The 65,573-nt window shown below is 34.6% G+C and overlaps 2 protein-coding genes across 4 annotated transcripts; one reads left to right on the forward strand and one right to left on the reverse strand.

Annotated features, from left to right (window-relative positions):
* Positions 1-25,063: 25,063 nt before the first annotated feature.
* LOC110809807 (choline monooxygenase, putative (CMO-like)) lies at positions 25,064-28,809 on the forward strand. 3 transcript variants are annotated; one of them, XM_088207140.1, is made up of 10 exons: positions 25,064-25,495; positions 25,588-25,633; positions 25,805-25,940; positions 26,675-26,743; positions 26,848-27,060; positions 27,197-27,292; positions 27,618-27,739; positions 27,859-27,952; positions 28,250-28,300; positions 28,521-28,809. In XM_088207140.1, exons 1-10 carry the CDS (start codon positions 25,171-25,173, stop codon positions 28,656-28,658), a joined length of 1,290 nt encoding a protein of 429 aa, XP_088063266.1. In that variant the 5' UTR covers positions 25,064-25,170; the 3' UTR covers positions 28,659-28,809. The 3 variants fall into 3 exon arrangements, with proteins under 3 accessions (XP_088063266.1, XP_021891434.1, XP_088063267.1); XM_022035742.2 differs by having other exon boundaries at positions 25,065-25,495; positions 26,675-26,749; XM_088207141.1 differs by having other exon boundaries at positions 25,356-25,495; positions 25,801-25,940; positions 26,675-26,749.
* Positions 28,810-29,093: 284 nt separating this feature from the next.
* Positions 29,094-58,858, reverse strand: LOC110809805 (calcium-transporting ATPase 8, plasma membrane-type-like). Its single transcript, XM_088207139.1, has 38 exons — positions 58,718-58,858; positions 58,353-58,452; positions 54,093-54,194; positions 48,258-48,359; positions 47,433-47,590; positions 46,223-46,339; positions 46,099-46,138; positions 45,553-45,662; positions 45,331-45,462; positions 45,110-45,199; positions 44,735-44,804; positions 44,417-44,487; positions 44,256-44,339; positions 44,086-44,163; positions 43,930-44,004; positions 39,349-39,432; positions 39,189-39,271; positions 38,954-39,062; positions 38,788-38,843; positions 38,517-38,559; positions 38,326-38,409; positions 38,008-38,145; positions 37,856-37,921; positions 37,673-37,771; positions 36,667-36,777; positions 36,174-36,344; positions 35,029-35,088; positions 34,118-34,282; positions 33,886-34,002; positions 33,031-33,129; positions 32,506-32,643; positions 32,293-32,393; positions 31,524-31,569; positions 31,059-31,193; positions 29,941-30,048; positions 29,770-29,861; positions 29,586-29,678; positions 29,094-29,483 (listed from the first exon to the last, which is right to left on the reverse strand). Exons 5-37 carry the CDS (start codon positions 47,586-47,588, stop codon positions 29,597-29,599), a joined length of 3,210 nt encoding a protein of 1,069 aa, XP_088063265.1. The 5' UTR covers positions 47,589-47,590; positions 48,258-48,359; positions 54,093-54,194; positions 58,353-58,452; positions 58,718-58,858; the 3' UTR covers positions 29,094-29,483; positions 29,586-29,596.
* Between the last annotated feature and the right edge of the window lie 6,715 nt (positions 58,859-65,573).

Raw genomic sequence — 65,573 nt, forward strand, 5'->3', positions numbered from 1 at the left:
TTCCACATTTTTCGGCTCACTGAGGGCCCTAAGTGTATTTTTTCACAGAAACCGATGCAAGTTTGGCCCGCTGTGAGCGGCGGCGCCATCGTCGGAGCACGGCGAAGCTTCCGTGCTGAAATTCTGAAGTTGGCCGAGTAGGCCCTGGGTCTGAATTTTGGGTTATTTCGGACATGTGTAGGTACCGTAAGCGAGTTTCAGTTCCCGAAAAAAAATTTAAGGAACCCAGGGTCCGCCCGTAGGCGCAGTGACAATCTAGTTTTCGGTGTCAAATCAAGTAAGGACCCATCACCCTATTTTCTATCATGGAATTGAAGTTTGAATAAATGATAATACTATATTTTGTACAAATTAAATAGATATGCATAATTAATTACGGTTGCTAATGGAGCCCGAACTGAACATATTTCTCTGTCGATTCCTGTTTGATTTATTTTACAGTTTAAATGCATTATGGTATCTGGTTTATCTATTCTATAGTTTTAAATGCATATATTACTACTTACTTCACTACTGTTTGATTTTGGGAATCTAAGATATACTTGCTTTGTTGTATGTACGTTACTTGTTTATGTATTCATATTTGAGTTGGTAACGGAGACTAATGACAAATAGGAATAAGATGTGATTTGATAAATGCATAAGATGACAGCCTCACTAAATATCCAGGGAGATAGTGGACAGACCGGGTTCATAAGGAACCCTACCATTAACGTTGTCTCATACCGGACGGGGTATGGGGACGACCCTGGAATTAAGATTATTAAGGAAAATGGTTCACATGTAGCGGGGACCCCTATGGATCCCCATGGATACTAGTAGGCTAGTAAAAACGAAAAACGGTGATAATCAGTTATTGTTAATGAAAATGGGTTTATGATGTATTTTATGTTACTGATTATGCATGAAATTGTGATCTGTATGATGTTATTGTCTTTATAGGTTGTTTTCACAAGTTCTCAAAGGGTAAGAAAAATGGTAAATGGTTTTATTTTAAATAATTGTATTGGTTTAAAATTTATGCTCCATTGGTTATTTTCGATTTTCTACCAACCTTACCTTACTGGGGTAGTGTAGCTCATTCCTTATTTAACAATTTCATATCAGGAGGACCTGGTTCCCGAGCCCGATCCACAAGAAGACGGCGAGTAAATGCTAGATACTTTATAGTTTCCTTTATTTTTCTCATTTCTCGTATTTCTTTTAGAGAACTTATTCCGTAATATTGTTTAGTACTTTTAAGTTATTGTGTAAGGGATGTTAATCTTAATCTTTTATTTTCACTTCCGCACTCAGATTATTATATGTATTTCTTTTTGAATTTCTGGGGCCGTTACAATCTGTATGGAAAGATGTTTGATATTTATACTGAGCACAAGAGTCTTAAATATCTCTTCACGCAGAGAGAACTGAACATGTGCCAACGTAGATGGATGAATATTCTTAAGGACTATAATTGCAAGATATCCTACTATCAAAGAAAAGGAAATGTGGTATATGATGCATTGAGTTGTAGGACTTCTTATATAATAGTAAAACTAATAGCTTCTGAATGGAAAACTCTAGAAACATTACAAGAGTTATAATTGAGCATTTAGAAATGGGGAATGTATATAGCCAGTTTGAAAATCGAGCCATTATTGATTCAGAAAGTTAGATATACTCAAAAAGTTGACTCTGCTAAAGGGACCTTGAGGAAAAAAATAAAATAAGACTTAGCTTCGGAGTTTATGATGATGGGTTACTTCGATTCACAGGAAGACTATGCATTCCTGATGAACAGAACTTGAAGAGACTCATCTTAGAGGAAACACATAATTCTTGATTTACCATACACCTAAGAATCACCAAGATGTATCAAAACATGCGACCTCAATATTGGTAGAATAGAATGAAGAAAGAAATATCTATATTTGTTAATAAATGTCTCACCTGTTAAAAGATCAAGGTTAAACATCAAAAGCCAGGGGGATTACTCCAACCTCTACTAATTTTAGAATGGACGAAGGAACATCACTATGGACTTTGTGATGGGTTTTCCTAGGGCCAAGTTGAACCATGATGCTATTTGGGTGATAGTGGACAGATTAGTGAAGTCAGCTCACTTTCTGCGGATGAAAGCTACAGACCCTTTAGACAAACTTTTCATACTATATATTAAAGAAGTGATTAGACATCATGGCATTCCGATATTAGTAGTTTCAGATCGAGATGCTCATTTTACCTCTAGATTTTGGACGAGTCTTCAGCAAGCTCTAGACACCATATTATCTTCCAGTATGACATTTCACACAAATAGATGGTTAAACGGAAAGAACCATCCAAAGATTAGAAGACATGCTTAGGGCTTGCGTACTAGAAATGGGAGCAAATTGGGATAACCACCTACCATTAGTTGAATTTTCCTATAATAACAATTATCAGTCCAGTATTAGTGCAGCTTCGTATGAAGCTCTTTATGACAAACCTTGTAGATCTCCTATATGTTGGAAGAGATTGGAGATAGGAAATTAATTGGAACCAAATTAGTTGAAGAAACTACATCAAAGATTGTCCTAATTAAGAAAATTTTCAAATCGCCTAAAGTAGACAAAAAAGTTACGTAGACAACCGTAGAAGGAGCTTAAAATTTGAGATGGGTGACCGTATGTTTTTAAAAATGCCACCAATGAAGGGCATTATGATATTTGGGAAGAAAGGTAAATTAAGTTATTGTATCGTTCGAAATACTGGAAAAAATTGAGATTATTGCTTATCGACTAGCATTGCCACTAGAGTTAGTTAATATCCATGATGTTTTCCATGTATCAATGTTATGCAAGTATCACCATGATCCATCTCATATACTTCAGTATGAAGATATTCCTATCGAGAAAGACATGTCCTATGAAGAGATACTAGTAGGCATATTGGATAGACAAGAACGAGTGTTAAGGAACAAGACTATTTCAACTGTTAAAGTATTTTGGCAACATCATTCGCCAACAGAAGCTACTGGGAAGACTCGATACAAGCTCAATATCCTTACTTGCTTTAAAGTTGTATTAAATTTGGAGGACCAAATTTTTTGTAAGGATGAGAGAATTGTAATATTTGATCCTCAATAGAAAATTTGTGTAAATTAGTAAATAAATAAAAGAATTTTAATTTTGTGATAAAATAAATTAAATTAGAACTTAGGATCTAAATGAAAGAATTTTAGAAATTAGAGGTTTTTATAAATTTTAAGGGACTTAAGTAAAAATGTGTAAAAAAAAGTGTCAAACGCATAATTAAATAAGAGTGGAAGGGGGCAAATAATAAATTAGGAAATGGACGATCAAGATCGCACCATTTGAGAGATCCGACTGCTTCAAATCGCATTCGGTTGAACGACCCAAATCTAATCTTGCAAGATCGAATGACTACGGAAACTAGTATTTAAAGGAGCAAATTAGGGTTCCTCATTCAGCAAGTGAGAGCTGAAAATGAGAGAGGAATAGAGCTAAGTTGAGTGGGTGAGAGAAGAGGTCGAGCTGAGTGTGGGTCGGGCCAAAAGAGAGAAGAGAACACCATATAAGAGAGAGACAAGCCAGGAAAACCAGAAGGAGAGAAGGAAACACGGGCAAAAAGGAAGAAAGAGGTTTCGCAGAGGCAGAAGGCCGAAAGAAGGAAAAGAACCGAAGGAAGGAAAGGAAAAGGGAATCATGACCTGAAAATGCCGCATTGCTGGCGGATTCTGAAGTTGTTTTGCAGCGACGCTGGCCTTCAGAAAACATGTGAGTTTTTGTCCTTTTCCACTTCGCCGAGTTTCCTTTTTTGTTTTTAACTATAACGAGCATGCAGGTGTGAAACCAAATCACTCAACCGTCACAACAAGTGAGGAGTTTCTCTCGGGGAACCAAGAAAACTAATCTTCAGAAGCTAGAAATCGAACCCAAGGCTATTTTAGGATTTCTAGGCACCGAACCCGAACCAAGTGAGTTCTTTTTTCCTCTTCCAGAGTGGGTTTTGGTAAATATAGATGTTAATACGTATGTATGTGTATACGTATAGATTTTGGAAAATAAATTACCCACACCCACGCAGGGAGTTGAAGTGGTGATTCACCAAATACTGAAGAATGAACTTACTGTTGGCAGTAGATCAAGTTAAACATAATCTATTTGAGGGAATTTTGTAAGTTTCTCCAATTCTGAACCTAGATTAGGATTTTGAATTTATGCATGTATATTATTACTTTTGTGTGTGTTTTAGTATGGACAAGATACTGACTTGATTTCTTGATGAAGAATATAACCTGGACACCTTTTTAGTAGTGGGAACTGCCAGGAATGAGTTTAAGACACTTGATTTTCCTAGTCTTTGTATTATTGAATATTGTTTCATTTGATTGTGTGACATATGACAAGTGAACCCTAACTTTTTTAGAAATCGTGAGGAGATGGAAACTAGAAAAAGTAAGGATTGATAAATGATTGAATTTGTGATAAGAAATAAAATTTATAAGTTAAAAGAAAACACTAATAAAGTGAAAGGTTGAGAAGAAGGAAATGAACGTAAGAAAACAAATAAAAAGTAGGAAATGAATTAATTATAGTTATAAAACAAATTAAATTAAATGTATTTAAATCAAAAAAATATAATAAAAGGGAAATAAATAAGAAATTGGAAAAAAGGAGTGGATATGAGTGAGTAGTGTATGGACCCCGGATACCTACTTGTTTAGTCAGAATCGAGGAGGAGAGGGTGCACGTGTGGCTGAAGTTCAGCGGGTACGGTGAACCTGCACATGGATTGAGTTTGAAACCTAGTCCAAACGTGGATAGGTATTTCTGAGTGTGAGTCACCTAACAAATGTAACTGTTGTGACTAATGTGAGATTGTGTGTCCTATATATGCGATAAAAGGGATCTTTTTTGCCTCTCCTCGACGATGACATACACAATATCATGCGATGAAACCTTAGAGATAATCTTTCGAGTGTATATATATTATTTTGAGTGTATGTAGTGATACTTTGATACTATAAAAAATATTTAAGTGTAATTGAGAAATTCTATTAGAAACATGTAAAATTAGAATGTAAAAAACAGTTGTATTTAATAAATAAATTCTAGTTTAGAAAATAGTGAAAATTATAAATAAATTTTGTATTGAAAATATTATTACTGAATTTGTCATATATTGTATGTTTTTGCATGATGTCTGATCTAAATTTTAGAAGAATGGGAATACATATTGAGTTGATGATGTTCATTAAATTTTAGCTTGATATTTTTCAGATGAGAAAGAAGAGACATAACTATTGTCGAACAAGTAGAACTTGTGAAAGTGTTCCATTTCATTTATATTTTATTCATATTCTATAAATTTTTATTTTATTTTTTTTAATTCTAAATTTTGACATCATATTCTGTATATATAAATACTGTATATGTCACATAAAATGTTATATTTTATGTTAAATCTTTAAGCTGTACACATGCATGCTTTGTGGGTCTATTGTATAAAAAATGGTATGAGTAAATTTGCATCTCCTTATTGAATTGAGGCGTGATATTTGATTTTAAAATTTAAATATGTGAAATGTTTAAATAAAATTTTTATTTTTTATATGGGTAAAAATAAATATATTTAGTTGTACATTAAAATTTTTAATAATTAAACTTGCAATTAAAAATTTTTAATAATAACGATATTTTAGAGACTAATCTGGTTGTTGATAAGACTTGTTTACTTACATATTTCTATATGTATATATATATATATATGTATTGAGTTCCCTGGTACACATGGGTGGGTCATAAACAGTTGTGTTTACCTTGATATAAAAATTTCAAATATTATATATAATACAACATATATATATATATATGATACTTGTAACTAAATTCCAAGCTCCATCTGTTTCAAAGGACAGTACTACATATATATAATGTTCATAGATAAGAAATTAAAGAAAAAGATTGATAACAAGAGGAGCTTATATAGGAAGTCAACGGTTTTTGAGATGTTGTTTCCATAATGGGGGTTGTACTTTCAGGTACAGCTGTCTGCAACTGCGAATCTTTAAAAGGAATATGTTCATTCATCCGTAATCAGATCCATTTGCATAACTGTCTGCTTTTTTTTTAATTAAAAAAAACCACAACTAGAGCAAATTAATTAATTACACAATAGTTTAAAAATATATTATATATATATATATGAAAGTCTATAGCTAATAACACCTGATGGGTCAAACTGTACTTTTCTATAGTACAATTTAAGCCATTTAGGCCCACTATACAGGTATATATATATATATATATATATATATATATAAATATAATTTTGGGTTTAAGGTGCTTATAGATGTATACATAATGAATTGTTTATATGTAATAACTTAGGGAAGAGGTGGTTGATGTTGGTGGAATATCTTTGTAATATACCCATTTGACTACGATATTTATTTATTAAACATCACCAACATATTTGACACATTAAAAATATAAGCACTACATATGAATGTGTATCGGAATAGTTTTGTTGTTTATTAAAATGATTTTTTATTAAAAAAATTAATTAATTAGACCTCTTAGCATTTTATTTTATAAGGGTAGGCGCCGAATTTATTAAAAAAAATGATGATTATGATTTAAATTAAATGTTTCATAATAAATAAATATTTAAGAATTGTTGAAAGCTATATCAACCAATAACTATTTTTAAAAATAAAAATTATAAATTGTATGTCCAAATTTATTAACTTGTACTGGGCAGTTGGGGATTTTGGAATTGGACATCACATTTCTAGGCTAATTTTAGTTTTGACTTTGACCAGACGTAATAAAACCAGAAAAAAAAGGGCCATAAACAATATCAGAAAATAACAGGACTTTTGATGGTTAACTTTACATAATAATAAAATTACGCGGTCCAAAACGGCGGAGTTTTGACGGAATATATATATATATATATGTGTGTGTATATATATATATACAGAGTATATGACGAGGATATTTTGTTTTGTACGGAATGTTTGATTTTCAATAGTTATGTCGTACATGATATAATGTACTTGTTCTCTTTGATGACTTAAAAAGGATGTTGACTACAGATTTATTATCCAATTTCTTGTTGAATAAAATGCAACAACGGATAAAATCGGATTCAAAGCATATCTTCTTTTTTGGCAGATAATGCAATAAATTCTTTTAATAATCTAGAACAATAAATAATTAAAAAAAAAAATACAATACGTTACCTTTATTTAATATACTCTATAGTATTTTAAGTGAAGATTATATATATATTATTTAAATAAAAATTTATAGAATTGAATCAAATTTTATATTTTTATATACTTTTGTAAAAAAAAAAATTATGTTATGATTTTCGTATATGTATTAATTAATTAATAAAATTGAACTTGAAGATATCAAGATGGGTCAGGTTGGATTGACTCAAATCCGTTTAATAGCGGGTTAAGAAAGGAGATGGGATCGAGAGTATGGATGGGTGGGCCCAAGATTTTATGGACTGAGCTTGTCCAAGCCCAAATAAAACAGGCCAATACTTGGCCAGACTTTTATTTTTAAATTCATTTAATTAATTATTATTTTTATTTTGATAAAATTACAGGCCAATTAATTTTATTTATTTTTGTTATTAATTTTTTAAAAGAAATTAATAAACTAATCATTATCAAAAATAATTATAAATAATATTTTTTTGTTATCAACTAACCATGTAACCTTTTGATAAGCCATGTCGATCAAAAAGGCAACCATGTCGGAACCCGAAATATATGGACTGAATTATCCATGTTGCAGACCCACGACGCAACTACGAATAACAAGAAAAGCATAACCCAGTCAGCTCAGAAAGATTTGCCCAGTTAGGTTTTTTAGCTGTTATGGAATTTTTGTAATTTCCTTTGATTTTGTTTTGATCGTGTAAACATAGAAGTATGAGTTTTTGTTATTTTCTCTTGTACTTAAATTCACTGCAAATGAATAAAAGAGTAGATCATTTTTTCCCAAACAATCCAACAGTGTCGTTTTCTCACTACAACCAGAAAATATTCAAACTCTTGCTGATTCTTCCACTATGATCGGGACATATCATTGGTATCATAACAAGAATAACATGACATCCAAGAAAGAGTGTATCGAGAATTTAGAAATGTGACTCGGCGGCCTACAAGATAGCATGAGTCGGCTTGAAGTCGGGATAGTTGACAAATTCTGACAAATTGAAGAAAACTCAGGCATATGACCGAATTCATGACGATAAAAAGTGAAGGTTCAAGCAGTAGCTCGGTGGGCCGACCGAATCTGACACGAATACCTCGCGATGACTCCCCGAGAGAGAAGAGATGGCTCAGAACTTGTTTTACTCCAAGCTCGCCAAATTGGAGTTTTCATATTACTCCGGCATTGACCCTACAGAATGACTCAAACATACAGCCCAATTTTTTCAATTTCAGGGCACGACTGAACCACACAAGGTGTCCCTGGTGGCGTTCCACCTGGAGGGAAAGACTAACCAATGGTGGCAGTGGCTCAGGAGGGCGTACAGAGAAGAGGACCGGGAGGTTACTTGGGCCACTTTTGAAGACGAGATATGAGCCCGCTTCGCGCCGATTGAATTCGAAGATTTTGATGAAGCCTTGTCCTGCGTCCGTCAGCTTGGCCCACTCCGTGAATACCAGAAAGAATTCGAGCGCCTGGGCAATCACATTCACGGATGGACCCAGAATGCCCAGGGAGGGACCTTCATTGGTGGGTTCAAGCCCGAAATTGCAGATGAGATCCGGATGTTCATACCCAATACACTAAAGGAAGCTATAGGCCTGGACTGTATGCAGGAGGAACAACTAGGCCGACAAAACAAACTGACCCGGTCGGGTCAAAATTCGCCAATCATAGCAGCTCTACCAGGACAAGCCTCTCGTGCCCTAATTGCTAGGGCACCCACACCAAAACACTTCTTGTGGGAGGAAATGCAACGTCGGTGATCCTAGGGGCTGTGCTTCAATTGCGATGAGAAGTTTACGGCCACCCACCATTACTACAAACCTCAACTGTTGTTGCTGATGGCGGAGATAAAATGGAGCCAGTGATCAAAGAACCCGAGATCTTCCTCTACGCACTCATCGGGTGGTCGTTAGCCTATGATCAAGTCAATTCTAGTACGGTTCATATCTGACTCGAATTCAAGCCAATCCTTGCTCGGTCTCATTTTTTTTATTTACTACGGGCCCACAGCCCACAACGCAACTCGGTGTGGCCTTTTGGGCCCATACTGACGAAACCTGATGGCTGTCAGATCCACCAAAAATAATTTCTTATTCTAACAACAAATGAAACTTTGCAATAGTGGCGAATATGGTCGAATCCTTAGGGACTTGATAACCACTCTTCTTTTATGGCCAGTGAGTAAGGATTAAAATCTTGGGGGGGAGGGGATTCTGTTACAGATCAATGCAAGGAAGTAAATAAATAAATCAACTTAAAACAAAAAATAAAAGATTATGTCTAAAAGCAATTAAAGTGGCAAGCAGTTATAAAACAATTCTAGTTAAAGAAGTAGTTTTGATTCCAGTTATATGATTGATTTTTGATACAGTGATTGATTCCTTCATACTTCAATAAACCAGTTCTAGTTGTCGGAAATTCTCCTAACAACCAATATTTTCTTAATCCTAAATTAATCAAAAAATGTTCATTAGTTAATCATTGTTAATAAACAACCTTGGATACGATCCTAGAATTTAATTTACTAATAGTTTTACAAGCTAGAAAGAAATTGTGTGACCTATTCAAACTAGATTGCACATTCCCTTAGTACAAAACTAAATTACCACTAAGCATCAAAATAACTTGAACAACTCCAGATTTGGGATTTTTGAATGGCAATATGATGTTGTGTTGCACACCTAACGGGCCCTGTTGAACGGTCAATAGACAACAATAGTAATATACGCAAGGATATATGCAAATACAGAAATTCAAACAGGAACAAATGCAAAACAATTAGATCTCACAATCCAAAATTGAAACTTTAACTAAATCTTCAACTGGAAAAAGTGTTTTATCAGTCGTTCACGATGAGCTAAATTACACAAGAGATTGCTTTTGTGATTACAAAAAGAAAGAATGATTTAAAAAATTGAAGTCTGCTGTTGTTCTTGGCGGCGTGCCTTTTTCTCTTTTTTTTCTTCTTATTTAAAGGCCGAGAGGATCAAGGCATTCATTTGTGAAGATAGGGTTTTCATGGTAATTTCGTCTTTCTTTCTACTTTTCAAAATTATTTTTTTTTCTTGATTTGATTCCCCTGCTTCTAGGCTGTAAAGAGATCTTCTTTTAAATTTAAAAGTGCGCCAGGTTATTAATAATTGCTGTTATTGGAGCCTGACCCTTGGCTAAGGCTTATCTATGTGTGATCTGATGTTCGCTACTGCTGCCAGGTATTAGCTTTGCCCAAGGGTTATTTGCACATGAGCTGGTGCTTCCTATTGCTACAAGATTGCAAGCCTTACCCGAGGCTTGGTTGGATGTGAACTAAGAACTGTTGCCCTTACTAAGGTATAAGCCTTGCTCAAGGATTACACTAGAACTAATGATAGCTTCTATACAAAACCTACTTCTGCTAGGTTGTTATGCATGTCCTAATAACCGTTCGAAGGTGTAAGGTGGTGGCCCTCATTAATAGTGGGTCCACACACAACTTTATCATTGACAAGGTCGAGTACCGATTGTAGCTTCTAGTGGTGTCGATTGCTCCCTTCCAAGCTAAAGTAGCTAACAGACAGCCATTAAAATGCCAAGGGAGGTTCGAAAATGTCAAGGTCGACATCAACAGTATGCCTTTTACTACGAATCTCTACTCTTTATTGTTGATTGGTCTTGATTTGGTACTAGGGATCCATTAGCTTGAACAATTGGAGTCGGTAATCTGCAATTGGAAAAACATGAGTATGGAATTTGTTTGGAATGGTAAGCTACAAATTATGCAAGGACTGGTTGAACGGTCACCACAGATGGTGTCGGCTAAGGAGTTACAACAACATTCTTTCCTCTTTGCAATCAGTATACAAACCACAGAGGCAAGGATTATGCCAATGGCTGAGAGGGATATCCAGCAGCTATTAGATGAGTTTGCCAAAAAATTTTAGGAACCCAACACACTTCCATCAGTCTGGAACACCGATCATCATATTACACTAAAAGAATGGACATAACCTGTTAATGTTAAACCTTATCGATTCTAGAAGGCAGAAATTGAGAAAAAAGTACATAATATGCTAGATATGGGTATTATTATGTAACGGCCCCAGAAATTTAAGTGAAGATATATGTATAAAAAAATCTTAAATGCGGAAGCGAAATAAAAATTTTGATTAACATCGCTTACACAATAACAAAAAACGTATTCAACATATGAAAGAATAAGCTGATTAAAAGAAATACTCGAAATAAAAACTATAAATAGAACTATAAAGTCTCTAAATGTCTAACTCGCCGTCTTCCTATGGAACGGGCTCGGGAACTACGTCTTCCTGATCTGAAATGGTTAAGTAAGGAATGAGCTACACTAGCCCAGTAAAGACATCATACTATCTCACTGCCATAGAAGTAAAGATTGGTAGAAAACAAAAACAACCAGTGGAGCATAATTTATAACAAACTCATTGATTAATAATAAAAACTTTTACTGTCCACTTACCTCGGTGAGATTTGGAAAAATAACATATGAAGACAATAGCATTATAACCATCATAAAATCATATACACTTAGTAACATAGCACATGTCATACTTTTGCACTTCAATAATCAGACAATAAATTTCTTCTTTTACCAGCCTACTAGTATCCATGGAGATCCATAGGGGGTCCCCGCTACACGTGAACCATTAACATTAATAAACTGATTCCAGGGTCATCCCCATACCCCGTCCGGTATGGGCACCTAAATCACAAACCTCAATGCCCCGTTCGGTATAAGGGTGAAACAGGCCGTTCCCATACCCCGTCCGGTATAGGCGCCAAAACACATAAGGTCTCCATACCCCGTCCGATATGAGAGACCACGTTCCCGGTAGGGTTCCCTACGGACCCGGTCTGTCCATCATCTCCCAGGATATCTAGTTAGGCTGTCAACATTATCCATTTATCAATTCACATAACTTTTTTCCCATTTTCCTTGGTCTCAATTTTTCAATCATACACAAACACGTAAATCAATAATAACACCAAACAAAACAACACAACATCGGGTTCACCATAATTCAAACCATAATAAAAGAAACCATGATTCATGCATACAAAACTATAAAATAAATACATCAAATACCATACTGTATTTAATACTGAAAAAATAGATCAAACAACAACTGACCAACAATATATCGGATTTGGGCTCTATTGGCAACCTCAATCAATTATACATATCTATAAAGTCATAAAATACCGTTTTATCATTTATTAGGCTTTAATGTCGTGATAGGAAATAGGGTGAGAGATCTTTACTTGTTTCGGGGTCTAAAATCGGCTCTACAATGCGCCTACGGGCTGTCCCTAAATTCTCTAATTTTTTTTCGAAAAACTGAAATGCACTATCGGTACCTACACGTGTCCCAAAAAAAATCCAAATCAGACCCAAGGCCCCTTTTCGGCCAATATCAGAATTTCGGCACGGCGGCTCCGCCGTGCTCCGGCGATGGCACCGCCGCCCGCGGCGGCGATCCGCCTCGGGTTGGCCATTTTCGGCCAAACTTGCATTGGTTCCTGCGATAAAACAACGCTAGGGCCCTCGGTGGGCCAAAAAATCACGAAAAACCGAGACTTACCAGCAGCGGAGCTCTCGGGTGCGACAGCTTCTCCAGGGCGAGTCGCGGTTTGATGTTTTACTCCAGTCAACCTGTAGAGAAAAGGACGGTGATCACAGTGGTGTAAAAATTATATCAAACGGGAACCGGAAAGGGCCTCATCGGAGGAAAAAATTGAAGGAAGTCGCGGCGGTGCCGTTGGACTTCGGCGGTGTTTTCTGGCCGATTAGCCAGTGGTTTGGCTCTGATTTGACCATAGGTGGATTCAGCTTCAAAAAACGAGCCAATGGGAGAAAATTTACCTCATTTGGCGGTCGGAAAATCCTCCGGTGCAGTGGCGGGTGGCTGCAGCCGGCTCCTCCGGCGACTGGTTCTTCTTCTCTGGCGAGGCACTGGCAACTAGGGTTTGGGGTCGGGTGTGGGTGAGGTTATTTATAACCTTCCCCTTTTAATCTCAGTCGTCCATCACGATTTAATCTGGACCATCCAATCGCGATTAAAATGAGAATAAATCTATGTCATCCATCGCGATGCGATTTGGGCTGTCCGTGCGTGATTCAATCTGGGTCGTCCGCACTCGTGAGATCTGGGCTGTCCGTGTGCGTGAGATCTGGGCCGTCTGCACGCGTGAGATCTGGACCGTTCGATCGCGTGCACGCAGATCGCTAACGTGGCTCCGTCTGCGTGATCTCCTGCGTCAGCTTCCTTTCCACGCGGCATATTCTGGTTGGTCGGGGCTGCTGACTAGGCTGCTAACGTGGCTGCTGACGTGGTATAACTTTCCTTAATTGTGTTTTGACCCCCAGTTTTCGATTTTTTTTCAAAAACACCCCTATAATCCAAATTTTCACCCCTTTTTCTCAAAATCAATTTCAATTAAATCCCAAAAATAATTTTACCATATTTTATCATTATTATTATTTTTATTTTCATTAAATTAAATTAAAATCTTATAAATTAAATATTAAAAAAATTAAACTAAAATTCTAATATAAATTAAAATAAAATAAAATAAAAAATAAAAAAAAATAAAATTTGGGTGTTACATATTAACCCGAACATCAACCCCTTTTCATCGTCGGTCCTGCTAGTAAATAAGAAGGATGATACTTGAAGATTCTGCACAGATTATCTAAAACTGAATTTAATCACTTTTAGAGACTGTTTCCCCATTCCAATAGTCAAGGAGATGATAGACGAGCTGTATGGTGCTACCTTCTTCAATAAATTAGATTTGACATCAGGGTACCACTAAGTCCGAGTACACCCACCAGACACGGTAAAAATAACTTTCAAAACTCACAACGGGCACTATGAATACCTCGTACTGTCATTCGGTCTTTGCAATGCCCTATATACATTTCAGGCCATTATGAACACCATTTTCTGGCCACATTTGAGGAAGTTTATCTTGGTTCTTTTTATGGCATATTAGTGTATAGTCCTAATTGGACTTCTCACTTAGGACACCTAAGGCAGACTTTTGAAATCTTAAGGGAACATAAGTTCTTTGTCAAGATGAAAAAGTGTGTTTGGGCAACAAGAGTTAGAATACTTGGGGCACATCATCACTCCACACGGGGTTAAGGCGGATCAAGGGAAGATACAAGCTATGTTAGATTGGCCTAAACTAACAACTATTACAAAGCTACAAGGATTTTTAGGCCTTACCGAGTATTATCGAAAGTTTGTACTCAATTATGGAATCTTGGCCAAGCTCGTCACGCAGGTACTAAAAAAGGGACATTTTAAATGGATTGAGGATGCTGAAATGACCTTCAAGTAACTTAAGCAGACCATGATGTTTACCCCTACTTTGGCTCTCCCAAACTTCAGTGAGCCATTTACCATAGAAACAGATGCTTCAGGAGAAGGAATTGGTGTCATCCTCAACCAAAATGGGAAGCCGATTGCCTACATGAGTCAGGCACTAGGGACGACCAAATAAGTGTGTTCCACATATGTTAAGAAAATGTTAACCATTGTCATTGCCATTCAAACTTGGAGACCATATCTGTTGAGACATAAATTTGTGATAAGAATTAACCACCAAAGCTTAAAGCACCTCTTGAACCAACATATCACCATCCCTAAACAACAAAAATGGATATCTAAACTTTTTGGGTATGATTATGAAATTGTCTACAAGCCCAATAAGGAAAATAATGCAGTAGATGTCCTCTCAAGACAACCCGATAGACCCTCTCTAGATGCTCTATTTGCTTGTGAAAATCATATCTAGAATAACATAAAAAAAAGAATCAGCAGGTCACCCCTATATGCAAAAAATAGGCAACTTAGCTACAGCCAACCCCGACAATCCATATCAGTGGAGAAACAGGCTCCTGCACTACAAAAATCATGTAATAATCCCTCAAAAGTCCAAAATATTCCATAGTTGCTACAAGCTTACCATGACTTCCCGTTGGGAGGACATTATGGGGTCTTAAGGACTTACAAGCGGCTGACACAACAATTATATTGGCCAACTATGAGACAAGGCATACAACAATATGTGGCAGCCTGTAAAACATGCCAAATGATCAAATCTAAGACTCTTGCACCCGCTGGATTACTACAATCACTCCCCATTTCGTGTAAAGTTTGGGATGACATCTTCATGGACTTCATAGAAAGGTTACAAAACTCTAATGGAAAGGATACCATCTTTGTGATAGTTGATAGATTGGGCAAGTCAACACATTTTCTAACATTATCCCACCCCTACACTGCCAAAACAGTAGCTGAAAAGTACGTCGAGGGAGTAGTTAAAACTCCACGGTATGCCACGAACCATTGTTAGCGACAGAGATCAAATTTTTGTCAGTTACTTTTGGAATGAATTCCTCAAAATGTTGAGAACCCAATTGAAAATTATTTCTGCATACCACCCCAAAACAGATGACAATCCAAAGTCGTCAATAGATGTTTAGAACAATACCTAAGATGTCTAGCCCACTAGCAACCCCGTAGATGGCACTCTCTACTTCCATTGGCAGAAATTTTGGTATAACACCATTCGCCACTCACCACTCACCACTCGTCTATTGAAATGACATCTTTTCAAGCCCTCTATGGTTAACCACCCCCAAGCATTCCGTTGTATCAGAAGGGTAGCATAATTGTTAATGATGTTGACCAACAAGTAACAAAAAGAAATGACCTCCTTTAACAACTCAAAGCTAATCGCCATGCTGCGAACAATCATATGCAACAAATCGCTAACACAAAGAGGCGCAATATTAAATCTTGGGTCTTCTTACGACTCCAACCTTATCACCAACAGACTATTTTCAAAAGAACACTTCCAAAATTAGCATGTCATTTTTACGGCCCCTACTAAATTGAACAATGCATCAGTGCAGTGGCATATAAACTCAAGCTACTAGAAGAATCCCACATTCACCTTGTTTTCCACATTTCATTGTTCAAACAGAAGGTTGGGGACTCAACCTTCCACACCAACGAGCTGCCAACAACTACTGAAGATAACAATATTATCTTGCATCCAGAAACCATACTGGACACACCCTGGGTTAAAAAGGGGTTTAAGCTCATTGAGGAGAGTTTGGTGAAATGGAAGCACTTACCTGCCGAAGATGTCACGTGGGAAAACACTAAAGATTTACTGGAACAATTTGCCTCACTGAACCTGAGGATAAGGTTCATGTAAAAAGGAGGAGCGATGATAAGCCCCGTCGATCATAAAGGCAGTCATGTCGAAACCCGAAATATATGGAATGAACTATTCATGTTGCAGACCCACGACGCAGCCACGAAAAACAAGGACAACAGGACTCAGTCATCTCAGAAAGATCTGCCCAATTAGGATTTTTAGCCATTGCAGAATTTTTGTGATTTCTTTTGATTTTGTTTTGATGGTGTAAATATAGAAGTAGAAGTTTCGGTTATATCCTCTAGTATTTAAATTCATTGCATATGAATAAATGAGTAGATCAATTTTTTTCCCAAACAACCCAATCGTGTCGTTTTTTCACTGCAACCAGAAAACATTCAAACTCTTGCTGATTCTTCCCACTCTGATCGTGACCTATCTGATGGATTGTAATATGTGCATAACACGCAGTAGAAGATAAAAAAAATAATCTAATATGATCTATTTGTGATTAAAAGTTATATTGCAGGTCAAAAATAAAATCTAAAACATATTTCACAGCGGATTCTCAAATTAAAATTGTTTGACCACTCTATGTGTATCCACACTGTAACCTTTGTTGTTCAACTTTTTGATTAATGAAACGTACAGACAAAATGAACAATATATATATGTTAAAATTTTCTAATAAAATCTTAAAAGAAAAATTTACTAATTTTTCCTTTTAGTGTGCCGCTGATATTCTAATTCAACTCTTCATCTTTTTTCGAAAAAGAAAATCCCACACACCTATATATATAGGTGGCATGGGTGGAGGAATTCCTTTTGGACTCTCACCGTGGACGTCCATCAATTTATTTGGACTCATCCACCTTTTTTTTTTCTTCTTTTTAACACTTAAATATTTACATATATATATCTCACATATATATATATGTGTGTTTATCCTTTTTAATTATTATTATTTAACAAAATAATTTCATAAACCAATTTAATTTTAAATTAAATTTTATAATAATCTCAATTATTATAATAGCCACACATATTATATTATTACACTAATAATATAATAATCAAAATGTAAATATTAATTTTCGATTTCAAAAATAAAAAAATTCAATTTATCTCAAATATTAATTATATTTTCGGTGCTAGCAAAGAATATAATAATATTCTATTTAAACTAAAAATTTTATTTATTTGATTAAATTAAATTCTCTAATTTATTTATCAAATAATTAGAATAATTAGTCTATTCAATAAAAGTTATAACACTCGTTAGCGTGCGACCCCATAGGTTCGACACTAAACCAGTAACAAATTAGTCAAACTAATTTACTAATTAAGGTTGGCATATAGCAACACTTCTCAACGACCAGATAGTATGAAATGCACAATTACTCTCAAAAACCTGCTAAAGAAATATGTACTACTTTCTTCCGTCGTTATTACTCCGGATTAACTCTAAGATATGGTTTAACCGCCAAATCCCAATAGGTAACCAATTATGTTTCATGTCAGTTATAATTGATTAATGAATGACATAAGAAACTCTTTTCTTCTTTTATTTAACTGCCCTAGCTAAGGTCTTAATTTAATCATTATAATAAATGACAACATAGAGCTTAAACTTGGTACCCAAGTTGACAGATTCCGTATTGATCAATCATTAATTCTACAAGTACTTAATCACACTCAATATCCTTTCAACTACAGTTCTATGACTATAGGTGTTCAGAATCAAAGTATAATAAATGATTTATTAATTATTATGATGATCTCAGGTCTAAAAAAATTCTTACATCTCATCAAAATAAAAGAATACTCTATTGACAATTTAAGGTAATATTAACCATTAAAAATTCTCAATTGGGTCGGTTCAGTGATTATATCTCTATATACATCATCTATATATGTAATTTAGTTAATGAGATTAATTAATCTTTATCTTATAGAGACTATCACATATATATTAGTCTTTCCGGATCATTAATGTTATATTTTGATGATCCAACGATTAAGAATATTTTAAATTAAATCATAAAAGATTTTACTCTCATTATCAAGATTCTCATCTTGATTTAAAACCTATAAATTTAATTAAGAATTTTATCACATAAATTAAATGATAAATAGAAGCCTAAAGAATTATTAGTTTTTCTTATAGTATTCATTCATAGTATTTCCTTCAATTAGTTTATTCTTTCATATATTCAATACGTTTTAATTATTGTGCAAGGGATGTTAATCATAATCTATTTTATTTCGTTTCCGCACTTAAAATAAATATATACATTTCTTTTTAAATTTTTGGGGCCGTTGCACCTACAACGTATTGCAAATGTTAAAATGACTACCGGTATCTAATACCCATATAGACGGATTAATAGAAGTTAAAGAAATCATGAAAACACTTTTCATTAAGGTCTTACCTTGTTTCTTATCTTTCAGAGATGCAAGATACTCTTTGCAGTTTCACTTCCAATGCCCTTTCTTCTTGCAGAAGAAACATTCTGCATCAGATTGGTCAGCTTTTGTCTTACCTCTGGGTTTGGTCACACCACCCTTAGGTGTAGCGTACTTCTTGGGCTTCTTCTTACCCTTACCCTTCCTTTTAGAAGAGTTGCCAACTAACATGACAGTTCCTTTCTTTTTCTTAGATGCAATTTAATTTCCATAATCAATCAACATATTGAGCATCTCATGAAAATCACAATCTATTTTATTCATGTTAAAATTACTAATAAATTGTGAAAAGGACTCAAGTAGTGACTGCAAAATCAAATCTTGAGAAAGTTCTTTACTTAGTGTGCACCCTAATTTTTAAAGTTCTTCAATAAGACTAATCATGTTCAAAACATGGGGCCCAACTGGAGAGTTAGCAGTTAACTTGGATCCAAACAAATACTTAGATAACTGGTATCTAGCTGTCCTGCTTTGTGCACCATACAGCTTCTTAAGATGATCGATGATTGCATGAGGATCCATATCCTCATGTTTCCTCTGGAGTTCAGAATTCATAGAAGCAAGAATAATGCATTTGGCAGTAAGACAGTCTATCAAGTATTTCTGAAAATCCTTGACTGCCACAACATCATCCTCAGGTGGGGTTTCTTTGGCAGGTTTATCGATCATGTCAATAAGCTTTTCATGCAGAATAACAATTCTCATATTTTGGTATCAGTCATAAAAATTTGGTCCAACTAATTTATTAGCATCAAGTATGTCACGCAGTGATATAACAGACATATTGAGAAATCTGGAATTAAGAAAAGAAAATACGATAATATAAGAATACATTTACATATATCATAAAGAAATTGACTTTTATCTAAATGACATTTCCACCAAATAAATCAAATAATTTTAAGAAATCTATATTTCAATTTAGTGGAAGAAAAGAATCCTCTAACAATATGAATGAGCCCTTTGGTAGTCAAATCGATTCTCACACATATTTTAAAGATAGGTAATGTTACCAATTGTATCCCTAAACAAATGTCATAAATTGCTCTATACCAATTAGTCTCCTTGTAACACCCGAGTGTTATTATTTTTATTTTGTAATTATTTGATTTTTTTTATTTTTAATTAATTTAATTTGATTTAATTTAATTTAATTTTATGAAAATGAAAATAATAATAATGATAAAATTAGGTAAAATATTATTTGGATTTAATTGAAATTGATTTTGATAAAAAGGGGTGAAAATTTAGATTATGGGGGTGTTTTTGAAAAGAAAATCGAAAACTGGGGGGTCAAAACGCAATTTAGAAAAATTGTGCTGCGTCAACACCACGTCAGCAGCCACGTCAGTGGCCCGGTCAGCGGCCCCGGCCAACCAGGGCGCGCCACGTGGCAAGAAAACGCTGATTAGGGGACGGGCCAAGTGGGTTATCCGTGTGTGCGCGATCGGACGGCCCAGATCCGTTTCCGCGCGCACGGACGGCCCAGATTCACGCGCACGGACGGCCCAGATTCAATCAGGCATGGACGGCCCAAATTGCATCGCGATGGACGGTCTAGATTTAATCTCAATTAAATTGCGATCGAACGGTCCATATTTAATCTAAATGGACGGTTGAGATTAAAAGGCAAAGGGTATAAATAACCCCACCCACACCTGACCACAAAAACCCTTGTCGCCAGTGCCTCGCCGGAGAAGAAGAACCAGACGCCGGAGGAGCCGGCTGCAGCTGCACCGGGGAAGTTTCTGACCGTCGATTGAGGTAGATTTTCTCCCCCTTGCTCGTTTTTCGATGTTGAGTTCGCCTATGGCCAAACCGGAGCCAAACTACCAGCCAAACGGCCGAAAAATCCAGCCGAAGCCCAACGGCGCCGCCATGCCCCTCCTCGATTTTTGCCTCCAATGAGGCCCTTCCCGGCCTCCGTTCGATGTAAATTTTATACCACTATGATCACCGTTCTTTTCTCTACAGGTTGATCGGAGCCAAACATCGAAAGGCGACTCACGCCGGAGGAGCTACCGCACCCGAGAGCACCGCCGCCGGTAAGTTTCAATTTTTTGTGATTTTTTGGCCCATTGAGGGCCCTGGGGTTGTTTTATCGCTGGGACCAATGCAAGTGTGGCCGAATTCAGCCGAAAACGAACGAAAATGGCTAACCCGAGGTGAATCGCTGCCGCAAGCGGTGGGGGCACCGTGCCGGAATTGCGATATTGGCCGAAAGGGGCCCTAGGTCTGATTTGGGATTTTTTGGGACACGTGCAGATACCAGTAGTGTGTTTCAGTTTTCTGGAAAAAATTCAGGGAAATTAGGGACAGCCTGTAGGCGCACTGTAGAGTCGAATTCAGACCCCGAAACAAGTAAGGGCCCCTCACCCTATTTCCTATCACGGTATTAAAGCTAAATAAATAATTAAACTGTACTGTATGACTTTATAGATGTATAATTGATTAAGGTTGCCAATGGAGCCCGAGTCTGATACAGTGTTGGTCTGTTATTGTTTGATTTAATTTTCAGTATTAAATGCAGCATGATGTTTGATGTAATTATGTTATGGTCTCGTATGCATGAACTATAGTTTCTTTTATTATGGTTTGTATTATGGTGAACCCGGTACTGTATTGTCTTATTTGGTGTCAATTACTGGTTTACATATTTTGTATGATTGGATGAATGAGATTAAGGAAAAAAGCAAAAAGGTTATGTGAATTGATAAGTGGATAATGTGAATAGCCTGACTAGATATCTTGGGAGATGGTGGACGGACCGGGTCCGTAGGGAACCCTACCGGGAACGTGGTCTCTCATTCCAGATGGGGTATGGAGACCTTATGTGTTTTGGCGCCCATACCGGACGGGGTATAGGGACGGCCCGTTTTACCCTCATACCAGACGGGGTATTGAGGTTCATGGTTTAGGCGCCCATACCGGACGGGGTATGGGGACGGCCCTGGAATCAGGTTGAAATGTTAATGGTTCACGGGTAGCGGAGACCCCCTATGGATCCCCATGGATACTAGTATGCTGGTAAATGAGGAAAATATGTTGTTTAATGATTGAAATGCAAAGGTGTGGTAAGCGTTATGTTATAAAGTCTATATGATTTCATGATGATGATAATGTTATGGCTTTCATATGTCATTTTCATGGATCTCACCGAGGTAAGTGAATAGTAAAGATTTTTATATTAATAAACGAGTTCGTTATAAATTATGCTCCATTGCTCATTTTTATTTTCTACCCACCTTTACTTCCGTGGCGGTGAGATAGTGTGATGTCTTTACTGAACTGGTGTAGCTCATCCCTTATTTAACTATTTCAGATCAGGAAGACGTTGTTCCCGAGCCCGTTCCGCAGGAAGACAGCGAAGGAGACGCTTAAAAACTTTATAGTTATATTTATAGTTCTTATTTTGAGTATCTCATTTAGTTAGTTTGTTCCTTCATGTTTGAGTACGTTTTGGTTATTGTGTAAGGGATGTTAATTAAAATTTTTATTACGCTTCCGCATTTGATATTTTTAATACATACATTTCATTTAAATTTCCGGGGTCGTTACACTCCTGATTGTCAGGCCGTTTCTATTAGTATAGTTGAGTTCAACCATTATAATGACAAACAATTAATAAAATTTCATATTTTCCAGATAGTCTAAGTAATTGATATAAAATTGAAATAACTTTTTTTATATATGCATCTTGTGCAATAAATAATTTTATTTTATTACTATAAATTTTTTTATTGTCGGGTGTTATTTGTAAATAAAAATAAATAAATTTATTTATTTTAATGTTAAACTATATAATAAAATATCTTATATTTTATTATCATGAACTCAATTTTAAATTAAATAATATAATTATCAAAATAATTATAAAAATATAATAATCAAATCACTAATATAAAATTAATCTTGTTTAAATTATCTAAGTACAATTAGTCCTAATAAATTTACATCATATATAATACTTAATTTAAAATTACACAAAGGACAAACATACATGTAATAATTAAAAATTAAATATGATATATATTTATGATTAAAAATTTAAAAAATTATTGTAAATATATAGACAAAATATTCAAAAGATACAATTTTTCTCACTCACACATTACATACATATATACATATTTATATATATATATCTCTCTCTGTCTCATATATATTGGTGCAGTGGGTACAGCCCCTGCCCAATTTTTCTTCATTATATATATATATATATATATATCATATACATATATATATTGGTGCGGGAGTACAGCAACTGGCAGAAAAAAAAATTCTGTATATATATATCTCATATATATATATATATATATTACAGTAACCTTAATTTTCCAGCAGCTACATTAATTTTTAAGTAGCTTAAATATAAATTTTTTTAAAAAAATAATTCATCATATGAATAAAATAAAATAAAAACAAAAAATAAAAGTAATCAAATATTTAAGATCTCATATCAAAAATTAAAATTTAGCAATATAATTTAAACATAAAAATTTATGGCTATGATACATTAATTGATTATAGTACTTTTATAATACAAAAGATGAAAAAATAATTCAATTAAATTTATTTATTTATACTATAGATTAAAAATTAAATCTAAAATAAACATATTAATAGATTTTTAAATTAAAATTGTTCAAAAAATACGAACATTCTATACATATTTACAACAAAACCAATTTTTATTGTTCAACATTTTAATTAATAGAACATACTGACAAAATGAATAATATATATATTAAAAAAATTTAACAAAATCTTAATAGAAAAATTTACTAATTTTTCTTTTTATTGTGCGGCTGATGTTTTAATTCAACTCTTCATCTTTCTTTTGGACTCTCCCTGTGGACGTCCAAATTTATTTGGACGTCATCCACCTTTTTTTTTTTCTTCTTTTTAACAGTTAAATATTTTATATATATATATATATATATATCTTTTTTAATTATTATTATTTAATAAAATAATTTCATAACCAATTTAATTTTAAATTAAATTTTACAATAATTTCAATTATTATAATATTCACACATATTATATTATTACACTAATAATATAATAATCAAAATATAAATATTAATTTTTTATTTTAAAAATAAAAAATTTTAATTTATCTTAAATATTAATTATATTCTTGATACTAACAAAAAATATAATAATATTCTATTTAAATTAAAAATTTTATATATTTGATTAAATTAAATTCTCTAATTTATTTTTTAAATAATTAGAATAATTAGTCTATTCAGTAAAAATCAGAACACTTGTTAAGTACGACCCATAGATTCAACATTAAACCGATAGCAAATTAGTCAAACTAATTTACTAATTAAAATTGGCATCTAGCAACACTTCTCAACCACCGGATAGTATGAAATGTATAATTACTCTTAAAAATCTGTTAAAGAAATATGTAATACTTTTTTCCGTAATTATTATTCCGAGTTAATTCTAAAATATAGTTTAACTGTCAAATTCTAATAGGTAACTAATTATGTTTTATGTCTGTCATAATTAACTAATGAATAACATAAAAAATTCTTTTTTTCTTTCATTCAACTGCCCTAACCAAAGTGTTAATTTAGTCATTATAATAAATGACAACATAGAGCTTAAACTTATTACCCAAGTTGACAGATTTCGTCTTGATCAATTATTAATTCTACAAGTATTTAATCACACTCAATATCTTTTCAACTACAGTTCTATGACTATAGGTGTCTATAATCAAAATATAATAAATAATTTATCAATTACTATGATGATATCAGGTTTAAAAAAATTTTTACATCTCATCAAAATAAGAGAATACTCTATTGACAGTTTAAAATAATATTAATATTAGAAATTCTCAATTGAGTCAGTTCAGTGATCATATCTCCATATGCATCATCTATATATGTGATTTAGTTAATGAACTTAACTAATCTTTTATCTTATAGAAATTATTACATATATATTAGTCTTTCCGAATTATTAATGTCCTATTTTGATGATCCAACGATTAAAAATATTTTAAATTAAATTATAAAATATTTTACTCGCCCAATATAAAATTTATAAATTTAATTAATAATTCTAATCATAAATTAAATAATAAATACAATAATAAAATATTATTATTATATATTAAAATAAACTATCAAAATAATAATATATTCATCATATTGCATTAATAATTAAATGTGTCCAGAACACTTATATTCCCAACACCATCATCTTTGCGTTCCAGAAAATCACGAGGAGAAGACAGCGACGAACACGAAGCTTGCTGATAGCTATGGCGATGAAGATTTCCATGCTCAACCCCATAGCTGCTGTTTCCATCTTCAGTTACCAGCGCCATGAATCAAGCTCTCAGCGTCATACAAGGCCTCTCCTTTCAATCTCAAGCTCTCTGCATGGCACAATTTGTTCTTCACTGTCACCGTTTTCTTCGTCTTCTCGGCATGAGATTAGAGCCGGACCTCAAAAGTTGGTCGATGAATTTGACCCCAAAATCCCAATTGAGGAAGCCTTGACCCTGCCCAGCTCCTGGTACACCGACCCTTCTTTTTACTCTCTTGAGCTCGATCGCGTTTTCTATAGAGGCTGGCAAGCCATTGGTTCGTTCCTTTCTTCTTTGCTTCCCTATTGTATTGATCGTTGAAGGTTCATATCGAGAATTTGAACATGGGTTTGCTTGATTGATTGCCAGGATACACTCAACAAATACAAAACCCACATGACTTTTTCACCGGCAGGTTCGGATTCTTGATTTCATTTCTTGTCACTTGATGCTCAATGGGGGTATTAGGAAACGGAAGATTTCTTGAGAATCAGATTTCATTGGAGGCTCTTTAGCTATTTTTCTTCATATATTATGTTTCATCATTCACGCACACCAACTTCTCGACTGTTTGTTTGTTAGATAGATTGGGAGATATAGAGTTCGTGGTATGCAGAGATGATAATGGTAAGATTCATGGTTTCCACAACGTGTGTCGCCATCATGCCTCTCTTCTTACCTCTGGAAGTGGGAAGAAATCTTGCTTTGTCTGCCCTTATCACGTGAGTTCTTGTTCATCTTTTTCTTGTCTGGAAAACTAATTTTCAACTATATATGTGTATATATGTGTCCATATGCCAATATGAAAACTTCATCACGGGCCAAATTGGCGTTTTACTTCACTGGAAAACTCGTTTTCAACTATATATAAGTGAAAGTTGATTATCTTTACATTCATTCAAAAATATTTCACCACTCATAGCGATAAACTTTTATATCCCTTTCATTGTAGTATTTATGAACAAGTTCCTAGATAATAAGGTTAAAGGTTTCTTATTGATGATTCAATATTGATGATAGTAACAATATTGATGCTAGTAGCGAAAACTGTTGTCCTATCTTTGAACTAAATTCTTTCTTATTAAAGAATCTTTTTCTAATTGCTCTGGAACAATTAGAAGGTTCTCTAGAAAAAGTATGGGGTTCTGGCGACATAATGTTTTAGCTAGGTGGAAATAAAACACTTTTCCTCTATGTGTATGTATGTATATGTTCATTTTTACTTGACCGGAAAAGTTCAGGCTTTGTTTGCTGAAAACGTTCTCTAGTCTAGAAAACTATTTTATTTGTATTTATTATCTTAGGAACATCCATCTTCTACATGGTTTCATGACCAAGAATGTATAAAAACACATAAATTTACAAAATGAAAGAATGGAGCCTAATTTTAAACTATTAAGATGCTAGATTTGTGCTCATTTGTGCTCCTATTTTACCAGATTATTCTTTGCTGCAGGGATGGACATACGGGTTAGATGGAGCACTTCTTAAGGCTACTAGAATTACAGGAATAAAGAATTTTGATGTAAATGTAAATATTCACTAGAATTCCAATTTTATTTTCGTCACCTCGGAAAATTTTCAAATTGGTGGGGTAATATTCTTGGTTTCTTTGGCCACGGAGTATAGGAATTTGGCCTTGTACCACTCAAGGTAGCTACTTGGGGACCCTTCGTTCTCCTCAATATGGACAAAGAGATTTCGCCTTTGCAGGAAGTGAATAGTGGTGTGGTTTCTAGTGAATGGCTAGGTAGCTGTTCCGAAATCCTGAGTATGAACGGAGTTGATTCTTCACTAAGTTACATCTGTAGACGTGAATATACTCTTGAATGTAATTGGAAGGTAAACTCCTAATGTGGTAGTTTATGCTTCACTGTCTATCAATTAATGGATTCCCCTTTGATTTCTATCTACATTTATGATAGCCTTGATGAACATAGATCATAGATAACTGTTTATTTATTCAATTTTCTTGCAGGTTTTCTGTGACAACTACTTGGATGGTGGGTATCACGTGCCATATGCACATAAAAGACTTGCTTCTGGCCTTAAGCTCGTTTCTTATTCTACAAGAGTATGTTTCTTCAACTATTTCATCTTTATACTTCTACTATTTGTTTTATGTGGAGATTATACTTCTATAATTAGTTTTCTTTTGATGTAGAGATTAGTGAAAGCTATGTTTTGAATATAACTTTTTTTTTTTTTTGTAATTTACTGGGAAAGTTAAAGGGGATGAGGAATTTTATTGGAAAATGATTTTTTATGAGCTCAATTTTTATCTATCTTAAATAAAGAATTTATTGTCTGCTAGTATAGTTACAGATTTCTAAGTGAAATTTATGAGAAATCTTGATTTGGTTCAAACATAGAGTAAGAGATTCGTGTTTATGATTCAGATATTTGAGAAAGTTAGCATTCAAGAATGTGAAGGTAATTCTGCGTCAAGCGAGGATGAGCTTAACAGACTTGGATCAAAAGCATTATATGCTTTTATCTATCCGAATTTCATGATTAATAGGTGCTTCCTTGTACATATATGTGAATGGTTAATATAGGAATTCTCTCTTTTGGCACTGCTGATACTTTCACCAATATATGCTTTTTTTTTTTTTTTTTTTTTTTTTTTGAAACTTGTAGGTACGGACCTTGGATGGATACCAATCTGGTAATCCCTTTGGGACCAAAGAAATGCAAAGTTGTATTTGACTATTTTCTTGAGGATTCACTTAAGGTAAGTGGTTGCTGAATATTCTTGATTATAATTATAGCCAGAGTTATAAGACGGGGATAACTAGTAACTCTTATACCAGATTATATCATAACAAAGAAACTATATAGTGATAATTGAAATGAACCCAATTGATATATAAGTTAATATAGATCTTACTATATACTTTCTTGGGGGACCTAACTCTTGTATCGTACAGATTCAGTATTATTTAGTAGTCTTCCCTTATTGGAGAGAAGAGGTGAAGACTTTATTTTTTCTTTTGAACTTTATATGGTATTCTCAAACTTTGGGTCTCAGGATGATGCATCTTTCATTGAGAGAAGTTTAGAAGACAGTGAAAGAGTACAGGTACGAAAGTCAGTTCATGGCCTTTTATATTTGAAAGGTCGATAGGTCTATTTCATCGCAGTTAAATTATTTTGTTTTTTGATTCTTTAAAAGAATACTTGTATGTTTGACATGGGAATTTAAAATTAAATAAATCAATATCAAAATTAAAGAAAAAAACAAAAGAAGTATGAAATAGCAGTGCAAGAAAAAAACTAAATTGTTATAAGCCGTCATACAGGCGGAAGATATTATGCTATCAGAAGGTGTTCAAAGAGGCATTGAATCGCCAGCATATAATAGCGGCAGATACGCTCCTGAGGTGGAAACACCAATGCACCATTTTCATTGTTTGCTTTACAAGAATCTCCAAGAATAGTTTTATGCTACGTTAAGAGTATTTAGATATATATATATATATATGTGCGTGTAGAAAATAATTTCCCTGTTTGGACAGTACCGGAGTTATCAACCTGCATGGATAGTTGTTTGCAATCACCTCCGTGGAGGAGATTCGGATTTAAGCCTTATTTTAACTTTATGGCAATTTCTTTTTTTTTTTTTTTTAAAGATATGATATTAGACAAAAAAAAAATTATATTACCATACTATCGTTATGTAGTACAAATCATGGTTTATAATCTAATACCATATTCAATATTTTAAGATATGGTATTCAACAAAGACAAACATCTCAAGAAAACAACTTGCTATTTATTTCATCCTTGGTGCAATTAACCATGGACTAAAATTTTTTTATTCTTGCAAGGACTGATAATTGATCACCTAAATGAAAGTACAAATGCCGATCAAATAACTAAAATTAAAGAATTTCAAATATAAGAGATCAAAGATCACACAATACACAAATCTATACGGTTCAAACACAGAATTGCAAATAACTTCTGTGTTCTGCAGTAAAACTTCTCAAACCTTAATTCTTCTTTAAATATTAAAATAAACTGTTAACAGAGAAAGGGCACTGCACCGAAGAACGTGTACAAAGAGAAAACAATTCTCCCCTTTCAACAAGTATGTTAGTGTAGAAAACAGATCTAGCCAAGTAGATTGATCGATAAAAAAGAAAGATCCGTGTATGCTTCTATAGTCCTATAAACCAAAAAGAGAATGTGTAACAGCCTGTACTGTGCAAGGTTGATTTTTCTCTCATGTAAATCTCAAACCAGCTAATGACACTAATAACCTGAAAGAAAGTTCAATCTAAAACATATCACAAACATTAAAATTGAGATTTAAAAGGAAAAGCTTGAGATTAAAAGCATAGGTAAGTATAAAGCTCTCTTACTTCTGAGAACCTCATTGACGTCTTCGTCGAAAGAACTCGGCAAGAGGAGTTTCTGGAACAGGGATAAATTTCCCAACAAAAGCAAGTGGCCAACTAAATGAAATAAAAGAAAACGAGCTTCTAGTCAGCTCCAAATAACTTATGGTATAATTCCATAATTGTTGCCAAATAATTTACAACTTACCTGATAAAACCAATGCCGATAGAAATCAGCCAAAACTTCCAGTTGAGCCTCACAGTTGAAGTAAACTTGCCTAGAAATTCGATGATGACAACCTATGTAATACAGAGCAAATGTAAAACTGCATAAAACTAGAAGCCCCAAAGAATTGAACCAGGAAGTGAAAAATCTCACCTGAAGAACAAGAGTTAGAGCTACTATCATCATAAAGAGATGGTTTGTTGTAATTCCTTTGAAAATATTTTTTTCATCAGGCTTTCGGGCATTGAATTCATTAAAAATCTGCAGTTCAGAACATTTTCTACTTGTCAGGTTTGTGCTATTGGAAGATAAAAGCATCAATATTCATCCCCCCTCCCACAGACACACACACACAAAAGAAAAAAAAAAAAAAAAAGCAAAAAACAAAAAAAAGGAAAGAAAAAAAAAAACACTCGCATATAGCAACATTAAGGCAGACTTGAGTGGATGCATACATGCCAAAGAGGTAACAGGACGACCAATGTGCAAAAGTACAATGCTTGAGCAACTTAAAGGATCTTGAAAAACATCACACTAAACTGAAAAAGCATTTTGAAGATCAAAGCAGGCTGGATCTGAAAAATGGATCATGGCCCCATCTCAATAATAACCAAACCACCAAAAAAATACACCAACATCACCAGTCATGAAAAGAAAAAATCTGCATGCAACCAAACAAACTGAAGCCAGCAAGCATAAAACAAAGAAAGTCATTTTCTTTTCTCACTTTCAGGCAGAAAATGCAAGAAATTGTGGAAGATGGTGAAGGGATGACTCACACGCTAAAAATATTAAATATAAAACATTCTTTTCATAGTTTACGGTGCCCAACCCTCACTAATAAATACAAAATTAACTCGAATTGCTCCTTCCATTTTTTAATGAGTTTGTACCAAAAACATTAGAGACTCGATTATATTATATGTTAGTTATGAGATTATTGCCGCCTGTATGAATATACTTATTTTGGGATATGGATCAGGCATGAAATTTGAACTTAACCATGTTTAAAAACTTTAAACTCATTAAGATTAAGAGACAAGTTTTAGGAGATAAAAAACTAGAAGCATAAAGATGCTTCATTAAAGAAAATGAAAATGAGACTTTCTGTGCAATATTATCTTGTTGCATAAAGAATAAATATGAATTTCCAGGCAGTATTTGAATGGACAAAAATATAGAAGATGAATGGATTGAAATGTAGAAGAGGAATCTCAAACTAAGAAGTCTATTTTTCCATCCTCAAATACAAGAACTGATTAGCAACTTACTTGACAAAGAACAAACGCGTTGAATATCAGTGTATTCTTCTCTCTGTTAGCTCGATCAGCTGATTCATGCTCCAGATTCAGTATGCTCTTGCCACGGAAGTTGAGGACCAACAGGACAGAGACTTGATAAATAGCCTGAAATTTCCAAACCACCAACGCTAACATTTCATCTTAATTGACATCAGATGCTGAGTTGAAGGACGTGTGCACAAAACGTGACAAAACATTATAAAACATCATAATGGAAATTAAACTAACAAAATTATGTATATGACACTTGGAAGAGTCCAAAGGAGACAAAAAAAAATTTCTTCTACTGACTGTCCTACAATCTTCACCACAAACAAAGAACTTAAGGATCATTTCTATCACCAATTTCTTATTTCAAAAGAAAAAATTTCCATCACCAATTTCAAACACTGCAAAGTTACTTCATGATAGAAGATAAACAAAAAAGAGTATTACCTGGATTAGCAAATTCCTCCACATGATGTTAGTTATAAGAGGTTCTCTGAAAAGAAAATATATGAGTATCACCATTATGCTAACATAATAAAGCAAAGAGAAGACAGAGGACATACGCCTAGCAGAACTTGAAAAGCTCCCAACAAAGAATCCAATAACCAGATTACAATGTTAAGATTTAACAACAGTTTTAATAACAGATTGACAAAAGTACCTAACAAGATTAGATCAGTTCATAAACAAAAGATTTTGAAGATCATGCTAATTATATTCAAAGCTATGACTAGGGCCTCCAAGATGAATCATTCAATAATATGCAATTAGCCCCAGTCCCATTCCTGAAGGTCAGTATTTTCAAATCTGTAAAAATTGGTAGACATCATAAGAAAATGCACACTCATCCACCACTAGTACGATGTTCATTCAATGAGGAAAGATCAAGAAAAAAAAAAAACAGACCAGTATTTATGATGTTTTCATTAGTTCTGATTGGATTAACTCTTTAGGCATAAGCAAAAATATAACATAATGTCCCTTTTGATATGTCCTAGGGTCCTCGTGAAGTTTTAACTTGATTAAGCTTTAGACTCAACAAGGTTCTTTGAGCCATCTGTTTCACCTTAATCACCTCTGTCCCAGTCTTCTGCATGACTATGGTACATGTATACTAATTATTACATATTTTTCAGTACTTTATTGGAATTTCATCAGCATTTATTTTACAGTGTTCCTATAATGAATATATTCTCCTGAATAGGAAATTGCATACCTCCTACCAACTGGAGGCCTGTGCATCAGGTGATCAGTTGGCGGTTCAGTAGCCAACGCCAGTGCTCCAAGAGTATCCATGATGAGATTGACCCAAAGGAGCTAAACGAAAGGAAACCAAGCTCATTAGCATACAGATTCTTGCACTTACACACAAATAGACATACAACACATCATTCAAAAAGGTAAGAATGACAGAGGAGAGATCACTAACCTGCACTGCATTTAGGGGAACATTACCAGAGGAAACTGCAGCCACCACATTTATAATGAGAGCTGCAACATTAACTGTAAGCTGAAATTGGATGAATTTTTGAATATTGGCATAAACAGATCGACCCCATCGGACAACCTGCATTAAACAGATAATAGAAATTACGGGTGACCTCCTTTCTCAATTATTGGATTTAAAATATCAACTCAATGCACTCATCTTTCTTAGGAAAAGACAGCAATGCTTATCAATCAGGATACATAGGGGGAAAAAATTCAGGTTAACAATATGAAAGAGAGTTAAACTAATGATACCAAGTACAAAAGTTTATTGTAGAGAAACAAATTCCCAAAACATCATCCACTCTTACAGACCCTCAAATCATATTTCTAATTCCTGATTCCATTTCTTCAAAAAGAAAATGTTTTAATTATGATAAAAGGAAAAAGAAAAAAAACCTAAGCTTTTTAATAACCAAAACAGAAACAATCGAATAAATATACTAGCGTCCACAAAAGTGTAAACCTTCACAACTGAAGCAAAATTATCATCCAAGATGATGATATCTGAGCTCTCTTTAGCAACTTCTGTCCCTTGAATTCCCATTGCAAGGCCTATATCCGCCTGAGCTCCATTGTTGGTCATCCATATCAATGAGAGAGAAAAAAAGTTCAGAAGATTGTTACTAATAAAAACAATAATAGAAACTACAACAATGATAAGAAATAAAAACAATTTTCATGACAAATTATTGCAGTTACTGAGGCTAAAATAACATTCTTTTTTTTTAAATAAAAAGTACAAAAGTATATTATAAAGCACCAAGAGGGTGCCACCCCTGTACAAAAATATTTACATAGTAATAATCATTTCAACAATATTCCCAAAATGTTCCATCCTACATACATCATAACCTAAAATCAACGAGTCAAAAAGATGAAACCATCTATCTCTAATAACATTCATGCAAGCAAAGCAATCAATATGATGACCCATTCATCCATCCATGTAGCAATAGAAGTTAAAGAAATCACAGTTAGGTACTTTACCCAACAGATTCAAATTTATGCTACTTGCAAATTAGTGGTATCTAACATAGCTTCAAAAACCACTCAATAAAAATGCATATCAAGGCATCAAACAAAGAAAATTGGTAGGAAATAAAATTGATAATAAACAGTTTTAACAGTATGGAAATGGGAATAGTTTAACCATCGGAGAAAGAGCAGCAATAGCACTGTCCAGCAGCTTCACCTATAGTACCAACAGTAATAACTATAGCGGAAGTCTTTTTGCGATGGTTATGATGGGTGGTTTTCACTGCTAAATCTATACCTCTTGTAATTGAACGTTTATGGCATGGAATATAAGACTACATACCTCATGGAGTGCAGGAGCGTCATTAGTGCCATCTCCAGTTACAGCAACAACATGCCCCTTCTTCTTCAATGCTTGCACAAGCAGAAGTTTGTCGTTAGGTGATGACCGTCCCATCACCTTCACATAAAACAACCAAGTCAGATTTCTGCGAACTTTACCTTTTCTCATTACTGTCATGTACACTACAGATTTACATAAACTATAAGAACAAACAAAGAGGTTGGGCTCTTACGGATATCTTTTCAGCAATTTCTTCTCTTTCTGAATCTGACAAGGCACGGAACCTTTTTCCCTCAATCAGATTAGGCTCAGTAGCATCAGCATCTGAACCCAATATACCACATTCCAGAGCAATTGCTCTGGCTGTTTGAAGGTTGTCGCCAGTAACCATGCGCACCTAGGTAGATTGACAAAAATGGAAACTTTCAATCAGGAAATTGCATAATACATGAAACAAATAAATAAGCAAATCTAGATTATCATAAATTCAAAAGTAAGAAAATCAAAAGATTTTTACACTTATAGTCAGTACAGACTTACCTGCCATCTGTCAACATGTTACAAGTATTACCAAACTATCCTTCCATAAAACATGTGCGACCAAACACAAACATAGCCCTACCTCTTGGTTGGGTGTTTGGTACTTCTACCTCTTTGGAAGAGGATTTGGATTCGAGCACTATGCTATGAACCTCTTCTAAGAGGAATAAAGCGAAAACGACAAAAGCACATAGCAAGCCAGAAGATTGTCCATAATCAAAGGGGTAAATCCAGCTTGAATATTTTTTTTTTAAATATAAATACAGCTTGAATATTACCTTTAAACATTTAAAAATAGAAAAAAGGTACTAAAACATATTGCTTAAATGATCCCAGCAATATTTAGATGAGAATGCTCCTTCAAGAAACCTATAGATGAGAATGCTGTTTAAGAAGCTTGCAACAGGCCATCCACTATCATGGTCCATGACACGATGAAAACAAGAGCAGAAATATTCTTATGAAGAGAACAATAACAAACATATTCTTGAAAGGCTCAAGAACCAAAAATGGTAAATGATACAATGCAAAAAATCACAAAAATTTCCAAGACATGAACAGCAAAACTTGGAAAAAGAAAAAAAAACAACTAAATAAAGGTACCTTGACACCAGCATTTTGGCACAATTGTACTGCATCTCTGACCCCTGGCCGGCAAGGATCCTGCATGAAGTTACAACCCGGGTTAATCCTTAAAACTATTAGATAATTAAATCATACAAGAAATATAGATTAACTTCATTAAAAAATGACAAGTTTGACTATGAGCTTTTGTAATTGTTGATTACCTAGATATTATATAATATGGTATTAGAGCATTCTGAATTCAAAATATGAACCTCAGTCCCATATGTTATTAATTACACGTTCATTGCCCAAATTTTCGCATTTATACAGAGCCCGTAAATTTTGTGTTTGGTTTGCATCTAGATTTGTATCCACATACTAAAATTGGTATCATGCTTTCATGTGAGGAAGTATGTTAAAGCATAAATGATAAAGTTTGATTACTTGCTTTTAGAATAATTTTGATCAGCCAACTCATTAGTCTCCAAGAGAAGACAAGAAATAACTTTAAAAAGTGCACCAAAGGGGTACTACCCATGTAAAAGGTAATTTTTAACATTTTCATAAAAGTAATAGTAAATAAGTATAACTTAGAATGTAAAGCATGAACCTTGCTCCCACATGTTATTGTTTATCCATTCGTTGCCCAATATTTGTACCCACATACAAGACTTGGTATCATGCTTTCATGTAAAGGAGTATGTTAAAGCATAAATGATAAAGTTTGATTACTTCTCTAAGCTTTTCAAATAATTGATCAGCCAACTTATTTTTATTTAAGAGAAAAAGATATAGAAGGGCACCAAAGAGGTGCTGCCGAAGTATAAGGTTATTTTTACCAATCACATAAATGAAATAGTAAACAAGTATAAGTTCAGTTTGGAAAAAAGCATGTAGATTAAAGTGCTATATCAATTGGCACGGTTAGGAAGGAAAATATCATATATACCAATATTTTCAAGCCCACATTATGCACAAATTCACATGATGATAATCCAAATCAAAATGATGATAGATAAATGAGAAACTAGAGAAAATAAATAGAAATTTTACATTTAGATCGAGATAGTGATGACAAAACAAAGTGAGAAAAAAGATACAGTAAGATTCCTGCATTGGTTGTCTGCAAACAATAAATTATCACTACAGGTGATAGAACTCATGGATTATCTTGCTCATACCTTTATCCCAATTATAGCAAGAAGAACAAGGTCCTCCTCAGGTAATGACCACCGAGAAAGTTCTTCTTCATAAGTTGGAACTTTTTCAAACTCATATGCTCTATAGGAAATTGCAACACAACGCAAACTTCTAGCAGCCATATCCTCAATAGATTTTTTGAAATATGTCATCTGCAAACCAAGACAAATATCCACAAAACTGAGAAATATGATAGGATTTCAATATAAATTATCCTACTAAGGCTTGTTTTGTTTTCAAATTTACTCAGATTACATTAAACAATTTGAAAGATTATAAAACATGGAAAAGAGAACTTGATTTATAAATTCGCATCAGGTACTATGTTGATACATTTGCAGAAACAGACCAAAAGTATAAAACATAGACTTATTAAGAATAGTGTTTTATGGACAAAATTAAGATACAGTGTTAAAACCCACATTAAGCCCCCACCTCCCAGAATAACAAAAGAAGGCAGGTGTTTGCTCAAACCTTATCCTCACTCATTTCTTTTACACCATCATCAGCATCAATGTAAGCTGAGCACGAAGCTAAGACTATTTCAGCAGCCCCTTTCCAGTGAATATGAACTCTGCAGTCAGGCTGCAAAGGCATAAGAAAGAAACAAAAAAGTCATAAAAAAGGAATAAAGAGAAATCAAAAATAGAAAACTAAAGGTAGCAGAACAACTTTTGTGGGGGGGCAGAACTAACAAATTTTAACATTGTCAAATGGAATATATTATTTCTCTATTCAGGTATTAACATCCTGTTCAAATGATCATGAAACTTAATGCAATCATTTTAACTATTTAAATTTATGTTGGAAGGATGTACATACGCTGCAAATAGAATGACTAAAGTTTTAGCTTTTGTTTTCATTTCCAGTTCAGGCCATGAATTCAAAGCAAAGCATCTTACAAGTGGAGTTGCTTGACCATTACTAGCAAGTTATCGTTCAACTTGTAAGATGATTCTTTTTTCTTTTGTCCAACAAAAATAGCAACCTTTACCATCTTCCCACCTTAAGGTGATTTTAAACTATCAAAAATAACGACTGTGTGTGTTAAAAGCAACTTAAATCCCTTATGTACCTCTCCGTTATTTGTTTAGGGAAAAGTAATACCTAGGAGATTACATATGGAGGGAAAAAAGGATGTCAACTATTCAAACAGTTAGAAATTTTATCAACTTCAGTTTACGGTGTTAACAATAGTCAGAATCATCACCATTCAAACAAATATATATATAGCCACATTCATCATAAATGATATTTAATTCTAGTTCACATGTTAGAGTTAAATGTGCAAAATAATTAAACAGCTCATTGGGACCTATATGTAATTTTCCTGATCCTTAATTTAAGGATGCTTAGCAACATAAGATCAGTAAAACTCAACCAATATAAGACCAAAATCACCATGGAATAGAAAAACTGAAAACTTTACTAACAAATCTAAAATCACCATGAAGTACAGAAAAAAGTAGTTTCATGTTACCAGTTGCAAGGCAACACCGCCTCTCTTTTTCTCTGAGTTGAATGGGAAAACATGAACAATATTGGATTTCAACCGGACTGCTTCAAAATTCATACCCAGCTGTAAATAAGGAACCATAAACAAGGATTCGTCTCAATTTAACATATTAGACCTAAACACTGGAAAAGGGCAGAAAAACAATACCTTGATTCCCCACTTAAGAATGGCTTGTTCTGTTGGTGATCCAGAAACCTCGACATTACCGCCACCCTGTTAACCATTAAAGTAAATAATGCTATGAAATAACACCATCAATTTGAATATCACTAAAATATCATACAAGCACAAAAGCTTACCTCAGGAAGAAAGACACTGCCATTTGTATTCTGTGCAATTCCTTCAATTAATAATGAGGCAAGGTTAGGTGATAACTGTGAGGCACTCTCTGGAGGATCAATTTTTCTCCCACCAACATAAGCCTCAACCACAGTCATCTAATTTGAGGAAAAAGAAGGAAATCATTACTATTGTGAATTGGGAGAAAGTGAAAGAGTTTTTCTTTACATGGGGAGAGGGGAGGAGTGAAGAGAGAGCTTATAAACCATAAACCATTGAGTTCAATCACAAACTTTTTTGTCAATATAAATAAATGAAGAAACTACAAGATAGTCCACCTGATTCAAAGTTAGAGTTCCCGTCTTATCACTGCAAATAGTTGTGGCAGAGCCCATAGTCTCACAGGCAGAAAGCCTGCGTACCTGCATTGGCAGTTATATTAAGCTACATAGAGACATCTATGCCAATCTAACATAGGGATATGTCAGGATACTACAGAAGCACAGGCACAAGAGCTCATTACACATACCAAAGCTTTGTCTGCCATCATTTTTCTCATCGAATATGCAAGGCTGTGCCATAAGAAAAAAGGAGATAACTACAAATTAGCCGAGAAGAGAATTATGCACTTATCAAGACATAAATTTTCTTCACTAACACAGATTAAGGATGATATTATTGATGAGTTGTGACAAAGTGCAGCATTTGTGAAATGGAGAAGTTATTTAAAAGATGGTTTATAGGTGTGTCGATAATGGCAACATTAAGTGGTATTATGATCAGTAAGAAAGCAAACTTACGTTAGAGTAACAGCTAATGGCAGCCCTTCTGGCACTGCAACTACTACAATTGTAACCTGTATACAGGTATTAGCATAAAATGGAAAGAAAAGAAATTATTATAAACAATTACATAACCCAGTCAAAACCTGCAGGCCAGGAAATATCTGAATAGAAATATACATACTGCAACAGTTATAATTTTTATAGCTCCATCTATAGCACGACCAACTTTTGTCTTTCCTGCAATAAATTGAGTTGCTCCATTTGGATCTTCAGTGTGCCCAGTAAAATATCTGCATAACATCAGATTGTCATGTAACCACCAATTGGGTTATGCCTAGCAGTCCAAGCAAGAGGTGTACAAATCCTACATTATGGCTCAATGGGTAACAAATAGAGAATCTACTTTCAAAAGTTACCTAACCAAAAGGACAACCAAGACAGCAAAAGCTACAGTCAGGCCAACAAGGCCAATGAAAGTTGCAACTCCATTCAAGCGTACCTATAAGAAAACAAATCAAAGGTGAAAAAAACATATATTGTGAGAAAAGCTATCACAATTATAATAGATACGCTAACCTGCAATGGTGTTTCTTCACCATTGTCTTCCGATATACTAGACATTAGCATTCCCCATTCCGTGTTAATCCCCACACTGGTAACCTGGATAAGAAACACAGATTCCTAAGCGTGTTTTCAAATTCACATATTTCATTAAAAACAAATCTCAACTCCCTATGTGTTAAGATAACCAAGTTTGATGACAGAAATGAAAATAATAGAATATATCCCTGCAGGATTAATGATGAAATTCCATAAGTAAAATTTCCAGCACTGATAATTTAAGGAGTGTGATGCAGAATAAGAACATATTATTTTGGAACAAATTTTCAATTAGAGAATTTTTTGTAATAATTATTATTATCTTGTATTTTCGAGTTCTTTAGGTTTACAGATTATTTCTGCATTCTAGTATTCTATTTTCTTATTTAGGTAGATCTTAAGTATCACAAGGATTAGAATCTTTTAGGTTTTCTTATTAGTTATAACCAACGCATATATTGAGACTAGCAACCGATAGAAAAGATACATAAACGATAATGAACATAGAATTTCTTTGCTAGGATTTTATTCCCCGCTATATTTCATTGTGTTTGTTCTTCTAGTTACTACTCTGTCTAACCTATCCCATCCAATTTACTTCTCTCTATGTTTCCTCACGTTGATCCTTAATATCCTCTTGCTTCCTTTATTCTTCCGTTTTTCATATAAATTTTCTCAACTTCCAAACTATCTGTAGAAAGAACTAACTGCTAATCATCCTGCACCAGTTGGTACACAGAGCCATATTGTTATCCCCACCCTCCGTCACAAACATCTAGTACTTCAAGAAAATCAGATTCTTCATCCTGCCAAGAAAAAGAACTTGTCCCTGACAGAAAATAATGATCCCCAAAAAAAGAAAAAGAACCTAATCAGCTGAGAAAAAAATTGAAAAAGAAAACGTTGCACACAGCCCCAGGCTACAACATTAAGCTACATCCCTTGTCAGTCGAGAGTTGGTGTTAAGGACTCTAAAATTAAGAAGATAATTTGCCAACGTGTGCCAAAGGAGGAACAAAAGATTAAGTCCTAAGATGTTGTATCAATGTCATATTATGTCTAATGATTCTGTAAAACATATATTAAGGTGTGAGTGAGACTTAGTCTAAGGTAGAATAAGATAATAAGAGTAGTCTTTTGAAAGGGAGATAAGCAGAGGTAGTTAGTTAAAGGAAAATTAGGACAATATTAACTCAAATCTATAGAAGTTTTTTCTGGAAGGACACTAAACTATCTTCCAGTTTTGCCTATTATCCTCAAACAGGATGGTCAAACTGAGGTAGTTAATCACAATGTGGGAATGTATTTAAGTTGTATTACAGGAGATCATCTCGCACAATAGGTTACTTGGGTTTCTCGGCCTGAATTTGCTTACAACACAGGCTTTCACTCCTAAGGCTGCTCCTTTTGAAGTCGACTAGGATCGTCCAGTCTCAAACTAAGATGGTTAATCACACAATGTATTTGAGTTGTTTTAGAGGAGATCATCCCACATAATGGATTAATTGGGTTGCTTGGCCTCAATGTGCTTACAACACAGGCTTCCACTCCTAAAATTGTGTCCTTTGAAGTCTCCTATAATTGTTCGGCCCCCAAACTGCTCTCTTACCATCCTGGTATGTCCATAGTATAAGTTGTTGATTTTGATTCGCTACACCATCCTATAAGATCCTACATGCTCAACAACATATAAGAATTCCTATGATCCTCATACACTGTAGGTGATTTGATCCTCCTAAAACTCAGACAATACAATCATACTTGCTTAGGTATAAGGTATGCACACTTAGAAATTAGCTCCCTGTTTTCATGGGTATTTCCCTATTGTTCAGTGCTCAAGAAGTTGCTCATAAGCTTGAGCTACATGTTATTTCCAAGTTGCATCTGGTTCCATATCTCTTCTCTTAACCCATGCCATGCTCAGCAAGTTGTTATTCCTACATTTCCCAATATTCAGCAAGGTGTTCCTCTTCCTTCGCCACAAGCTAAATGAATCCTTGCGTTCGCAATGGTCACTATGAGGTTGTAACATCATCCACAACTTGCGCCTCGGGATAAATTTGCTAAAAGTAAATATAAGCATGGCATTCACGAAAGCAACAAAGGGAAGGAGTTGGAATCTATAGTTAAGTAGGAAGTTGGTTTCTTAAGGAACTAATAAGAGTTATATTCTTTAAAAACTTCTATTACGTAGTTAGATTTAGATGTCAATTAGCAAGTTAGAATAGAACTCAAGAAATATTTTTGTTCTACATCCTACTTCTATCAAAGTGATTCTCGCCCATGATGACTACCTTAAGCAAATTTCCAGGGATGATTTCATTTTAACTCGCAAGGAAGAAAAAAATGTATACAAATTCTTGCAAGGAAGAAAAAACACAGTGATATACTACTAAACTCCAGATTTAGTGGCGATTTATCAGAAAACTTTAGGGCGTCATATTAATCAAAGTGTTGCACGATCTTTTAGGAAGTACTAAACTGATGCTCACAACATAAAAGAAATTTGTTGTAACAGAACATTTCAGTATAAAGAGTGGAACAGTAGATATATCAAAAAATTTTGTATTATTTACTGAACAATTTAATGCACATGAGAGGAAAAATGCTGATACTTGTCCAGATTAGTATGATAGACACTTCTTTAAGTTTCGACCTCAGTGATGAAAAAAGAAAGGGAGAGGATATACATTTAATCTCAATGTTTAAATCAGTTTAAATCAATTACATAAGATAGGTATTGTCTGTTCTCTTTTCCTGTTTGTGTGGCAAAGAAGCTTTGAGGCACCTTAATGCCACTTCCTTTTGGATGAAGCAACCTTTCTCTAAGGACAACATTTCTTGCCAAGTGGCTTTGGAGGTTTAATGTCAAATTGAGTAGGATTTTTGGTGAAAGGTGATTAGGGACTGAATTGAATGATTCAGGTTGGGGGCAAAGCATCTAAAGATGTCGGTATGGAGTGGAGTTCTATAGCTGCATCTCCATGAGAGTTGGCACAAGTAAGTCCTAGCTTAATGCTTCCTTGATGTGTCCTTTTTAACTTGAAGGAAAATGAAGCGTTAGCACAAGCTTTTCTCTATTTGACTGGTCAGGTACTATGGGGAATTGGCCCTGTCAAAAACCTAAATGATTGGTAGGAAGATGAAGAGAAACTTTTGCATCACCTTTCCTCTTGCTTACTCTCTCCCTCCGAGGGTTGCACAAGTGAGTTCTAGCTTAATGCTTCCTTTATATGTCCTTTTTGGCTAGAAGAAAAATGAAATGTTAGCACAATTTGACAGGTCAGGTACTTTGGGGAATTGGGCCTGTCAGAAACCAAAATGACTGCATCAGCTTTCCTTGCGCTTACTCCCTCCCTCTGGGCCAATGTGCTGGAGTGGAAGCTAGGCACTAATGCCTGCCTTCTTGCGAAACCCTTCTACAAGCACCTTGCTTCCCTTTCCCGCTCAAATTGCTTTCCATGGAATTATACTTGAAACTATATGCTTCTCCTAGAATTTCTCTGTTTTGTGGGTTTTCCAAGGCAACTCGGCTGATAAAAGGAGAAAACTACTTATTTCTCTTATCCCCTTGGCTACTTTATGTCATTTGGAAAGAGAATAAAATGGCGTTCAAGAGTTTCTGATAGCGATAGAGTTTTATGTCCTAGGCCCTGTGTCTTCTGTTAACTGGTCAATCCCTTAACTCTGCAGATGACTTAAGGACCTAATAAAATATTTGACATACCGTAAACTCCCTTTTCTGTTCTAATCAAGCACCATTGCTTTGACACCCTAATAATGCAGTATCTCTTATGCTCTTCGAAGAAGATAGACGTCATCTAATACGAGTTCGTACTAAGTCGGCACGAGAGGCAGCTGTAGTTTATATTCTGAATTTTAAAAGTTTTATTAAAATAGTTGTTCACTAAAATAACTTTTAGTCAAAAGTTATTTGCTGTTTGATAGAAGTATCTTAAAATTGCTGTCACTTTAAAAGAAACTATATTTAGTGAAAATAACTTATCAGAGTTTAAGCGCAAATTTTTGTTAAAAGCAAAAACTATTTTTAAAAAAAGTTATATATTGTAACTTTTATATTCAAATCTATCAAAAGCATATTTCAGCTTCATTTTTGCAAAAGTGCTATTGAAATGCCAAAGTCAAAGATCAAGTCATCATTTTTGTATCTTTCTCTTTTCCTATTAGATGAATTAAACATAAATCTCCAAAATCTGGTTTCATTAGGGGTAAGTAAAATATAAGTCGTGATCTGAATATTATCAGGTACTGCAATACAAAATATCATTTGTTTATGTTTAAGAAAATGTTTATTATCACTTTATTGCATAAGATTATGAAGGCTTTGACTAAGAATACTTCTCCCTATCATCAGATTTCTGTAACCAATCTCATTTATCTCTCAACCTAGCCAAACTTTCTCTAAGTACGAATTTTTTTTCTACAAGTCCACCCATAAGCATGAAACTGTACTCCAGTAAATATCACAATTTGCACCATTTGTGTTAAAGAGTTAATAAACGTGAAACAAAAAAGAAACAAAAATCCGAAGTTTACCAGCATTGTGCCACTACCATCTGCTACTTTACAGCCAGACATTAAAAACGGATCCTTATTGGAGTCCTTGTGAACCTACAAAGCAACCGATAAACCTTATAGTTGTTGAAGAGAGAACAATTTATTATTGATGATACAATTACAAGTCCAGCTTACAATTTTGCTTTCACCAGTCATGCTGGATTCATCAATTGAAAGGGAGTGACCCGAAATTAGTACTCCATCAGCAGGGACCTATAGATGGCTTTAGAACACTGAATCATTTTCCTATATCATACAAATAATTTTTTTACGCAAGAAAAAGGAAAAACCCAAAGCCCACTTGCCTGATCACCAATGTTAAGAGGAATAACATCTCCAACCACAATATCATATATTGAAACATTAACTCTTCTGCCACCTCTAATAACCTGCAGATGTGTTCCTTCAAATATAACGACAAAAGCCATTGACATCCACAATCAAACACAATGCCGCAAAGACAAACCTCCAAATGTATATTTCTCTTCTCCTCACTTAAATTTTGGAACTGAAGAGATTGTCTATAATCACTGATAGCTGCAAAAAGAAAAGGCAATGCATTTAGATAGGTGGGATATAACTTCAATCCAGGAGAATAGAATTGACATTCAAGGATAAAATATTTACAGAACATAATAGGGTACCTAAATAAGATAAGCATACATCCCAATACTTTTTGTTTAAATCCTCAAAAATAAAAGCCAGTCTAAAGGCGCATGGTATGATAACAAGATCGAGATTGAAACTATTGTTTGTAAAAGGCATCACAGATTCAGTTCAATACCGGTCACAACAATGACAAGAATAACTGCAAAAGCAATGCTCCCACCATCATACCATCCTTCCTTGATACCCTATAAAAAATAAACAGCACAAAGCTTGAAAACTCAACAAAAATAAGCAATAAGAATAATTTAAATATCAAAGAAACCGATTATCATTAAGTCCGAAAGAGAAGATATGTATTAATTGCAATTTTGCACAAAAGATGTCAAACAGAATGCAACGGATTCTAAAATCAGTAACAAAGAAGATAAGATGATGTTTTGGAAGAGACTTACAGAAAACTCACAAGAAACTAAGTCATAAAACCCTTAAAGAGCATCAGGAACATGCACTTAAAATGTTGTATAATTTACCATGTCCAAGAAAGGCTCACCTCAGACTTAATACCCAGCGCCAAAGAAGCTACTGCAGCAACCATCAATATGATCAATGTAAGGTCTTGCCAAGATTCCCAAAGGAACCTCTGTAATGCGCATGAAGGAAAAAAATGAAGATAAAATATAAACTTAAATACTCTAGAAAGATAAAGAAAAAAATCTTTGAAAAAATAACAATAGAATTCAAAGGTTGAACCAAATTTGAAATTTATCATACCCAGAAACTCCTTCCTTTCTTTCGAGGATATGTATTCGAGCCAAATATATTTCTCCGCTTCACTAAGTCGTCATCATCTCCAGGAATTCCCTTCTCTAAGTTTGTTTTTAACAAATCTGATAGTCCTTTAACCTAATAAAGAAAGAAAACAAAAGAAGAAAATGTGAATAAGTAAATAATAAAATTGCATTTAAGATGAACAATTTATGGTTGCAGACTTGCCCCCCCATACTGCTGAAGCTCAGAAAGATTATGATCCCTTGACATTGCCACAAGTTGTTCCTGTCCAACTGCAAAATCGCCAGTCGGCGTTGAAGGTGCAGGTGGAATTCCTAAAAGATAAAACAACCAAGTTATTCATACTACTGCTAAATATGCCCCTTCTAGGAAAGCTTTAAGTAGGGAAGCCTAGGGCTCTAGCTTATGGAGGTCCACTAGTAGGGATTGAAGCTCTACTTGACAGATGGTAAAGATTATTCTGAGACTAGGAGAACCATTGGTGCAATGAAGAGCCCTTGAAAGACCAATTCCTAGGAGTGCTCAGCCTTGCTAGAAGTAAAAAGGCCCTAGTCGGTAATTATGTATGGAGGTGAATGGTTAGGAATGTGGAACATTCATCTTTTTCAGAATTTGAAAATTTGGGAAATGGATGATCAAATATCATTACTGCCACTCTTGGACCTCGCAAGTTCTTTCCAGATTACCTAATTACATTGCTCTGTTTTGCAACTTGATTTTATAAATGAATTTAAAAGGAAAGTTGAGTACCATTTACTCGTTCCCCTGCTGCTTTAAAAAGATATGCAGCCTAACATAGCAAAAACACACAGATTAGATACTAAATGATAATGGCGACTGCATAGAACAATAACCAAGTTGGGAAAATGTATACCCTTATTGCCTGTGCATGTGCTCTAATCTTCCTTAATATTTGTTTCTTCTCTTCTTCCTTTTTTAAGTCTAAGGTGTATCTGAACCGACGAGAAGCATTTAGCACAAGCGCAGCTTGCTACAAGAAACAATTTTTAACCAACATCAATACTTAAAACAGGATGTGCAAATATGAATCAAAATAAAAATACAACATAGGCATAACAAGACGAGGACCAAAAAGAAAATATGATCAAATTATTAGTCTTTATAAAAATGTATAAACAATTTCCATCTAAATTTATACAAGCATCTTGGTTCTTGATGCCATAGGAATAGTTAGTAACAAAAGTGTCCATCCAGGTGAAAAATCTTAGACAAACTATTATTATATATTTATGTCTGAATAAAGCACCTATAAGTCATTTCTTAGGTCAAATCCAAATCTCTTACAGTTACCACAGGAAACCCCAAACTTGGGAGCGGCAATGACCCCAAACATGTATAGTGACAGTTACTAAAACAAAGGTTCTACTAAATCTGCACAAGCTCTCCCCATCAACGCCCAACAAATATCTGAGAAACATAATAAAAGCAGCCAACAAACTGTTATGCTACTTGAACAGCTAAACCAATATCTAGACATTCTTGATGATTATTTTTTGAAAAAGTCAGCTCTCTCCTCATAACTTCATAACCAATATCTACACAAGAAACATGTCATTTCTTTCTTCCCATAACTCCTAAAGAAAACATGGTAGTACCTATATTTGTATATTCTTCCTTCATATGCTAATACTGTAACTGTCCCTCTATTGCTATGTGAATTTTGATTCAACCAACTAATTTCACCCTAACATGTATTCCTAGCTAGTGGAAGAAAGAGTGGCATCCAGTCCTACTCCAAACAAAAACGAGATTACTAATATGGAAACACTAAACTACCGATAAGTATCCAAAAACTTTTGAAAATAAATTGGAAAAAAGGAACTACATACTGGTAGAAGGAATCGGATAGACAGAGACCTAATTGTAAAACAGTTACAGAACAGCTTATATACAAATTGAAGAAAATACACATGTATTCCATTTGCTAAACATATTCAACTGTTTAGTAAAAATATCACAAACAAACGCCTGAAGAAAACCATCAACACCAAAAACATGCACGAAGAAACAGCAATTCAGCACACATCACAAATTTCGAAATAAGAGAGAGATAAGAGCATTACTCTCCATCTGCGGAGGCGTTCTATGGAAACATTCTTAGTGCTGGCGATGTCGAACGGATCAGATGAACCATCGTCAACAAAATCGGTGGAACGGCTGCTTCCCGCCTCCAAATCTTGATGTCGCCGGTACGGCGACCCCTTAATTAAGGTACTCATTGCTGTCGCAGGAGAGATGACACCGTCAGTCCCTATCGAACCCTCTTATCACACCTCATTCACTCCACTATCATAACAAAACAAAAAATGCACTCGCTACTTCGTCACAGCAACACCTATAAAGCACACAACACGTACAATTCCCCTGCGCCCTAAATCTTATCCCCGAATAACCCTCTCCTGCAAATCTTTTAAGATATTTTCTCCCTCGAAATTCACGCCGCAAACCTCTCCTCCTCGAAAATTCTTGCTCGCCGCAAATCAGAAACCAAAAATATTTCGAAATAATATAGAGTCTAATTAGAAACCAGAGAACAGTTCCCAGAGCAGTTTCTTCCTGTTCCTTGACATTTCCATGTTACCTATCGCTTTTTTGCTATACTTTTTCAAACCTCACTTACTTTCACAGTTGTAAAACGACTAGTAGGTCGACGAACACATGTTTCAACCAGTATAAAAAAGTCGCTCAAACGTGTTCTTCGCTCCTCAGTTCACATTTCACACAATAGAACCTCCTAGGAGAAGCCAGAAGGCAAACCGACGGATAATATGGTAATTTCATTTTATATTGACACACATCGAAGAAATAGACAAAAATGTATACTGTAGAAAAAAGAAACGTTTTAACCTCCCGTTATTCTTCCGCTTGTACGAAATACGTACACATACCTGCGGTTACGGATTAGTGTTTCAATGAAAAGACAAACGGAAGACTGTCTATCTTCTTCTTCTTCTTCTTCTTCCTTCTTCTTAATTGCTCCTCCTGAAAATCTTCTGCCATGAAAATCAGTCAATAGCAAGAGTCCACTCTAAATACGGAAACGAGAAATGTGCATTTTAAATTATTTATTTTATGTTCTTTTTTAAAAAAAATAAAAAATAAAAAAGAGCATGGATTCGAAACGCGTTTTTTCCTTAAAACTTTCGCATATTAATTTAGTCATTCACGCTGTTTCTTTTGGTTTGGTTACACTTTTTGTTTAGTTGGTCATGTTAGGGTTGTGTGCTTAGCTTAAGAATGGAGGCAAGTAATAAATAACGTGGTTTCCTCTTTTTGGGTGGTGGGGGTTATGCTTCGATGCCACGCATGAGTTCTCTCTCAAATGGACCATCATTTCACGCTGACATCGTGTCCCCATCGGACGGTTGTCCTGTCATCAATCGTCATCAATGGTATGTGCTTGTCACGTGGCGTGAATGAGGGGAAGGCGACATTTTTTTTTTATTTTATAAAATATGTTTTTTTATTATTATCAAGAAACCTTGACAATTCGAGAATAATGGGCGAGGAAATAATAATAAAAAAATTTAAATTTTGGTAATGTCGGTCGAAATAAAATATATATTTATTGTATTGTGAGTACGGTTACACGAAATCATTAATTAATTTTTTATTTTTAGAAATAAATATTTCTCATCATTTATATTTAACCGGCGGATCTCTAATTTACACCTTCCTCCAAAAGCTAAGGTAAATATTTCAAAAAGCTTAACTTTAAAGATTGTTATTGAGTTTTAATTATTTCTTAGATTCGGTTACTGATTAATTAATTCTATAATTGAATTTTAATTTTTTAATTTATTATTTAATTAATTTATTTATTAACATAAATATATTTTGATATATTTTCACTATTTAACAAATATATATATATATATAAAAAATTATCGTTGTAAATGTCGAGTGAGTTAAATTTATAATAAGTGCAAAGCAAATTAAATCGAACATGTTTATATAATCTGAATTGAGGGGTATCAAGATAGAGAAAACATTAACTCGAATAAGTTATCAAAATTATTTATTTTTATTGTAATAATTATAAAAATTATAGACTAACTTATAAAAGTAGTAAAAAAAATCATGAAATACGTTACTATTGATATCTACCTTTTAATTATTAGTTCTACTTTTGTTTTTCTGTGCTTTGTTTCGTAGTTGGACACTTATATTTTATTTTTTATTTTTTAATGCTTTGTATGATATAATTTTTTTCTTTTTTTATCTAACACCTATACAAATTTTATTAGTACTTATATATATTTTTTATCTTAAAAAAAATATAATGTAGTTTTTTAAAATGTGTACAATCTTTTTATCACACACAACTATACGATGTCAAAGTTGCTTAATATATGTAAATACGACGATATACTATTTTTTTATGAGCTTTATCTCAAAACAAATTATGAAAATATGTATTTTTATATGAAGTTAAATTTTTGTACAACTAATATTGAGTGGTAAACTTAGCTAAACAAATCAATATGTTATTATAATATATACGACAAGATAGATGAATTAAATAAAAGTCATTAAACTCTAACATCAAATTTTTGTTTATGCAAAAGATAACTCTTTTAGAAAATATGACGAAACATCATAATGATATATCTGTGACTTATTATAGTAACTGAGATTTGGATGGAGAAAAAAATGTATTTATATATATATATATATGGTAAGAATAATAATAATATATAAACAATATATATATATATATATACACTTGGGAGAGGAAGAGGAGCGAACGATGTCGTTTGGAGGATGAGATGGACGGCTAAGATAGGTGGGGTTTGTGAGAGGGAATGGAGGGCTAGGATGAGTGTAGATGGTGAGATGGGATGGACGGCCAAGATGAGTAGTAGATGGAGTATAAATAGGAGGAAGAAAAAAAAAGAGAAAAGAAAAAGAAAAAACAGAGGAGGAAATAAAAGGGAATAACGGGAAAGAGAATTATGACGTTTGTGATAGAATATTATTCGAGATAGAGAAAAGTCGGAGAGGGAAGGAACGAGAAAAGAGAGCGAGAGAATGTGGAAGGCAACGGTGTGAGCTACGGAGAAGCAGAAAACGATGGAGATCGGAGATATGGTAAAATTAAATATCGAGTATAGGATGATGATGAAATGTGAAATTGTGACTACAAATGTTGAAGGAATGTCTAAATAGCCAAAGAAATTGAATTATAAAATAGTGATTGATGGAATAGGAGAGTGGAAAGAGATCGTGAGTGGCAGAACAGTTCGGTTAGAGTTGGGAGTGAAGAGAAATGGAGGAAGCCGCGAGAGTAGAGATTAATAGGTACGGTGAGGTGTCGTCTAGACAGTGCGAGGAATTAGGGAAGGAAGCAGAGGAAGTGAGGAATGGGAAAGTGACGGTAAGTTTCTGTTATGATTAAAGAAATGAGGGCGGTGAGTGAATAGATGTAAGAGAGTCCATGGAGAGGCGAGGTGAATTAATGTGAATCTGGAGAAGTAAAACAAATACGGAAGAATGGAAGGCGAAATACTGAGAGAGAGAGAGAGAGGGAGAGGCGAAGGGCTGTGAGAGATTGATAATGATAGGGAGAAGAGTGTTGGAAGCCGAGAAAAACAAATAGGAGGGAAGAGAGAGACTGAAAGTGGAACGGTTGGAAATAGAATGAGTACGGGAGAATAAGAGGCGAAATGCTGAAAGAGAGATAGGGAGAGGCGAAGGGCTGTGAAAGATTGATAATGATAGGGAGAAGAATGCTGGAAGTCGAGAAAAACAAAGAAGAGAAAAAAGAGGGACTGAGAGTGGAACGGTTGGAAACAATGAGTGTAGGCATGTAGGGGTTGTGTGTGTGAGTATTTGCTGTAGATGTGTATTTGTGTAAATGTACTGAGTGTGGGTGTGTATGGACGTATATTATGTAAATATGTTTGTAAATTTGAGAATTGTATGTGTGAGTATTATGAAGGTTAGGGAACAGTGAGTGTAGGTATGTAGGAGTTGTGTGTGTGAGTATTTGGTGTAGATGTGTATTTGTGTAAATGTGTTGTGTGTGGATGTGTGTTGTGTGGGTGTATATTGGTGTGTATTCCGTAAATATATTTATAAATTTGGGAATTGCATGACAATGTTGATGGTTTGGTAATAATTAATGTTGGAATACCTGGCGTATGGGTTAAATATACATGTATGCAGGGCATATTGAGTAGGGACGGGCTGAAGTTGCCTTAGAGGTGGTTGAGTTGGGGATACCGATATTGGTTGTTGTCATCTGAAAATGGTAAGTCGATCACCAATAGTGGTGATGCTTGGGGGTTTCCAGCTTGGTAACGGGTTGAGTCGCCGATGTTGGTGATAGAAAGAAACAGTAATGGTGTATGTGGGTGGCCAGGTAGGGGTCGAGTGGTGAAAAAGTAAAGAATGGTTGCCGATACTGGTGATGGATGAGGGTAACAGTGTGGGTGAGTGGCCGAAGGGATGACGTCAGGGGGTGACCACACCTAGTATTATTAACAATTGATTACTGATGAGACGTGGTAGTACCATAGAGTTAGAGGAGTAGTAGTGGGGGTGGTGGTTAGGAATGAAGCATGACTAAGGTAACGAGAAGGAAAAACATACAAGAATATGTTTTTAATTAGGTTTTCTTGCTATACTTGTGATTTAAATTTATTATATTGAGTTATATGTACTCATTATCTATTATTTACAGATGAAGTAAATTTATTATATTGAGTTACATGTACTCATTACGAACTTAGCATATAGAGAAAATAGATCAGGGTTTACTATTAGTAGAATGGGATAATTGCATAGTTGGTAGCAATGTAAATCGCATGTAAAATAAGGATTTATGAAATTTGTAATCTACTGTATTGATGCGATTAAGGTTGAGAATTTCTATTAGAAATTGATCAATTGGTTGCAATATTTTTCTTTATGTGTGTGATTGATTTGAAATAAGATACGAGTGTTCTGTATACTAATCTATTTGAGACTACAACGCTGAAAAAAAAAACGGGGTGTTACACTTATCAACAGTAAAGTTCTTACTATACATCGTTAATAATATTGTCAAAATTTACTCATACTAATCAATATATTTTTTATTTGAATTTTGTTGTAAAAAAAAATGATATTATACACGGGAACTACATTGATATATACTTATAAAAAAAAAAAAAAAAAAAAAAAACTCAAGACTCTATTGGTATGATTTAGAAATATTTTTTTATTATCTCTTATTACTCTCAAGTAGTATGTAAAACTTTATACATTATTTAAATAAAATTAATTAAACAAAACTTTATTTATACTACTTATGTTATTTGATTATCCATCAACAATATTAATGATATTAAACTCAAATAACATAACAACAAAATATAAAAACCTATAATTATTTATAATTTTACTATAGCCATTTCATTCATTTATAGCATTACATGGCTCCAAGTTATAATATGTTGTGAGATAAAGCTATTTCTATTGTTTGACCATGTATCTACTTATAGTATGAACGAGCATTTAAGCTCGGCATTAAGACATCAATCTTACCAAAGTACAATACCTCATATATATATATATATATATATATATATATATATACATATTGGGATTGTATATTTGTTTTCACCCAAATATATATATTTAATGGCGATTTCTACTAATATTAATAGAATTTAATATATTTTTATTTCTATGCGAGTGCTCGTGTATAATTTTTTTGTGAAATTAAGTACAACGTCTTTACTTATATGGTATTTTTTAAAAAATAATTAAATATATTATTATACAATTTTATATTAAAATTTAACATGTAAATTACTATATGTGAGTATATATTAGCTAAATATATATTTTCAACGGAAGACGATATTCTATTTGAGACAAAAAAAAAAAAAAAAAAAAAACATTTTTATAGAACAAAATTCTGAGTAAAATACATAACAAAAATTTGACAAAACAAAATTATGTCTACTACGATGATGTGCTTTATCCTAATCAGTAGCGTCGGTCAAGGGCAACCTCGAACTAGAAGCTATGTGTCTTTTATTTTAGGAAACTGACAATAAACTTTCTATTTTTTGTTTCTGTTTAACAGTAACTGTACGGGATGAAATTTCGATAATACTATTATTTAAATTATTAAATTATAGGTTTAGTAAAATATAATTGACAAAAAGTTTAATAATCACAATCATAAAAATTAATTAATAGTTAAGTTAAATCCACATCCAAATAGGAAACCGTCAATGTCGAGAGCCAGAAATGTGTGGCACGTTTCATTTTATAGGAAATGCGATGCGACACCGCATTGAAAAAGAGTTTAGAAACGACAAGAACACGACTCCTTCGATAGGAAACCACCATTCTCACATGCCGACACTGGAGACTACTAAAGACAGACACGTGACGGCTGAGATCATAGATTTCGTCACCTATATTATTTTTAATTTTTCTATGTCGTGATTATACGACAGCGTTTTGACCTGTTAAATGCAGTGAGACTCTTCTTTAAATTCTACAATTCATCTGTTTTTTGAATGCCCTCTCGCTTTAAATTTTGTTTTGAGCATAGAAATCACAGAATCGAATCAACTACATTAGACCCAGGAAAATGCATATACATATAGATCGGAAGATTATACTTATGCCTCCATGTTATTGAAACGCAGCGTTTTAGCAAGGTGAAGAGTACGTTCTCATGGAAAAAAACTAAGAGGTTTACAGAGAGAAAAAACACGTACCAGGAAGTGAAGAATCCTTGTGGCTTGACAGAGTTTTTCTTCAGAAGACGAAACGATTAGCGGAGAGTCTTTTCCCCATATCAATCAACCAATAAATGCAGCCTGATGGAAAACCGCGTTAATATCCCATCAAGCATATATATATATGTATAGGTACATATGTAGTTTATGTATGTATATGCGTGTATCTATGTCGCATTTACTTATGTCTTTAATAAGAATATGCACGAGACAATATATCTATCCCATCACACGACGGCATTTTTCTTGCTTTGTTTTAATAAAGAAATAAATGGAATTAATTATGTTGTAAATGAAAACTCTGTGTTTAACAACCATGCACTAAAAAACAAGGCATTAGTGGGTAAATATAGATACACACACGTATGTATATCATATATTTAAGGCATATTGCATTCAGACCATTGTGGGATAAAATCTATAAATTACTTAAATTATTATTTATTTTAAGTTACTAATATTGTCTTTGCTGTCATATAATCAGTCAAAAATATGAAATTATCATCATATATACCCCCCTAATGAGACAATAAAACTAACTTTTTAGAAAAGTTTTAATGGAAGAAACCAAGGTGTTAGCAGGTAAATGTATAGATCATATATAATATATGAGCAGAAAAGTAGAAAGAACATTGCGAAAATGTTGACTGGCTTCCGTACCTACCAGTTCTTTTCTGTTTCTTCTACTATGTTTTTCTTTTTATTCCCATAAGAAAAATGAACTAAGAAGCAGAACTGTGAGGGTAATGAACAGACGAAGAACAGCTGCTGAGTAATGCTAGAAGACTACTAAATGATATTTGATAAGTTTTGGAGATGGCAGGTTTAGAATATAATGAAACGGGTGATATATATATATATATATATATATGTACATGTATATGTTTATATGTACATTTGTATTAATATAATATATTTGAAACGAAGACCTGTCGAGACAAAATATATTTTTGTTTAATCTAAAGTTGCTTTGTCTACAATTAAGTACTGGGTTACCAGGCTACTTTATATGATTTTCAAAAAGAGAGGGAGAACTTGATAAAGTAAAATTTTATCTATAATTGGTCTAGATTTTCTTTATATTTATATATATATATATATTATTAATTAAACAATACATTTACACTAATTATTATAACATAATGGATATAATTTCTAAATAAAACTAATTAACAATTGTGTTTAACTTTTTTTAGTATTTTATACAAAATTATGCTTATGAGCAAAAAAATAAATGTATCTAATAAACTTACTTTTTTTGAATAATTAAAGCTGGGAATTAACAGTAGCTTGATTGGATGCATGAACCTTTTTATTTTACCGTGGATGGTTTGAGGATACAAGGTTTTACTTTACTAAAACTAGGAACCTAGCCATGTCCTATCTTATAATTTTTCTCTTTCACGTGCTAGAAAAACATATATATATATATATATATATATTCGAAGATGATTCTTATGATATGTACATATAGGTCAAAGTGTTAGATTTTATTTTTCTGTTTAAAGTCAACTATTAGATTCGGTATATGATAGAAATAAATTTGTATTTAATTAATTTTTTCAATGTAACGACATACAAAATTATATATAAAATTAATTTTATGATGATTCAATTTTTTTTAATTTAATATAAAAAACACATTTATTCGTGTTAATCGGTTTGAATCATGACTATATTAAATATTATTTTTAATTTAAAAAAAAAAGAGACACAAAAAATAATTATTTTTTGTATATATAAAATTTTAAAGATGAATAAACAAATGATTATGAGGTTAAATATTGCGAGGGATGAGAAATCAAGTTTAAACAATCCAAAAATATAATTTAAATTTTACAAGGTATTCTCTAGATAAGAGGTATATATGTAAATATTAAAAGTTGTAATTTTTGGGAATTCACCAAGATTTATCCATTTTAAGTTATATAATATAGTCTATTACGAGTAAACATATGCATAATTTTTGTATCTATTAATTCTCTTGATATGTTTTTATCTTAATTATTTACCATAAGATTATTTGTTTTCAAATTGCTATTTTATAATTTTGTTCATTATTTAGTACCTTAAAACTTCAGAAATATATAATTATTAAAAAATTATTCAATAACATTGCTCTTTTAAAAAAAATAAAAAAATAAAAAAAAAAATAAATTAATCATTGAGATTTCAATAGTTACAATCGAGTATCTAACAATTTATTTTTTAAAATTATTTATTTAATCAAAATATATATTAAAATAAATATAATTTGGGATATGTCATTACCATGTCATTAAATTCATGCTGGTTGAGTTAAAAGTTATAGAAAATAAAAATATATGAGGTAGATATTTATTTATCAAATTTTCATTTTTTAAAGCTTGAACATATTTCGATATTATTTTTATTGTATATATAATTTATGTGTATGTATTATATAGTTAATAAATATACGAACTTATTTTTTCAAAAAATTAAATTTAATATGTTAACCTATATAGTACCCATAAAATTAATAATAAATAACTATCGTGCAGAAAAAATGTGATTTAAAATATGTTTATGTTAATAAATAAGTTAACAAAATTATTAAGTTTAAAATTAAATAAAAAAGCTAATAATTTAATTGCCATAATTAAAAAATCAGACACTAAATTGAAAAATAAATAAAGAAACATAAAATATTTTACAATTAAACTTATAAAAATAATAATTTAAAATAAAATTAATAAAGCACTAATTTTTTTTGAGTGAAATAAAGCTCTAAATTACATTAATTAGATTATAAAAAAAAATTATAATAAAGCCAAACAGCATAAAAACTTATAATTTATATCTTACATACATATATATATATATATTTATTTATAGTTTAAATCTAGATTATTGGAATCTTACCATAAGATTGGAAATGATCCCTCACAAAGCATGCGCAATTGCATCAATAGCTTACTTTGAAAATACAATTATAATGTCATTGATAATTATTATTTATAGCATGCGTCAATTTATTTCCAACCATCATCTACATATAAATAAAGTTGCAATAAAAAAGAAATGTAAAATACTTCATAAATATTTACTCCCATAAATGTTTTAATAATTTATCAATAGGGCAAATATTAAGGATAAAATTAAAAAATATTTTAAAATTAATTAAATTATTATATAAATTTAAAATTTAAAAGTTGAAAATAATTTTCCACCAAACAAGCAATAGTTTCTTACCATTCCATCACGACATCCAATAAATTCTTGGGTCGGTGCTTCCATTCACATTAACTTAAACACTCTTGTTAACGACTAAATATGACAATTAGGTGACGAGTTGAATAAATACTTGTTATAAATATGATATAATTAATTTAATTTGTTTATTAAAAAATAAAACGAAAGTAGATATGTAAAATGTAAACAATAGAAGACCAAGAAAGTATTCCAACACGATAAACTATTTTCAAATGTGGAAAACAAAATTTCCAATCTTTAATGCAATTAGTTTCCTCTTTTAAATAAAAAACAATTGTGGTAAAATGGGGACCAAGAAACCATGTGGTTCTCAACTTATCTTCTGTCGTTTTGGTAGATATCACATATACATACACGATAAAGTATATTTAATTTTTAGAACTTATTTACAAATTATTTTTTTAGTTTAATCACAGAGAAAAGTAAATTTTATTAAAAGAAAAAAATAATAATAGTACTAATGCACAAAAGGTTGTGTGGAATTTACACAATATATTTTAAATTTAACAAAATTTGAAATAAATTACTCAAAAATTATATACTAGATCAAAGTCTATTAATTTATAGATAATTTTTTAGTGTAAAATTTTCATTATTATCTAAAATTTCTATATTATTTAGAAAGAAAAAAAAAAGGAATTGGCATCGTGAATTTAAAATTAAAATGATATAATAATTGGGTTTTTAATTTTTTAATTTTTTTAACCACAACTACGTAGTTATTAAATTAACACACAAAAATTAAGTTCGTCTCTAATTTTTTGATAAAGCGTACTAACTTATAATATTGACTTAATATATTTATTTAAATTTGTATTCACAATTATAAACTAACATAAATCAAATCAAAGTTTTATTACTTGAAGTTGAACTAATTTCAATTGGTATCTTTTAGTAATTAATTAATAATTAGAAAAGAAAAAAAAAAAAAAAAGGGTTAATGAATGAAGAATATGCCATACCCAAATGATGGAAAAGAAAAAGTAAAAGAAGAAAAATACGTGCCTTACTCCATTAAAAGAGATTCTTGAGCTGTGATCTGAAGCCATGGATTTGATCGAATCTGCCCATCCCTCTTTTTCTCTCCCAGTACGCAGACAAAAAGCTTGTTAAACGACACGAAGAAATACTCAATTAGAAAAAAAAGACTTAGAATATTTTTCATTTAAGCAACAAAGACTTTGAATATTAAATAATATGCAGAAACCCATCGAGAGAATCATAGTAATTAACACGCAAGCAAATGAAATTAAGAAACGAATATTAATTACTTGATAATATTGGATAAGTATTGTACAATTAACAGTGATTAGAATTATTAATTAGTATTATATTCTAACTGATTATATATATATATATATGTTATATACCTGAAATGCAAGAGAGAGATCATTTGATCTGGAGAAAGATGAATCTGGTGTGCGAATAGGAAGGAGATCAGGTGGTGAGATGCAATTGAATTTGTTGAGGTGATGATATACGTTGAAGTGGGGTTGCAGGAAACTTCCTGGAAAAAACCAATATTCTAGTGGAAGAAGATATTGACAATAATAAAATATAAATTAGTTCTTCGTATTTAATTATTTGTATTTAAATATCAAAATACAATTTGATTATTTTAATTTTTCTTATTAATAAATAATAGAAATTTAAATATTTATAATTAACAAAAAACCTAAATAACAAAAGTGTATTGAAAAAAATTGTAACTGTAGCGCCCGTGGAAATTTAAGAAGAAGAGAAAAAAAAGAGAAAAAAAAAAACGCGCGTGCCACGTCAGCAGCCACGTCAGCATACCCAGTCAGCAGTCCTGGCCAACCAGGACCTGCCACGTGGCAAAACCACGTCGACCGGGGACGGGCCACGTTGGCGATCCGCGTGCGCGCGATCGGACGGCCCAGATCAATCGCGCGCACGGACGGCCCAGATTTAATCAAAATGGACGGCTGAGATCAAAAAGAAAAATGGTATAAATAAGACCCCCATACCAGACCCCAAACCCTAGCCACCTGCCATCGCCGGAGAAGACGAACCAAAAGCCGGCTGCCGCCACCCGCCCTCAGCTAGCGGGAAGTTCCCGACCCTCAGCCCCGCTCCGCAGGCCAGCGCCTACCATGCCTGTCCAACCCAGTAAGAGGCCCAGACCCACTGTCCAGGCCCCTCCTCAGGCTACAGGGGCAGCACGTGGGAAGATCTGCCAGTACTGCGGCAGGGATCATGGGGACCGACCCTGCTACCGCCTCAACAACACCTATTGCATATGCGGCAGTGCCCAGCACTATGCAAGGGAGTGCCCTAGGAACCAGAATCAAGGGAGCCCTCCAATCCAGGGCAGAGTTTACAACCTTACCCAGAAGGATGCCGACGCAGACCCGGACGTGGTACATGGTATGTATACTATCTCTGGCCACATTGCTCATGTTTTGTTTGATACTGGTGCATCACATTCTTTTATTTCACATGTTCTTACTTCCAAAATTTGTGTATCACCTGATAGACTTGATTCATTATTGCTTGTATCTACCGCTGGGGGGGAGACATTGCTAGGAGAGGTTGTCTACAGGGCATGTGTCGTGGAGATAGCAGATAGAAAATTGAGGGTAGACCTGATAGGGTTAGACACAGGGGATTTTGATGTAATCCTAGGAATGGATTGGCTAGCGGCGTATCACGCCACCATAGACTGCTTTAACAAAAAGATTGTATTTAATCCTCCCAACGAGGAGTCATTTACAAGTTAATAAAATTATTCGGTACTGATTTCCCCTAATGGCAAATTCTTTTCTTCTTAATTCCCAGTGCCTTAATCTTGTATTTTCTCTAACTAGGTAAACCCAAGAAAAAAGTTTGTATCCAAGAGATTCCAGTAGTCTGAGACTTTCCAGACGTATTTCCGGATGAACTGCCCGGTCTACCAGGGGACAGAGAGGTCGAGTTCACCATAGACTTACAGCCAGGAACCCAGCCCATCTCGGTAGCTCCTTACCGAATGAGCCGCATCGAGATGGAAGAACTAAGGAAACAGATCACTGAGCTACAAAACAGTGGCTTCATTAGACACAGCATTTCCCCATGGGGTGCCGGGGTTACTTTTGCAAAGAAAGGGGATGGAACGTTGAGACTGTGCATTGATTACAGAAGGATAAACAAGGTAACAATTAAGAACAAGTACCCTCTTCCCCGGATTAATGACCTTTTCGATCAGTTGCAGGGTGCACATGTCTTTTCTAAAATAGATATACGATTAGGTTACCATCAGGTAAAAGTGAGAGCAGAAGACATCCCCAAGACGGCATTCCGAACCAGGTACGGACACTATGAGTTCCTGGTTATGCCGTTTGGGCTAACCAACGCCCCGGCCATCTTTATGGATCTAATGAACAGAATCTTCAGAGAATTCTTGGATCAATTTGTCATCGATGATATCTTAGTCTACTCAAAAAGTAGGGAAGAACATGCTCATCATCTTGCCCAAGTCCTACAGGTACTCAGGGAAAAGAAGTTGTATGCGAAATTGAGCAAGTGTGGATTTTGGCTCGAGCAAACCGCCTTCCTAGGACATGTTATATCGAAGGAAGGGGTGTCGGTGAACCCCGAAAAGGTTGAAGCGGTACTTGGTTAGGAAAGGCTGACAACAGTTAAGGAAATTCGCAGTTTCCTAAGGATGGCAGGTTATTACCGCCGGTTTGTCGAAAGATTCTCTAGTCTAGCAGCTCCTCTAACCCGACTCACAAAGAAGAATGCAAGGTTTGAATGGAATGAGAACTGCGAAAGGAGTTTTTCAGAGTTGAAGAAGCGACTGACTACTGCACCAGTGGTGGCTCTACCGAGTGGATCAGGAGGGTACACGGTTTATAGTGATGCCTCCTATCTTGGCCTGGGTTGTGTCCTAATGCAGCATGGAAAGGTTATAGCATATGGGTCTAGACAGCTAAAGAATCATGAGAAGAACTATCCTACCCATGACTTGGAGCTTGCCGCAATCATACACGCCTTGAAAACCTAGCGCCATTATTTGTATGGAGAAACCTTTCAGATCTACACCGATCATAAGAGTTTGAAGCATATCTTCACTCAGAAGGATCTCAACATGCGTCAGAGAAGGTGGATGGAACTCCTCAAGGACTATGATTGTAACATCCTATACCATCCAGGTAAGAGCAACGTAGTGGCCGATGCCCTCAGCAGGAAAAGTGCAGGCACCCTAGCCCATCTGATGGTTTCAGAATGTAGGTCCATTGGGGCTACACAGCAGGTTCGCCTGCGAGATCTGAAGAGAGTCACATGTTTGGGCCACCTAGCAGTCCAACCCGAGTTAATCCAAAGAATAAAGGAAGCCCAGTCAGTCGACCCCGCCCTAGTAACCCGCAAGAAGGATGCAGAACAGGGAGTGAGCTCAGAATTTCAGATCTCTGCCGACGGATTGATTCGTTTCAAGAACAGAGTGTGTGTCCCAGATGACAGTGAGTTAAAAAGAGACATCATGACAGAGTCCCATAGTTCAAGGTTCGCCATGCATCCAGGAAGTACGAAAATGTACCAAACTATGCGACCTCGGTTCTGGTGGAATGGAATGAAGAGAGATATAGCCGACTTTGTATCTAAGTGCTTGGTATGTCAGCAGGTCAAAGCAGAACATCAACGCCCGGGCTGGTTACTTCAGCCTTTACCGATTCCAGAGTGGAAGTGGAAACACATCACCATGGACTTCGTATCGGGACTACCCAAGGCACGATCGGGACATGATGCTATATGGGTAATTGTTGACCGACTCACTAAGTCTTCCCACTTCCTGGCCATCAGAATGACTGATCCTTTGGACAAGTTGGCAAGAATGTATATCCGGGAGGTAGTCAAACTGCATGGAGTTCCAGTAACAGTAGTATCCGACAGGGATCCCATATTCACTTCTCGGTTTTGGAATAGTTTCCAGCAAGCTATGGGAACAAAGCTGTCTCTTAGTACTGCTTTCCACCCCCAAACCGATGGACAATCAGAGAGGACAATTCGTACGCTGGAGGATATGCTCCGAGCTTGTGTCAATGACTCCGGGGGCCATTGGGACAACCACCTACCCCTGATAGAGTTTGCTTACAACAACAGTTACCAAGCAAGCATCGGCATGGCCCCATACGAGGCGCTATACGGGCGTCCGTGCAGGTCACCGATCTGTTGGGAAGAAGTGGGCGATAGAAGATTGTTTGGCCTGGACTTGGTAGAAGAAACCACGTCCAAGATAGTTAAGATCAAGAAGAACATCCGGACAGCTCAGAGTAGGCAGAAGAGTCATGCTGATACCCGGAGGAGAGACCTGGCCTTTGAGAAATGTGACCGGGTGTTTCTTAAAGTCACCCCCTTCAAGGGAATTAGTAGGTTCGGCAGGAGGGGAAAATTAAACCCCAGATATATTGGACCCTTTGAAATCTTAGACAAGATTGGTACCACTGCCTACAGACTTGCACTGCCTCCTGAGCTCTCCCGGGTTCATAATGTGTTTCACGTATCTATGCTACGTAAATACAACCCGGACCCTTCTCATGTCCTGGCTCATGAACCGCTTCCACTCCGAGAGGACTTGTCTTATGAAGAAGTACCGGTCGGTATCACGGACCGAGAGAGCAGAATACTCCGCAACCTAGAAATATCATTTGTAAAAGTCGTGTGGTAGAACCACACGCCCAGGGAGGCCACCTGGGAACTGGAATCAGAATTTAGGGCCCAATATCCCCATCTGTTCGATCAAGAGTAACGAGGCAAATTTGGGGACCAAATTTCTTTAAGGGGGGGAGAGTTGTAGCGCCCGGGGAAATTTAAGAACAAGAGAAAAAAAAAACGCGCGTGCCACGTCAGCAGCCACGTCAGCAGACCCAGTCAGCAGTCCTGGCCAACCAGGACCTGCCACGTGGCAAAACCACGTCGACCGGGGACGGGCCACGTTGGCGATCCGCGTGCGCGCGATCGGACGGCCTAGATCAATCGCGCGCACGGACGGCCCAGATTTAATCGCACGGACGGCCCAGATTAAATCAAAATGGACGACTGAGATCGAAAGGAAAAAGGGTAAAAATAAGACCCCCACACCAGACCCCAAACCCTAGCCGCCTGCCCTCGCCGGAGAAAACGAACCAGAAGCCGGTCGCCGCCACCCGCCGCCGCACCGGAGGGATTTTCGACCGCCGATCGAGGTAAATTTCATACCCCCGACTCGTTTTTCCATGCTGATTTCCCCAGTGGCCAAATCGGAGCCAAAATCCTTGCCAAACAGCCGGAAAACACGGCCGAAAGCCAGTGGCGCTGCCGCGCCCCTCCTCGATTTTTGCCTCCGATGAGGCCCTTCCCGGCCTCCGTTTAATGCAATTTTTATACCACCGTGATCACCATTCTTTTCTCTACAGGTTGATCGGAGCCGAATCACCAAAACATGAACTTCACCGGAGAGCCGCCGCACCCGAGAGCACCGCCGCCGGTAAGCTTCGGTTTTCCGTAAATTTTCGGCCCCCTGAGGGCCGTAGGGTTTTTTTATCGCAGGAACCAATGCGATTGTGGCCGAATTCGGCCGGAAATGGCCAACCCGATGCGAACCGCCGCCGCAAGCAGCGGCGCCGTCGCCGGAGTTGCGATATTGGCTGAAAGGGGCCCTAGGCCTAATTTGGGATTTTTTTGGAACACGTGCAGGTACCTGTAGTGCGTTTCAGTTCCCCGGAAAAAATTCAGGAAAAATTAGGGACAGCCTGCAAGCGCACTGTGAAACCGTGTTCGGACCCCGAAACGAGAAAGGACCCATCACCCTATTTCCTATCACGGTTTTAAAGTTCAATAAATGATAAAATGGTATTTCATGAATCAACGAATGTGTGAAATTGCTTAAGGTCGCTAATGGAGCCCGAGTCTAGTGTGTTTGTCGGTTAACTGTTATTTGGCCTGTTTTACAGTTTTAAATGCAGCATGAGGTTCGATGTTTTCATTTTATAGTTTCGTGTGCATATTTTACTGTTTTATTGATTATGGATTGAATGACCGGGATATTGATGCTGTATGTTGTCTGTTTGGCATAAATTATCGTTTTGCTTGTTTGTATGTTATTGATAATGCTGACTGAGGGAAAAGGAGAATGAAAGATTATGTAAATGGGAATTGTATAATGTGGTCAGCCTGACTAGATATCCTGGAAGATGGTGGACGGACCGGGTCTGTAAGGAACCCTACCGGGATTGTGGTCTCCCATACCGGACGGGGTATGGAGATCTTACGTGTTTTGGCGCCCATACCGGACGGGGTATGGGGTCGGCCAGTTTCACCCTCATACCGGACGGGGTAATGAGGTCTATGGTTTGGCGCCCATACCGGACAGAGTATGGGGACGGCCCTGGAATATGATTTCAAGTGTTAAGGGTTAACGGGTAGCGGGACCCCTATGGATCCCCATGGATACTAGTGGGCTGGTAAATGAGGAAAATATGTTGTGTAACGATTGAATTACGAAAAGCTTGATAGGTATTATGTTATACAGTTTATATATATGGTTTCATGATGATGATGATGTTATTGCTTTCGTATATTGTTTTATGAATTTCACCGAGGTAAGTGAATGGTAAAGGTTTTATTATTAATAAAATGATTTGTTGTAAATTATGCTCAATTGGTCTTTTTGTGTTTTCTACCCACCTTTACCTCCGTGACGGTGAGATATCGTGATGTCTTTACTGGGCTAGTGTAGCTCATTCCTTATTTAATCATTTCAGATCAAGAGGACATCGTTCCTGAGCCGGTTCCGCAGGAGGACGACGAAGGGGACGCCTAAAGACTCCATAGTCATATTCGTAGCTTTTACTTTCAAGTTTCTTCTTTAGGTAGTTTGATCTTTTATATTTTGTGAGCACGTTTTTTGTTTTAGTGTAAGGGATGTTATTCAAATTTTGATTTCGCTTCCGCATTTGATATTTTTAATATACATTTCATTATGAATTTCCGGGGCTGCTACAGTAACGGCCCTAGAAATTTAAATGAAGATGTATGTATTAAAAATCTTAAATACGGAAGCGTAATAAAAATTTTGATTAACATCCCTTACACAATAACCATAAACGTATTCAACGTATGAAAGAATAAGCTAATTAAAATAAATACTCAAAATAAAAACTATAAATAGAACTATAAAGTCTTTAGACGTCTAACTCGCCGTCTTTCTGCGAAACGGGCTCGGGAACCACGTCCTCCTGATCTGAA

This window comes from Carica papaya, chromosome 7, assembly GCF_054855325.1.
Source record: "Carica papaya isolate Zhongbai chromosome 7, ASM5485532v1, whole genome shotgun sequence".
Classification (NCBI taxonomy): Eukaryota; Viridiplantae; Streptophyta; class Magnoliopsida; order Brassicales; family Caricaceae; genus Carica; species Carica papaya.

Excerpts from the sequence above, each read along its gene's own strand:
- LOC110809805 (XM_088207139.1), bottom strand. The coding sequence starts at position 47,588 with ATGAGTACCTTAATTAAGGGGTCGCCGTACCGGCGACATCAAGATTTG. Across the intron at positions 39,272-39,348 it reads GTGAAGAAACACCATTGCAG|GTACGCTTGAATGGAGTTGC; the intron begins GTTAGCGTATCT and ends GTTTTCTTATAG. Across the intron at positions 37,922-38,007 it reads GCAGTGTCTTTCTTCCTGAG|GGTGGCGGTAATGTCGAGGT; the intron begins GTAAGCTTTTGT and ends AATGGTTAACAG.
- LOC110809807 (XM_022035742.2), top strand. The coding sequence starts at position 25,171 with ATGGCGATGAAGATTTCCATGCTCAACCCCATAGCTGCTGTTTCCATC. Across the intron at positions 26,750-26,847 it reads TAAAGAATTTTGATGTAAAT|GAATTTGGCCTTGTACCACT; the intron begins GTAAATATTCAC and ends CACGGAGTATAG. Across the intron at positions 27,293-27,617 it reads TCGTTTCTTATTCTACAAGA|ATATTTGAGAAAGTTAGCAT; the intron begins GTATGTTTCTTC and ends TTTATGATTCAG.